The sequence below is a fragment of the Euphorbia lathyris genome, chromosome 6 (genome assembly GCF_963576675.1).
Source record: "Euphorbia lathyris chromosome 6, ddEupLath1.1, whole genome shotgun sequence".
NCBI lineage: Eukaryota > Viridiplantae > Streptophyta > Magnoliopsida > Malpighiales > Euphorbiaceae > Euphorbia > Euphorbia lathyris.
The window spans coordinates 57,758,131-57,830,219 of NC_088915.1; the positions used below are offsets into that span (position 1 = coordinate 57,758,131).

Below are 72,089 nucleotides of genomic sequence, written 5' to 3' on the forward strand. Positions count from 1 at the left end.
CGTTTTTGCTCCTATTTGGATTTTACCAAATATTTAGGTACCTTGCATCAAAGAAGTAAATAAAGACGTAAAAGTATTCCAAATGAATATAATTAACTCGATTTCAATGTAAATTTAACGTATTTATATATGATATTTTAGGTATATTTTGGGCTTAACAACAATTAAATCAAAGCACTTAAATTTAATTGTCTCTTAATCATGGATTAAGCTTAAAATGATTTTGTCAAATCAAAATCTTGTGGAAAGGTGTTTGAACAAACTCCCCCATTTTGATGTTGGCAAAATATTTAATTTATGGAACTCAGTATTGAAATTCCCATGATTGAATTACTTTTTATTCTTCTGAAATTACTCCCCCGTAAGGGTTGCATATATTGTCTTAACTTGACTCTAAACCTTCTAAGATTTAATTGAGTAATAAGGGAAGACATATTTATACTGACTTAGTTCAATCCTAGACCTTCTAAGATCTAATTCAGATGAGCCTAGGTCAATTTTCAGAAGAGTTTAACGTTTACTCAGTTTGATACATGAATAGTTTTGGTATCAGAGTTTATGTGTGGATGTATCAGAGTTAATGTGTACTGAGTATATTTTTAATTTGAATTTATTTGTTTGTTCAATTTTAGACAGATCAGCATATAATAGTAAGCATCACTTATGAAAAACAATGTGAATGAAAAGATGCTTAAGATGATATAAATGGTCAGCATACAAAATACACAAGTCAATTTCTTAAAGCTAATCTATTTTCTATTGACTTGAGCTATCCCTTTGCCTTTGTCTTTGGCTTTCCTCTTTTGCTGATTGCCTGAAGTTTCTCCTGCCGTTGGCTGAGTTCCATCAGCTTGTTCTTTCTCCCCCGTTTTGCCACCATCAGGCGGAGGAGGGATGAAGGTTTCATTAAGAGCAGCACGAGTTAGCTTGACCGAATATGCCTTGAGACGTTTCGTGCTTTCAAATAACCCATCAAACACTGGGACTCCATCATCCAGAACTGAACCGGGGACTCGAACAGATGCACTGATCATGCTGAGTATGTATTCCTATGATTTACTTAGCCATGATATTGCGTCAGTTAGCTAGGCATAAGATTGATGGTACATGCGAAGTACAGCCTTGTCGTAAATGTCACGTTGAGCGTTTGTGTGACGCACATGTCTAAATAGGCTTTGAGTAGTTTGTAGGATGGTATTGGTTTTAACCAAGTCAGTTTCCATTTCCTCTTTACTCAGGTTTAGAAGACGGACAGCTTCGCTAATTTCATCCATTGAACATTGGGAAGTTGAGGAGAGAAGGTCTCGAGTGCCAGTCAGCTGGGTAAAATAGTGACTTAACTCAGTAGAGGTAGCATAGCCCATGTTGACTGCAGGTCAGTGATTTGATCCCTTAGAGGCGAATCATCTAGGAGGTCAATGACTGGAGATTTGTAGGCCTTCTTCTTAAGCCTTTTCAACTTTTTGGTCTTTGGAGGAGAAGGGTCAGCAGGAATGGAATCAAGAGATGATTCTACCCCAAGATCAGTGTTGAGGCCTTCCATGACCATTTCTTTCTCTGTGAGCTCAGCATCAACTGTCTTACTCTGTACAGCTAGACTTTCAACTTGCTCAATATTCCCTGTTTGTTCTTGCTCAGCATGAGCTTCTTGATGTTGCTCAACATCCTCATCATTATCATACTGACCTTCATTGTTGCTTAGTTCTTCTGCTTCTTGATCAGCAGGAATTTGCTCAAGGTCAATCTCTTGGCTTCTTATGAAGTGAGAATCATCAGGAACTGCAAAACCAAGAGGGACAACATCAACTAGACTCAGATCAGAAGTTTTTTTCTTCTTCTTCAGATGGGTTTCCTCACTTTCCAGTTCATCAGGCTCATCTTGCCTCTTTCTTTTCTCTGCTGACTTACCCTGCTCAGCATCAACTTTCTTCCCCTTTGAGACAATCCGGATTTTCTTCGGAACAACATCAACATCTTTTGAGCTGGTTTGGATTGCTTTGCGTTTCTTCTCTCGCTTGGTTTGGTCAGCAGGTTCGGTTATAGCGATGTTTTCTTCCTGAGGTTGCTCATCATCAACTTCCTCCTGAGTTTCCTTGATGACCCCTTTTCCCTTCTTGGGCTTGATGGGTTGGTCATATACTAACCTGAACAACAATGCAGCCGTGATTTCAGTTCCCCAGGTTTCTGTTTCATTAATCAAGTCGATTTGATGATCTTCGAGGATTCTGGTTATAAGAGAACCCAGCCTGAGCTTGATAGTACTCCGTTGGAGTGCTCCTACCAGAAATACGGGTATGTTGAGAGGCCTGTAGGTCAGCATGTGCCAAATGAAGCACTGCTCAAAGTTTGAAGCTGATGATGCTGAGTTGATTTTTGGGAAGATGAAGTTAGTCAGGAGATAGTGAGCCATCTTTTGATTTTGACCCATGCATGTACTGGGTATTTCTCCTTTGTGATTCGCTGGTTTACAGAACGTTGCAATGTGATCAAGCTTTTATTTAGTAGTCCTGAATTCCGTTCCGGTGTTTGGCAGATTTAGTAAGGTTGTGAGATAGGATGGGGTAATCGTTAGCTTCTTACCTTTAACGTGGGTTACCAGATGGTCAGCATCATTTCCATCAACACAGAGGTTGGAGTAAAATTCCTGTACTAACCTAGGGTAGGTTCTACCAGCAAGTGAAAAGAGTCCAGCCCATTCATTTTTCTCAATCCATTCATAGAACGGTTGTTCATCCGTTATGAAGCTTGGAGAGAACCATCGACATCGAAGAACCTCATGATTCTTTACGCTTGGGTATACTTTAACAAAGAATTTTTCATTGGGCTGCTTGTCCTTCTTCTTCTTCTTCTTCTTCTTCTTTGAAGAGGTTGCGAGGTCAGTTTTGGGGTTCTTGTTTGGACTTTGGTCATGCTGACCTTGTTATTTAGTGGGAGTCTCGCTATGCTCCTGTTGAGGAGGAGACTTACGGTTTTCATCGGTGTGGTCGTCGTTGTAACCACCACCGAAGAGATTTTGGGAATTCGTCATGATTTACGAATTTTTGAGAGGATTTTGGGTTTTTGAGAGAGAGAAATTTGAATGCCAAGAATTTTGAGTGTAAGGAGTTCTAAGTGGGGATTCTTCCACTATTTATAGAGGTGCGAATTGATCCTATTCGTTGAACTAGCCGTTTTACCTCGAGATGATCAACCGACAGAGATTCTGGCATTTATGACACGTTCGACGCATGGGTTTTCTGATTATTGCTTACGTTATCCTAGGTGGCTATTTAATACGTGTGCTAGCATTTAATGTTTTAAATGGGTTTTACTCAGCATTGAGAATATCAAACGCTTGAGATTCTGAGTAGTCAGTTTTACATAGGATAGTTGTTTGTGGGCTTAGTAACTTAGCTTAGGATAATCACTTAGCATGTATGTCTACTCAGCATAGGGTGATTTCATGTCATTTTTAACTTAGCATGCAACAGTTACTAATTTATCACAAATCACTCAGCATGGTAATCACTCAACATTCAATTAAGCACACAGAATTATTGAAGAGGATTAGACATACCGATAGCTTCCCTTAATATGTTAAATTGCTCACGAGCCAAGAGCTTCGTAAAGATATCTGCAAGCTGTTCATTTGTTGATACGTAGGTCAGCTTGATCTCACCCTTGAGTACATGATCTCTGATAAAGTGATGTCTTATGCTGACATGCTTCATCATGCTGTGTTGAATTGGATTCTTAGATAAGTCAATGACACTCTTGTTGTCACATTTGACCTCTATTGTTTCTGTTTTGACACCATAATCCTCAAGTTGTTACTTAATCCCTAGGACTTGGGCCACACAGCTTCCAGCAGCAATATACTCAGCTTCAGTTGTAGACAAGGCCACTGATGACTGCTTCTTAATAAACCACGAAACCATACAGCTTCCTAGGAAATGACATCCTCCTGAAGTGCTTTTTCGTTCTAGCTTATCTCGCCCATAGTCAGCATCAGTATATCCAATCAGTGTAAAGTCACTTGTATTTGGATACCATAAGCCTGCATTAACTGAGCTCTGTAAATATCTGAAAATTCTTTTTACAGCTATTAAGTGAGATTCCGTGGGGTCAGCTTGATATCTTACGCAATAACATACTGAGTACTGAATGTCAGGTCTACTAGCAGTAAGATAGAGTAGAGAGCCTATCATACCTCGATATAATTTGCTATCTACATACTTACCTTTTTCGTCAGCACAAAGGACAGTGTCAGTACCCATTGGGGTTGATATGGTTTTACATTCTTCCATATCAAACTTCTTTAGCATTTCTTTAGCGTATTTAGACTGACTAATGAAGATGCCATTCTTACCTTGCTTGATTTGAAGTCCAATGAAGAAGTTGAGTTCGCCCATCATAGACATTTCGAACTCAGTTTGCATCTGTTTGCTAAACTCTTTGCACATAGAGTCGTCAGTAGCACCAAAAATTATGTCATCTACGTAAATTTGTGCAAGTAGGGTATTTTTACCCTTTTTCTTAATGAACAAGGTTGTGTCAGCTTTGCCTCTAACATAGTTCCTGGTCAGCAGGAAGTTGGTCAACCTCTCATACCAAGCTCTTGGAGCTTGCTTTAGGCCATATAGGGCCTTTTTGAGTTTATAAACGTGGTTTGGAAATTTTGGATCTTCAAACCCTGGAGGCTGACTAACATATACCTCTTCGTTTATAAAGCCATTAAGAAATGCACTCTTAACATCCATTTGATATAATTTAAAGTTCATGAAACTAGCATAGGCACACAGTATACGTATAGCTTCTAACCTAGCAACGGGTGCAAAGGTTTCACCGTAGTCAATGCCCTCTTGCTGACTATAGCCTTGGGCTACAAGTCGGGCTTTATTTCTGACTACGTTGCCTTGCTCGTCTAATTTATTTCTAAAGACCCACTTAGTTCCTATGGTCTTTTGATTCCTAGGTTTAGGTACTAAATTCCATACCTCATTTCTTGTGAATTGATCAAGCTCTTCTTGCATAGCGTTGATCCAATATTCATCGTGCTCAGCATCAGCGAAATTCCTTGGCTCATGCATTGAGACGAAGTCAACATTGCTGTGGTACTTCCTGAGCTGATCTTTTGTCATCAGCATCAAGAATGGACTTCTACGAATGTCCTCTTGGAATTTTTATTTCTTTGGGCAATGTTGAGTTGTTTGGGACATGTGTTTCTACAATCTCTGCAGGAATAGATTGGTCAGCAAAGGTTATTTCAATTTCTTGCTTACCTTTGGTCAGCCCTTGTATTGATGACTCAGAGGCTCCATTTTGATCAGCGGAAGCTGAGCTTGGTTCATCTTCATCGAGCTGAGTTGACTTTCCTGCAGGGTCAGCTTCATCGAACTCAATATGGACAGACTCTTCTACAATCTGAGTTCGTTTATTATACACCCTATATGCTTTGCTATTAGTTGAGTACCCTAAAAAGATCGCTTCGTCAGCTTTAGCATCAAATTTTGCAAGATTATCTTTTGTGTTGAGTATAAAACATTTACACCCAAAAGCACGAAAGTAGCCAATGTTGGGCTTTCGTCCTTTCCAAAGTTCATATGGGGTTTTCTTAAGAATAGGTCTAACTAAAGCCCTATTAAGAATGTAGCATGCTGTGTGGACAGCTTCACCCCAGAAATACTTTGGAAGCCTATTTTCACTCAGCATTGTCCTAGCAATTTCGACAATTGTTCTGTTCTTCCTTTCAACAGCCCCATTTTGTTGTGGTGTTCTAGGAGCAGAGAAATTGTGGTCAATACCACTGGCTTCACAGAATTCATCAAACTGTTGGTTTTTTAATTCTCCACCATTGTCACTTCTAATATGAGCTACTTTTAGGTCTTTGTCATTTTCAAGTTTCTTAATCAATGTTGTAAACATCTAAAATGTTTCATCCTTGCTACTCAGCAAGATGATCCAAGTGTACCGAGAGAAATCGTCTACAATGACTAAGGAAAATTTCTTACCTCCCAAGCTGAGTGGCTGGACAGGTCCGAAAAGATCCAAGTGTAGTAATTCCAATGGTCTCTTGGTTGAGACAATATTTTTACTTTGAAATGACTTCTTAGTTTGTTTACCTTGCTGACAAGCGTTACACAATTGATCTTTTTCAAATTTAAGTTTGGGCAATCCCTCAACTAGTTGCTTTCTAGCTAATTTGGCAAGACGGTCCATGCTTACATGACCAAGTCTTCTATGCCATAGCCAGGAGTTATCCTCTTTAGACACTAAGCATATATTTTTAGAAAACTGTTTTTCTAAACTCAGCATGTATACATTGTCTACACGAGGGGCAGTTAAAATCAATTCGTTTGTTTTTCTCTCGAGTATTTGACACTGAGTATCATCAAATACAACCTTTCTGCCGCTCTTGCAAAGCTGAGCTACACTCAGCAGATTGTATTTGAGACCTTTAACTAAAGAGACCGACTCAATAGTAGGGTTACCTCCGATAGTACCCGAGCCGACTATCTTACCCTTCTTATTGTCTCCAAAGCTTACACTTCCACCTCGTTTAAGCTCTAGTGTGATGAATTGAGTTTCATCACCAGTCATGTGCCTCGAGCATGCGCTGTCTATATACCACAGTTTTGATTTCTCCATGCATCTAAGGCTCACCTCATTATTGTGTTCCTCCTGGTCAGTTTCATCAGAGAGGTCAGCATGCTCAGATTGAGTGTGGTCAGCAGCGTCATCAGCCATGAAACATATGTTAGCCGATTCAGTGGCTTCAACTTCTGATGATGTTGAGTCACTGTCACTCCATGTGGCCACCATCACCTTTTTGCTTCCCTTCTTGTCTTTCTTTAGATTAGGGCAGCTTGACTTAATGTGCCTAGTTTGATGGCACTCAAAGCATGTGACAGATTTGGAACTGTCCTTTTTGTATTTTTCGCTGGACTCAGCTTTGTACCTGTCATTTCTTCTGAAAGGCCTCTTGCTGTTCTTTTCATTCTTTCTGAACAGCTTCTTCATTTTCCTTGTGAACATGGCCATCTCCTCATCATCTGATGAGCCAGCTTCGGTTGAGTCAGCTTTCATGACAAGTGATTTTTGTTTCTTATCTTCTAACTTTTCTTTCTCTTTTTCTTCAAAATTCTTCATTGAGATCTCATGAGTCAGGAGAGATCCGATCAGCTCGTCATACTTATATGTGGTCAAGTCTTGAGCTTCCTCCACAACCGTTTTCTTTGCTTGCCAGCTTTTTGGTAAGCTTCTCAAGATTTTCTTCACTTGTTCTTCTTCAGTGAAGTTCTTGCCGAGTCTCTTTAGCTCGTTTATGATGTTGGTGAATCTAGCGTTCATTCCAGAGATGTCCTCATTGTCATTCATCTCGAACAGCTCGTACAGTCTCATGTGTTGATTCACCTTTGATTCCTTGACCTTGCTTGTTCCTTCGTAGGTTACTTCAAGCTTTTTCTAGATCTCTTGTGCTGACTCACAACCTGATATTTTATTGTACTCTGCAGCATCTAGAGCACAGTGAAGCATATTGATAGCCGAAGCATTATTTTGTAATTTTCTAAGGTCATCTTCTGACCACTCAGTTTCACTCTTGACAACTTTCTCATTGTCAACAGTTTTATATGGCACGTAAGGGCCTTGTACAATTGCAAGCCAAGCACTCATGTTTGTGGCTTGAATAAAGTTTTTCATCCTATTCTTCCAGAATGTATAATTAGATCCGAAGAATAGGGGAGGCCGACTAATTGATAATCCCTCAGGGAGTATCTGTGTTGTTTGATTCCCGGGAAGGAAATGAGTGCTGTTCTCAGCCATTTATCGGGATCAGCTCAAGATAGTTATATCTTTGAGTAGTGAGCTTAGGCTCTGATACCACTTGTTGGTCCCGTGTGATTAGTTCCAAGGGGGGGGGGTTAGGAACTAATGTAACTTCTTGGATAATTAATCTTGCTGACTTAATAATTTTAGTGAGTTTATCAACTCAGCTTTGGCCAGCTTGGCCGATCTTAGTGTAAGACAGCTTTAGTCAGATGTTGACTAAGACTGTTTCACTTGCGAGTTGGGAATTGACACTTTTGTGGTCAGCTTCCAACTCATCACTCTAATTTACTCAGTGTCAGCTTTAAACAGTTTATATGCTGAGTAAATATAACAAACAGCACATGCACACACACACACACACACACACACACACACACACACACACATATATATATATATTGAGAGAGTTAGAAGTTACTCAGCATGACTTATCCTGGTTCGGCCTCTCCGCCTACGTCCAGTCCCCAGACTCCTCCGGGCTTTTAGAATCCAATACTGATCTCTTTAAGGGTAGAGTACAAACCGGTTATAAGGAAGTTGAATATGCAAGAGTATCTTCCTCTATTCGTCTACTCAACTCCTACTAAGTGCTACAACCCAGCACCTAGATTTCTCTACCACTGAGTATTTACAACCAAATACTCAGCACAACACTCTCAATTCACGATTGATACAATTTGCTCTTTTTCAGATAAAGAACACTTTAGATGATTACAAAACAATCAATCTAGCATTTACACAGGGATAGAAAGTTGGTGTAAGATTTCTTTCTTATTTTTTAGTGCTTTGAGCTTGTATTTTTCTCTCTTGTATATTCTGTAATTCGGCAATGATCCAAGAGGATTGTTTGTCCTTTTATAGTTGTATTTTGAGGATCAAATGATTTGAATTTGATTTGTACGTTGAATCCAAAACGGCTCTTTTGGGGGACAACCTTCTGGTCAGCTTCAGATGTGCAGGCCAATCTTGTTTTCTGATTTCTTCAGATGTCAGGCTTGTCTTCTTCCTACAGGCTTTGTCTTCTTGCGGCAGTTTGTCTTATAGCAATGACTAGTTGACCCATGCATCTCGGAATTTGGATTTTGCGTAATTCCAAGGCTTCAATTATTGGTGCAGACAGTTGTCGGATTTTTCCTTTAGCTAACGGATCATTCATGCTGTCCTGAAGATCACTCAGCTTCACTTCGCTAGTCATTGTCTTTGATTGTCACCAATTCTCATACTAAGTTCTTTTTCACTCAGCTTCCATGGCCAGCTTCGTTCTGCAGGATCTAGTTCTGAAGCAGACTTCTTTTATGCTGAGTTCCGTTCCACTCAGCTTCTTTGATCAGCTTCATTCTTAAGTTGTTGTTTTGAAGATGGCTTATCTTCTCTTGTGCTGAGTTGCTCTTCACTCAGCTTGTGTTGTGTTCTCATGCTGACTTTGTCCTGTCTTAATTTTTATTTCCTTTTGCATTTATATTTATACTCAATATTGAACAAACGGATTAGTACAATTAAATCAAAGCATTTAAATTTAATTGTCTCTTAATCATGGATTAAACTTAAATGATTTTGTCAAATCAAAATCTTGTGGAAAGGTGTTTCAACAGTTGGGGCGTCCATGGCAATTTGATCAAGACGCTACCGATGCCGGGAAGAATAACACCTATCGGTTTGTAAAGGATGGAGTTCGATATGTGTTAACACCTCTAGTGGGAGAGACCAAGAACAAAGGGAATTCTACCTTGATCGTTTGCCCATCTCACAAGGCGTTTATTAACGAGTGTGAGGAGAGTCAAATAGTCTATGTAGTGATGGTAAAGTCTAGCACACCGACGGCTGCGGTAGGAAGTGAAGACGGTGAAGTTTCGGAAGATGTGGGGAGATTGCTCAATGAGTTTCGTGACGTCTTTCCGGAAGAGTTACCGTATGGGCTGCCACCTCTACGGGACATCCAACACCATATTGATCTAGTGCCGGGAGCTAGCTTGCCTAGTCTTCCTCACTACCGGATGAGTCCCAAAGAGAGTGAAGTGATGAAGGAGAAGGTGGAGGAGTTGATAAGAATGGGCTACTTTAGGGAGAGTATGAGTTCGTGTGCGGTACCAGCTTTGTTGACACCCAAGAAAGATGGGTCGTGGAGGATGTGTGTGGATAGTCAGGCCATCAACAAGATTACCATACGGTACAAGTTCCCGATTCCCCGACTTGATGATATGCTTGACCAATTGGGTGGGTCCAAGGTCTTTTCAAAGATCGACTTGAGGAGTGGGTACCACTAAATTCGGATTAAGGCGAGAGATGAGTGGAAGACGGCATTTAAGACGCGTGATGGATTATATGAGTGGCTAGTGATGCCATTCGGGATGACCAATGCACCGAGCACTTTCATGAGATTAATGAACCAAGTCTTACGCCCGGTGATTGGGAAGTTTGTGGTGGTCTACTTCGATGACATTCTCATCCATAGCAAGACACTCGAAGAACACGTGGAGCATTTGCGGGCTGTCTTAGTGTTACTTCGGGAGAACCAACTCTTTGCCAACACAAAGAAGTGTGATTTCGTGATGGAAAGTTTGGTGTTTCTCGGGTATGTGATTAGTGGGGATGGCATCCGGGTGGATGAAGAGAAAGTTAGAGCTATTCGGGAGTGGCCGACTCCGAAGACCGTTGGGGACATTAGGAGCTTTCACGGGTTGGCTACCTTCTATAGACGGTTCATCCGGAATTTCAGCGCTATTGTGGCCCCTATAACCGAATGCTTGAAGAAGGGCAGAGGCTTCAAGTGGGAATACGAGCAAGATAGTAGCTTCGCATTGATAAAGGAAAAGCTAAGCACCGCTCCGGTTTTAACATTTCCTGATTTTGATAAGCTCTTTGAAGTTGAGTGTGACGCGAGTGGAGTAGGAGTTGGGGGAGTATTGATGTAAGAGAGGAGGCCTATTGCTCATTTCAGTGAGAAGTTGTGTGACTCGAGACAAAAATGGGCCACCTACGACAAGGAATTCTATGCGGTAGTGCGGGCTTTCAAGACGTGGGAGCACTATCTCATTGGAAACGAGTTCATGTTGTATACCGACCACCAAGCCCTCAAGTACTTGGGAAGTCAGAAGCAGCTCCGGAGTTCCATGCATGCTAGATGGTCTGCTTTTGTGGATAACTTCCCCTATAAGCTTCTCCACAAAGCGGGTCAACAAAACAAAGTCGCGGATGCTTTGAGTCGAAGGGTAGCACTCCTCAAAACAGTAGCCTTGGAGTTAGTAGACTTTGAGCACATCAAGGGGGAGTATCTTAACGATCCAGACTTTGGGAGCGAGTGGGAGAAGTGTAGGAACGGTGCCGAGGGAGGCGAGTACCAGTTGGTGGATGGGTTCCTTATGAGGGGAAGTCAGTTGTGCCTTCCAAACACGTCCATACGAGAACGAGTGATCCAGGAACTACATGGAGGGGTGTTGGGGGCCAATTTGGTAGAGATAAGACCTTGGAAGCAGTTGGCTCTCGATACTTTTGGCCTAGGATAAGGAGAGATGTGGTGTATATCATAGAGCGATGTGAAATTTGCCAAACCTCCAAGGGGCATACTACCAATGCCAGATTACGTATGCACCTGCCGGTTCCAAAAACTATTTGGGAGGATCTTTTAATGGATTTTGTGTTGGGACTACCAAGGACTCAACGTGGTATGGATTCTATCTTCGTGGTGGTGGATAGATTTTCGAAGATGGCTCATTTCATCCCGTGCCGGAAGACTAATGACGCCACCGCCATTGCTAAGCTTTTCTTCCGAGAGGTGGTGAGGTTACGTGGGGTCCCAAAGAGCATAGTGTCGGATCGGGACACCAAGTTTGTTAGCCACTTTTGGCGAACTCTTTGGGCTATCCTCGGCACCACTTTGAAGTTTAGTACCACGGCTCACCCACAAACGGATGGGAAAACTGAAGCAGTCAACCGGATCTTGGGAAATCTATTAAGAAGCAAGTGTCGGGACAAACCCAAGATGTGGGATTATGTGCTTGCCCAAGCCGAGTTTGCCTACAACTCCGCCGTGAGTTCAACCACCGGGAAGTCACCTTTCGAAGTTGTGTACACCAAAGCCCCGAACCATTCGCTTAACTTGGGGGAAGTTCCGAAGGGAGAGAAGAAAAGTGTAGCGGCACACAATTTGGCCAATGACTACCACCAACTGCACCAAGAAGTTCGGCAAAGCATTGAGGAAAAGAATAGTAAGAACAAGGCCAAAGTCGATGAACACCGAAGAGATGTGCAGTTTGAGGTGGGGGATGAGGTGATGGTGTACTTGGGAAAAGAGCGCCTCCTGCATGCTCCTAGTAGCAAATTGAGGCCGAGGAAGTATGACCCCTATCAGATCACTAAGAAAATTAGTGCCAATGCCTACCAACTAACCCTTCCTAATTGGCTTGGGAAGATGTCTTCTTCTTTTAATGTGCAGGACCTTAGCTTGTGGAAACCGGAAGGAACGTTACCAACCAACGCGTCGGAGGCGGGGTCCGACTCTTTTAAAGAAGGGGAGAATGATGAGGGCATCCTGTCCCTAAGCCCGAGCTCGGAGCTAAGAGATGAGGAAAGTGAGAGTCGGGCTAACCAGCCAGGCACGCGAGGCGTGCTCGACAAGACGCGAGGCGTAAAGGACTCCCTTGTCGAAGAATTGTCCAGGAGATCAATGACGCGGGGCGCATCTCCAAGTACGCGAGGCGTGAAACCAGAGCCCGAAGTGAAGATTGTCCAAGAGGCCGACTACGCGCGGCGTACCACCAGGGAAGCCTCGCGTGAAGTCCATCAGCGAGGACCACCAGGATCAGAGGCTCCAATACGCGGGGCGTGAATCCGGAACGCCACGCGTGAAGTGCTCGTCGAAGACTCTCACATCTCAGTGGCTCAGTCACGCGGGGCGTACCAAGGTCCACGCGGGGCGTGTCCTGCCAGGAGAATACTTCTCCTCCAAGTTCTACCATTGGGGGGGGGGGGACCAATCCTGCCCTTGATTAATTATTGTTTTGCCATCACCCAATATTTACTAGGTTGCCATTAATTCTTACCCTTCCCATCCTACCCCTTGTCCTATGTTTTGTTAGAAACCCTATTCAAGGGCTTTTAGTCTTTCCCCTTTCATTTTGTTGGAGTATATAAGCTCTATTATTTGTAATGAAACCTAACTTTTATGAAATTTATCTAAAGCCTCCATTGGAGCTCAAGGTTCATCCTTGTTTTGGGTTTATTCAACCTTCAAGTTTAACTTGAAAAGATTGTATTCTTTGTGAGTTTACGATTAAAACTCTCAGTCGATTTCACGCTACATCATAACTAGTTATTTTACTATTTGTCATATTATATGTAAAAGTAAATTAATTGTTATATCACTATTCCGATTACTTTTTTCTGTCTAAATTGACCGAAACGACAATAGGTGAACACTTGGGGCTTAAGAGCTTTGTTCCGCCCTTTGTAGATGTTTCTGCAAATAGAGGCTGAGACATACTCAAAGAAGTAAATTATATTGATGTCATGGAACCGATTAAACTAAAAACTCAAGTTGATAGTTAGAACCTAATTATTATATTAATCTCGGACAATTTCTTCCTACTGAGTTTGCCAACATAATTGGGGCAGAAATCATATCCATCTTTGATGAAAATCTTGTAATGTTATAATATAAAGATTAGAAGATGATTATTAATAAAAGAGCCTAAATGAATGGCTGTAAATAAATTTATCTTTTAATACTTACATGTATATTTTGGCATAATGCCCAGATACTTTTCTTAAAAAAATAAACCTAGATACTTGTTCCTGATTGTAGCAATTCTGCTCGGATTAAAAGTCGGATTTGGATAGTATCCTAATTGGATTCAAATCTTTATTTAATTTAAAAATTTTAAAAAGGCTTAATACATAAATAACCCCTCAATTTGTTCAAATGTTGCAACTGCCCCCTCCAACTTTCAATTGTAACAACTTACCCCTTGAACTTGTCTAATTATAACAATTTACCCCTTAAACTTGTCCAATTGTAAAATATGACCCCAAATTGCTGACATGAACTGCAATTGAAGAAACACGTGAAATGCAAAATCTGCAACGCTCGTGGAGTGTGATAATCAGATCTTTGGCGTGATACGAATCCGGGAAAACGCTTTTACTGTTGCTTCAAGTACGGGGTAAAAAAAATTTCGATTTGGGGTTATATTTTACAATTGAACAAGTTTAAGGGGTAAGTTGTTACAATTGAAAGTTGAAGGGGGCAGTTGCAACATTTGGACAAGTTCAGGGGGTTATTTGTGTATTAGACCTTTTAAAAAATAGGAATAAAGTTAATTAGCTAATTAATTAATTAATTAAAAATACTAATCCTAGCGAGGAATTAGAATAAGTGTTCAACCAGAGACACAACAATAATTGATTTGAAAAAAAAATCACACTCTCTCCTCCCTCTTCCTAATTCGGCCGGTGCACCCTCATCTCTCTCCTGTGAGACTTTCTTAGTTCGTTAATTATTCAATCTTCCTTTTAAATAATTTCAGTGAGAGAAAAAGGTGATTAATGATACAAGTTCGTGGTTCTAAAGAGATTCTTTCACTGTCTACTTAAGATTAATCAAAACTCTAAAATGTAATTCTCAAATCCGTATTTGAGTCAATTTGATTAGTTGGGCAATAAAATCTTTCCATGAGAGATAAATATTTATTATATGTTTCATAACAAATAAATATTTACCAAGAATAATAAAATGCCAATAAATTATATGTTTAGTCTGGTTGCTTATGAAATTATGGATCGGTGCCTTCTATGTTTACTTTGTTTTTTACAAAGTAAGCTTTACTTTGTTTTTTATACCATAGAATGAGCTTACTTTGTCAAAAACATCCGATGGTGGAAAAAATAAAGTAATGCTTACTTTGTCAAAAACAAAGTAAGCATAGTCTAACCCACTACATCAGTGTTATGATTAGGATATTTTATATATTCATTCGTTTGTTTATATTTGAATTAATCTTTATAAATTTGAATTTAAACACAATCCTAATCTACACGTTTCCCATTTTCTTTTTCCAAAATAAAGGAAGGGCTTCCTACATGAATATCGGAATTAAAATTAAAATTATAACTAAATTATATTATTAAACTTAATCCTAAATATGTCATATATAATAAATAAAATATGCTTTTACTTTTAATTTAAAAATTCTAAACTCAAATTCATAAATTCTTTTAGATCATCAATTCATAAACACTAATTCTTAAAATAGACTAAATGTAATGATTTTATTACTTTAATATAATTTAAAATTATAACTTGACATAGTTGTAAATAATTTTTCAAATTTAAATTTCCATATAAATTTCCCATAAAGGAATACACCACTTAACCCTACATTTTTGGGGACGTGGCCCTTCTGAGTCCAAAGTTCTTTTTTCCTGGCAAATGCATGTAGGCTTGTCTAGTTTCCTACATTTGGGCCTGGTGGACCTATTGATTGAGGACTGGACCGTGGTAGGCTTGACGGCAAAGGATTGGTAATTGTCGGGCTTGTTGGCCCAGTAGTGGGCCCTAGTGGGGTTGATGACCCAGATTTGCTATATATTGGCTCCATACTTTTGTGTGAAACTCGTGTTGATTTAGGAATGAGATTCCAAACTGAATGTAGGCTTCCATCATGCTTTTCGGATCTTCGAAAAAGACATTCCAATTTTTTGGCACACCAACATTAAAAAGTTCGGAGACATTATTTTTCTGGGTCAAAATATTATACTTAGTACAAAATTACAATTAAGTCATATTATTAAACTTAATTCTTAATATGTTATTATTTTTTATATATTATGATTTTATATCATAATTTAAAAATTTTAGACTCTAATTCATAAATTATAAACTTTAAAAAATATATTCTAGACTTCTAATTCATACATTCTAATTCTTAAAATACATTAAAAGTACTGATTTTACTAGTTTGACATAATCCAAAATTATAATTTGATATAGTTATAAATAGTTTTTAAAAGATGAATTTTTGTGTAATTTTCCCTATCTTTTTCGTATAGCAATTTTTGATGTAACATTTCTTTTAATGTTTTTTTTTTTGTATATAGCAAATATAATTTCAATCAATTGTAATTTCACATGGTAATTTTATTTTTTATTTTATGTAAATAAATAGTATAGGTTATATTTTAATGTATAGTTGAAAAATAAAATAAAATAAAAGAAAAGATATATGAAAAAAGAAAAGAATAGAAGAAAAGAAATAAAATATATGAGAATAAACTCTTATTTTTCTAGCAAATCCTGCCAGCATTTTGATGAATTATTTCAGGTTATAAGCTTTCCACGTACTAAAGAGCTATGAATTTTCAAAGATTTCAAAAGAAACACAAAATGAGAAAGAAACCAAAATCGTGGCTCCTGATTTGTAGGTTGTTCCAACCATGTTCTTCAAGCTCGCCTACGATTTTCTTACCCAAATTTGTAGTGAAGTAGTGGGTAAAAAGTTGAGTATTTTCAAGAGCTAACTTGAGTAATGAATGTTCACATAGGAACTTAGTTATTCCTTTACAAAACTCAATCAAATTAACAAACAAATAATCAAACAAGCAATCAATCAATTAAACTCAGCAAAATCATTCTTTATCCTTTCGATTTTGAGTCGACTGCATTCAAATCCAGGTTCAGGTTTGTCTCAGTCGATTTCCAGTTCTCAATTCCAACTCAAAAACTCAATTAAGTTTATACTTTCTGATAATTATTTCTTCAATTTTAATCCATACAATTGTTACCCTATCATTCAAATTATTTAGTTTAATTCTATTATACAATTCATAATCATCGATTTCTCTTCTTATCAACAATTTGTCATTGTCATGTTCAACCTTAGCGTAAAGCTCCAACTCATAAAGCTTCAAATTGTTTTTTTTAGTAAAAAGTTAAACTAGTTGACCTCTCAAGCGAAACTGGGGACCTAAGAGGATATTTTTTTTATATCCAGTCCTTACATCCTTCGTTCAATTGTTCTATTTTAGAATTCAGGTTTAGGTGCATTAATCTTATTAATCGCAATTAGTTCATTAATTGCTAAAAATATTTATTATTCTATAGAGAAAATCTCCCTAGCACGTCTGCATTCATACATTTTTTTCCACGTGCACGTTTAGCATATATTACAAATGTATCACCAACACTTCTCAATTATTTACTTTGGAAACGTTTAGGAATAATTGTATCACAGATTTAAGTTTATAAATAAGAATTATACTTAAAGTTATTTTTTATTCAATTTAAAATAAGATTCTAATTTTTATCTTTCACTGAGAATATAAAACATTCCTAAACTGGAAAAAAGGAAATGGTTAGAGTTAAAGACTTTAATTGATGAATCCATTGGTGTTTTGAAATATTTAACAAAGAATTGCATATTCAAACGTAATTCATGAATCCATCAGTATTTTGAAATGCGATTTATTATTATTGTAAAAACATTAAGAATGAGGTTTAAAAAATGGGTATTTACAGGTGTGAAAATAGCTTTTCTGAATGGAAATTTAAATGAGGACATTCTTATGGATAAACTAGAAGGGTTTATGGTCGAAGGAAAGGAAAATATATGGTGTGTAAACTTCATATGTCAATATATAGACTAAAAATAGCTTCCCAATAATGGTATTTAAGTTCAATAATACCACACGTTTTTTTTGAATTTGAGGAAAACATCGTTGATCGATGTATATATCTGAAGTTAAGTGGAAGAATTTTACAATTCTAGTTTTGTATTGAAGACATCTTGCAACCAATGGTCTTGGTTTATTACGTTAAACCAGTGAATTTCCCTCCAAGAGCTTTGAAATGAAAGACATGAGTGAGCATCCTATATATTGGAATATAGATATTTCATAATGGATCATAGGATTATTGGCGTTGTCTCAGAAAGCTTATATTAACAAGGTTCTAGAGATTCAAGATGGAAAAATGCTTTGCAAGTGTTGTTCCAGTTTAACAAGGAGATAATTTAGTCTTGATCAATATCCAAAGAATGAATTAAAACATGATCGAATGAAAAACATTCCTTATACATCTATTGTTGGGAGTTCGATATATAAACATATTTGTAAGAGGTTAGTCTATTTTTGTTGTCGGAATGTTGGGCAGATATTAAAATAACCTAGGATTAGATCATTGAAAGCTGCAGAGAAAGTGTTGAGCTTCAAGTAAAGAATGATAATATGTTTAATTATAAGAGATATGATCATCCTAGGATGATTGGATATTCAAATTCAGATTATGGTGGATGTGTATATACAAGAAAATGCATATTTGACTATTTTTTCTTATTAGTGAGAGGAGCAATTTCATGGAATAGCGAAAATGAGGAAATAATTGCTACGTCCACCATGGAAGTTGAGTTTGTGGCATGATTTAAGGCCACGATTTAATGAGTTACGGCTGCAGAACTTTGTTTATAGACTTGGAGTTATCGAAAAAGGTTTGCCAAGCCACTGAATATTTATTGGGATAACTTTGCAACAGTCTTCTTTTTTTTAATACAACAAGTATTCCCCTGTAGAGAATATGGTATTAAGAGTATTTGATAAATCTGCAACAGTCTTCATCCGCAAGTTGATCATCTGTAAGAATAAAGTAAACCTGAATGAAGCCAAAGTTGACTTGTTCGCGAACAAAGTCATAATCGAGTTCAATATGTTTTTCCGAGCATGAATTACAAGATTGCTAGTGAGGTATATAGAACCAACATTGTCACATTATAATTGCACATGTGTATGAATGGGATAAACAAGATCATCAAGTAAAGAGCGAAGCCATAGTAGTTCAGATGTAGCATTTGCAACTGCTTTATACTCACTTTCCATAGATGATTGGCCTATGGTTGGTTGTTTTTAGGTGTGCCAATAGACTAGGTTGTTTCCAAGAAAGACATTGAAGGAACTAGTGGAGCGTCGATCATCAGGACAACCACCCCAATCATTGTCTGAATAACAGTGAATGTGTTCAATTTTGGTGGATGATTATAGTAAGCCATGATCAGAAGTACCTTGAATGTAGCGAAGGGCTCTCTTTACACATTTCCAATTTTCATCAGTAGGAGTGTGTAGAGATTGGCAAAGTTAATTAACTGCAAAAGCTATATCTGGATGAGTTAGAGTGAGATACTGAAGTGCTCGACCACGTTTCTGTATTCATCACTAGAGACAAGACGAGTACCAAGATCTTTAGATAAAGTAGAAGTATTGGCCATAGGAGTTTGAGTTGTTTTAGAGTCAATCACATTGACTCACTCAAATATGTCACTGATATATTTGCCTGACAGAGGTGGATGCCTTCGAACATATTTGATCTCAACACCCAGAAAATACTCAGCATGTCCCAAGTTACGAGTAGGAAATTCGGTCTTAATGTGTCGAATTGTTTGAAGAATGAGTGTAGAAGAAGTGCTAGTGACCAGAATATCATCAAAATAGCAAAGAATATAAATTTTATTCTGACAGCAGCACTTGATTAATAGTAAGTGATCCATTTGTGACATTGTGAAGCCGGGATGGTTTAGAAAATTCTCGAGTCAGGTGAACCATTCGTGCAGAGCTTGTTTGAGACCGTATGGGCTCTTCTTAAGAAGAAACATATGAGTTAGTTTGTCAACATCAATAAAACCATGAGGTTACTCCATAAAGATTTGTTTAGAGAGGTTACCATGGAGGAAGACATTTGAAACATCTAGTTGATTAATGAACCAACCATGCGAAGTAGCTAATGCGAGTATTGTGCGAATGGTAGTGGTCTTGACAACATGACTAAAAGTCGTTTATAGTCAATTCCTAATTGTTGTGTGAAACCACGAGCTACAAGACGTGCCTTGTATTGCTCAATTGATCCATCAGAGTGACATTTGATTCCAAAAAGCCAGAGAGACGTAATGATGTTTCAATTTTCAGGTTGGGGAACTAGGGTCGATGTACCATTATCCATAAGTGCTTTGATTTCTTCAGACATTGCCCCTCGCCATTCTTGGATTTTATTGGCTTTACTAAAGCACATCGGTTCTCTAATACTATGAGGATGAGATGCAAGAAGTGCCTCAAATCTTCCAATAGAATTAAAGGAAGAGTGTCGCAGTTGCATAGGATGGATCCTAAATGCTGTAGTTCGAGTATCAGATGTTGTTGCAGAAGATGGTGCTAGATGTGGAATTACAATGTTAGGGAGGGGTTCCTCCTAAAGAATGCTAATAGCTGTAAGAGCATGATGACACTCAATTTGTCTGCTAGCAGGAGTCGTCGAATTTCTTAATACCAGGGATACGGAGCTGATCATTCTTGGATTGGGAATTGTCGAGTCAGTCGAAGACTGAAACAACTAAGCAGCATGAGAAATGTACATAGCATGGCTGTCAGGAGAAGGAATCCGAGATTCATACTCGAAGGGGAGCTGAATGAACCTGTGGCAGATGAGACCATCGATGCAGATGAAAATTAAATATACATTTTCCTTAAAGAATAAGTTCAGAAACAAAAAGGATCAATCGAACATATTAGCATAAATATTATAGTTGTGGATCTGTTAACAAAAGGATTGTTCCCTAAAACATTTATTTAGCATGTTGAAAGAATGTGGATTTTCGGATACCATTATTCATATGTATGCTAATGTTTTATATATGTTATGATGCATTTGACAATTTAAGCTCATTTACTTATTGTTTCTTATATAAATTTATGAATCATGTTTCTTATAATTAGTATATATACATGAAGGCATTATGTGGATTAGACATTATCATTTCTCTTAGAAAGAAATTATTATTGGACCGTCATTGAATACCTTATTACATTTTATGTTAAGTATAAGACTTGTATTATAATTCATAGAATGGACTATATCGATAAACTAACGTACAACCGCGATAATCCTTGCTAGTTTTATTGTTTAACGATGACTTTATAATGTGACCGATTTGATAATGAATTTATTATATATTGTGTGCGTTATATTTTGTTATTAAACCATATGGTACATGTATAATTTCATATACGTCAAATGGGAGAATGTTAATTTTTTCCATGTGATCAGCTTAGTAAAGTGATGTTAATATATGGTGCAAGTGTATTATAAAATTATGTGGTTTAATAAAATAAAAGAATAAATCCTTTTGGTTAAAAGGTATTTATTATTAATTAGATAATATGATTAAATGTGTATTTAAAGAAGAATCCTAATAGGAATTGGTCCTCAATATCCATATTACGTGTTTTCTCTTCATCAAGAAAGCTTGTCAACCCTAAAGGAGCCAAGAGGGAGAAACACAATTCTTGATAATTCCTAAAGAAATCGATTGCTCAAGCTACGGATCAAGGTACGATCTCTTAATTATTTACGTATTTAGAAAAATCATCTTATTCGAACATCTTATCGATCATGTTTATACAATATTAAAGCTTTTATTGCATAATTAGGAACAAATTAAATCTAATGGGGAGAATGACTATATATGTAATAAGGGATAGTGTGGATGTAATATGGCGGGAAAGTGACTAGATAACCGGTGGCAGTGGCAATGGCAAAGTAGACATTTTAATGTCTATTGCCCTTAGGTCTCGAGTTGGCGTATAAACATTGCAGGGAGGAGTTACTTGTCACTAGGATTGACCCAACTTCTTCCCATCTGTAGCAGTGGCCCCGCTACTACTACTAATGGGGCATTGATGGTGTATTATTGCTGTCCATATTTAATAAGATCATCCTTGCATTATTCATATTATGTGTCCCTTTTGTGTTGCTTGTTGCCTGTTGCTAGGTGTGATTGTTTTGGATTGTTGTTATACTATTAATGTGAATGGTTGCCCTTTAATTAGCTCGGTTTATGGCATGTTCCTAACCCATATATGTGTCTGTTATCGATATTGTGAGTTATAATCCTTGGCTGACTTAACACGGTGTCAACGAATTCAGCCGTGGCATTTGGTATAACCAAAGTATATGAACACAAAATTACACTTGCTTATAATAAACAAATAAAAAACTTGGAGCACATATGCATAGAGTAAAGCAGGCACAAAAAACACTCATGTGCAAAAGCAAAAAGGACAAAGTATGATGGAGGGGTTGCTTGAGAAAAGTTAGGCATCATTTTCAATAGTGGTCCTAAGAATTGATGATAAATGAAGTAATTATCAGCATCCAACCTTGCAATTAAGAAAAACAAGTATAGTAGATGAATGAGAATGACATCAACATGAAGACAAAGAAATATGATTCCCATCCCATCCCATACAACAATACATACTTTTTTTTTTATATATAAAGTCATAAGTTTTGATTACACCCATAATTAATGGAGTGTTGAGGGCATTCCATTATGTGAAAAAGTCTACATAGAAACAAGGCCAGAAAGAGCTTAGCTTAGCTTAGCTTACACTAACTGGAGAGACATCTGGTCTTGGTGAGAGTAATGATTGGTGGGTTGTAATGAATTCACTTGGAAAAAAGTGCGATTATCATATGTTTGCTGAGATTGAATCATCTCATAATTATCACTCCCTGGCATCAGATTCATGTTCTGCTGCTTCCTTTCGTTCTCAGCAATCTGCAATTTAATCAATTCATTTCTGCTACTCATCAAATTAGAGAAAAATGACAGTTAAACAGACAGACCTTGGCTCGGAGAAGCTGATTATTGTTGTGCAAATCAATTTCCTGCAATAGTTTTCATACAATAATCCATGAGAATTTTTAAATTAAAAGCATCCGAAGGGTTGTGTTTTTTTCTTTTTAAACATCAAAATGAGTGAATTACTTCATTTGCATTTGTATTTACAGTTTTAACAGTTCGAAAAGGTTTTTATAGATTCTATAGGATTTAAGAGAAACTGTAAACACTTATTTTAAATACAAAAGAAATAGGGGATGCATTGTTTAATCAATTTCAGACTAAGAAAAATATGTTGAAGGGAAGAAATGTTTACCCTTTTCTGCATATACTCAATCTCCGCAAACAGCAGTTCATTCTGATATATAAAGAGTGTATTTTCAGAGGAAGAAAAAAGAAAGACAAACAGTGACAAATACACAAAATGGAAACAAAAGGAATTCATGGAATCAAACATGTATAGTGTAAATTGCATTGACTATCACTTAAGTTTAACTATCTCCGTAGAAGATTACAAAAGTTTATTTTGTATTAATAAAATAACTCATTTTTATATTTTTTTTTTACAGATGAAGTTACTTTGAAGATATTGAGACCAAATTTTGGGTCAGATTATAATAAAAGTTATTATTGAGTCTTAACGGTAAGTTTAGTTGAAATGGTTTCTTGACATGGTTTCTTTACCGCTTAAACTAAATGATCAACAATTCAAATCCCAACGTCATTTTGGTAAAATTGCAACATATGATAAGATGGCATGTGTTTTGAATGTTGAATGTGTTAGAGATTAATATAAAAAATATTACTGTATCTTAACTATGAGTTAAAATCTTTTGGTTGAAATGGTTTATTTGACATTATATGGAAAACTCGTAGATCGAGTGATCAAGAGTTTGTAAAGAAAGGTCTAACTCACCCTAAAATGCAGAGGATTATCTCACATATTTATGGTGTTATATAGCTTCTCAATTTAATAATATGGAATATTTAACACGTCCCCTCACGTTCAAGTGCGTAATGCTAAAGTATGTAAACAAAGATCTAACTCATCCCAAAAGATACTTCAAATGAGAATGATTATTTCACCACATTTAAGGAGTTATATAATTTTTCAATTTAGCAGGGTCGGATATTTAACAGAATTCAAATCTTGGCAACTGTCATTCATTAAAAGGAATTTCAACATATAGCAAGATATATATATGTGTTATATTTATACACGTTTCAAGCCTAATGAATTTCAAAGATGTATTTTCAAGCCGCGTAAGAGCCATGTATATTAATACATGATATTCATTTTCTCTTACCTTCTAACTTTGATTTAACCTCAATTATAACTAACCTAGTAAACGGATGTATGTGGCAATGGTGTTTATATAGTCTGGTTGAATTGACTAAGCATGCTAGTATATATTTACTGTGAAATTTTGATCGGAAAATATTTAAAGTGACTTTATCAGTATAAAATGCAAAAGCAATTATTTCTTAATACAAAATAGGATTTTATTACCTTAGTAGAAAATTATCCAAACTTACATGACAGTCGATGGGATTCACCGGTAATAAAGCATCAGGAAGTATAATTAAGAATATAGATAAAAAGAGAAAGAACCTTTTTGGATCGAATTCTGCTAATTCCTTTCTCTAGTCTTGATTCCAAGCTCTTGAGTTCCCTTTGATGCATGCTTCCAATACCTTCACCCATCATTTGCCTGAAAATCTCATAATATTATTTTCCAATGAAAAAAGAGGCTACATCATTATTTAAAACATGATAAATTCATTCTATTCTATTCTAACAATAATAATAATAATAATAATAATAATAATAATATGTTGCACCTGTTATGAGTCTGCAGACTGTTTATTTGCTGACGTAACTTGGCAGATTCTTGCTGATAGTACTGAATAATTATACCAAACTCATTCAATATTTTATTTCCAATTTATATATTACAAGCAGGAGTGCATTATCCACCATGAAATGCAATGCACTAATGGAAAAAAAAAAAAAAACAGAATCTTATAAAGCTGAATACATCTAGGGCTACTTGAACTTGAACTTGATCCAACTGACTGACCCTATGAACTTTAAGAATGTCCCATTAGCTTCTGAATTTGCTCAATGTGACATAATTAAATTTCTGTTACTATGTTGGTAGCTTAAAATGAGATTTGGAATAGTTAAAACCTGCATTACTTTAAACAAGTTCAAATAGTCAATAGATTATTTAAAGAGTACGGTTCAGAAAATCAATACTTCACTTCAAGTATGTTGAGAGGCTAATGATTTGTTTAGAAGTTGGGAAGTTAATGGAGGTAAGAGTTGGGGAAAGTAATGAAAGGGAAGGGAAAGACAAGGAAATAAATGCTAAGTTAACATTGTTTGAGAGTTTATGGAATTTAATTGAAAATTAAAAGGCTAGCTGCTATTAGAAAGTTCTCATTACACCCATTAACCTCCAATTAGGAGGTTAAAGTTTAGAGGTAATGGGAGTATCATGTTAAACCTCCATTTACTCTAAAAAAACAACTCTAAAATAAGGTTAATTTAATATTTCAAATTTTATTACTTCCATTAACCTTCTCTAAGTAGGGTTATAAATGAGCCGAGCCAATGGCTTACATTCGGCTCTATAAAAGCTCGACAGTGTTAGACTCAATTTATAAATGAGCCGAGTTTGAGCACGGGGAAGTCAGCTTGAAAGCTTGTGAGCAGACTCGATTATTGGCTAATAAACAAATTCGATTATAATGTTCATGAACATGCTCCTGAACAAGCTTTGTTTGATTTTTTTTAATAATAATATTTCTATAAAAGGGGAAATGTAAAAAAACTTGGTTTTGTATGTTTCAAATCTATATAATTTGTGTAAAAGAAATTATAACTAAACATAATTATGAACAGAATTAACAAGCAGTGAACAAGCTCACACAAGTATTTTCTAATGAGCAGGGTATGAGCAGGTAAAAGGTCAGCCTAATTACAGCTCTATAAACAAGAGCAAAAGTTAAGGAGGGAATTTTTTTTTTTTTAAGCAAATTCAAACAACACCTGTTTATTTAGCCTATGTGTGCATAAATATATCTTTCTTCTTTAACTCAAAGATAGTAATCAATCTGAAAAATAAACTTGAAAAAATAATTCAAACAATAGGCTAAATAAACCAGGTATTGTTTGAATTACTATCTTTCTTCTTTAATTTATGTTTACTATGCATAGCATAAACTTGAAAAATAATATATAAATAATCAATCTGATGAGAATAATGATTAAAAGTGCAGTGCTCTATCCGCCTCTAACAAAAAAGATGTTAATTAATGGCCTATTATACCTGAACATTAGCTTCAGAAACTGAGCCAGTATTACTTGCATCTGCAGTTGCCTTCTTGTACCTTTCAATCGTTGTTTTAACACTGCAACATAGTATCAATCAAACTAAAAAGTCATCTTTCCATCAATATCATGTTAACCACAAATCCTAATCACACAATTTTAAAACCTTTTTATTAGGCCATATTCAAAGGTATTTCAAAGCATAGTATTTCCTCAAATATATACTCCATTTGTTCTTTTTTACAATGTTTAAAGTTTTTCATCAAAACAAATACAATATCACTACTATTTAAATGACTAATTTACTCATAATACTTATCTCCTTAATCTCTACGTTCTAGGTAAAAAATTCTATTTTTTCTTGACTTAATTAGAATTATTTGTATTAATAATAAATCTCTCTCACTATTATTAATAAGGGAAATTTTGAAAGAAAAATATTGTCAAAAGTTTATCTGCAATACGATGATTTCATATCCGGCTAACTAATCCATGGAGATTTTAACACATCTATTTTACTCAAAATATGAAATTTGCAAAAATAAATATCTGTCAGTAGTGAAATTCTACTATGGTTTTGATCTATTGGACCTTACCAGCGGAATATGACTATTATTGTACATTTTTTTACACTAATTATTTTTAATGAGGTAGAATGGTTTCTTTCTTTTTTTTGATCGGGTACATTACACTCGTTTCACGGTATAACTTCTACTGAAAATAACCAAACATCACATGGCCTAAAAAATAGTTCAAATGGCTCTAATACCCTCCTAAGATACTTGGCATAAACAATATCATTAGACCTAAATAATATGTATTCTAGGCACTCTTCAAAACCAAGGCCGTCTCTACTGTTTAGGCCCCGTCTAGGCGCTTGGAATTGAGAATTTGTCCCGATTTTTTCCGAATAGTCTCTCTTGTCGTTTTTTTTGGCCCCTAGACGATTTTTAGTTGCCTAAGTGATGATGAATAAAGTTGTTTTTTTATTATTAATATATTTTAGTTTATTATAATTCAGTTTTGAACATTGTTACATGGTTATTCGTGAATTTTGTTTATTATTTTCGAATATTTTGATTTAATTGCGTTCTATACTTGTTTTCATGATACGGTTTAAGACTTTAAGCATATTGTTTAATAACTTTTGATGAATTATATTACTTGTGAACATTATATTTTATTTGTTTGAGTTGTTTCAATGATATTGTTGTTGAAATGTTAATGTTTACACATTCTTAAAGACATAAGCTACCAATGTACGTGCTTTTAGATAGTATAATACATATTTTAATTAAATTTATATAATTGTTCTGGTGATTTACAAATAAAAAATACAAATCCCTCACTAATCCCGAATTAATCTTCAAATGCCATATCCGCCTGACTAGGACCTAATGTTTTTAGGACCTTGATTCTAGGTTAAAGCATCCATAGTGATATTTCTACGGCCAGTTATTTTTCATATCATCTAGGGTCAATATTCATAGTGCATTTAATAATTGATGAAAACAAGTCTTCTCTGATAGGGATATGAAGTTCAAAAAAGATACCCAAATGTGTAGAGAGCGACTCTAGCAGTAGTCAAATTAATATAGAAGTTTGTTTAATTGGAAGATTTAATTTGGAAGGAATTGAGTGCATCAAAATCTTTTTCTTATTGAATTAGATTGGAAACAAATTATATTCTAGGCCATTCAATTCAAGCATTTCAAGATGTAATGATTAAAATTATAGGCTAATTTTTGGGAGAGATGAAGATCATGAGCAAGCAGTCAGCATTAGTAAATCTGTATTTCATGATGGACCAATAAGATTGAAATTATGTAATCTCCTAATTTATTTATTGAACAGAAAGCAAATTAAGATATTTCTTTTTCCTATTTTTGTTTAAATTTTGATTGATGTAAAGATGTATTAATTCAAATATATATTAATGCTATGACAGTTTAGTAAATTATCTCATACTATATATAGTGCCTGTGCTACTCATACTATGACAACCCTTTACTTTTAAAATTTACTATATATATTTTGAAAAGAAACACTTTTAGATTGTGGATTAGTGGAGGCACCTGTATGGAATCTTTCATGTATCTACTAAATATTTGGAAGATTGATTGATTGACTTGAAGGAAACCTAGGGATTTGCAAGGATGAAGGCTTCATAATACTCTTGTTTAGGAAGGAGATTACAGAATCTCAACACTCCTAATTCAAGTGTTTAGAAAGCTTAATTTTACATCAAAAACATAATCCCTCAATTGAAGAATTGAGGGAAAAATTAGCTTTTCTAACTCCTTTATTTTAAATTAATGGGCAATCATAACAAAAAAAAAAAAATAATAATTTAGAACATATTTAGCAATCAATATTTCCTAAGCAATGAGTATCACCATACCTATTAAACGAGGATTGTGACCATACCTATTAAACGAGGATTGTGGCATAAATGAACTAAATCTCACATTGGAAATGGAGAATAAATGACCGAACTATATTACTAAAGTGTGTTTCTAATACATAGACTCGTTTTAAAGTTTGCCAGATAAAAAAAAAATAGGAAAATGACTAAATTTGAAGATAAAGAGGAAGAGTTCTTAACTTGAAGATAGAGAAATAATGTAATTAACTGAAAGTAAGTAGAATTATACATCATGTTTCCTACCCAAACCCCCCCACATGATCCTGTTATGATGACATCTAATAGCAGCTGGTTTTTAAGATTAGATTAGCCAACTTGAATACCCATTTTAAGAGTCAAATCAGACCACTTTTCTCACTTGTTTCATTCTAACACGAAACCCTAACAGCCTGTTTGACAGGGCGATTTAACAAGTAATTATTCGAAAGGAAGGATTGATGGTAAAGATTAAAACTTTCCGTGTGTGGTAATGTGTGTTAGTATATGGATTTGTTTATTGATTATAATAAGTTTCATATGCGGAATAAAGATATAATACATTTGTAGGCGAGTAACACATAATTCATTAGAAAACACATTATTCATTAGTTTTCGGTGAGTTGATACAACATTAGAAAATTTTAGCATTTATCCAAGTTTCTAACTCTGACTACCATTTTAATTGTTTTCTTATTGTTTTTCTATTTGACCAATTCTATATATATATATATAATCACAACAAGGCAAGAAGTATTATGAAGCTCCCAATCTTTAATTATTTGGTGGATTAAGCTCTTATCTTTTATTTTGACATATTAGACTGTTAATAAAAATTTTGTCACATTAAGCTCTTGCCTCCCAATTGGTTAGTTTTTAACATCTAATTCACTTAAAAAAATGTTATTCATCTTATGTTTTGAAATTATATTTTATGCAATTCGAAATAAGATTAATACGGTTTTTCTATAGACACATTATATATATTAAAAATTTCTTTGAACTGTTAAAATACAAATATAAAACATGTGTGAAATTAATAACACTTTGTTAACCGATATTTTTTTTTCATCAGAAGTTTAATGTGACTCAAAATAAAAGATCAGAAGTTTAATATATCCAAATAAAAGAATCGAGGTTTAATTCACCAAAAAAATTAAAAAACTAGGGGTCTTAGAATGCTTTTCACCTAACAACAAATATTATGGATGTAAGAAATTAATATATGCAACACTAACTGTATCAGTTTGTATTTTAATATATTTTTTTATTTTTATAAGAATATAAAAATTTGATCTTCCAGAACTTGGATCCATCTAAAAGATGTTCGACGATCTCGAATCGAGAAATCTAGATGTTCGACGATCTCGAACCGAGAAATCGGATAAACTATAAAAAAAATGAGGTAAATTTATGTTTAACAATAAATATTATGGATGTAAGAAATTAATATATGCAATATTAAGGTGGTGTTCGATAAAACTTAAAATTAAGTGCTATAAAAATAAATACTGAATTTATATTTTGAATATTATAAATACTTAAAGTAGTAAATGATATAACTTTTTGATAAGTACTAGAAATTAGTATTGAATTTAAAAATGTTAGTTGATAATGTTCAACATAAAATTTTAAATTAAATGTTTCAATGACTTAACTTAAATGTTTAAGTTGTGTTACCAAACAAGCTTAAACCAATACATAATTAATGTATTAATTTTAAGTACTAAAAGTTTTATCAAAAAACGCCTAACCGTATCAGTTTGTATTTTAATATATGTTTATTTGTTAAGAATATGAAAATTTGAGCTAAATTTATGCCATAATAATTTCTGAAATTTATTTTATGGCTTAACTATTGTAACTTGTAAAAGGATATTAAATAAAAAAAACTTGTAAAATGATAATATTAATATTATATATTTTGACAGATGCCTTCTATGGTTACTTTGTTTTTCACAAAGTAACCATTACTTGGTGTTTTTCACCATTGGATGATAGAGTGTAAAATTAATCCAATGGTAAAAGCACACAAAGTAAAACTTACTTTGTCAAAAACAAAGTAAGCATAGCCTCTACCTATTTTGACATGTAAATACATTTAATCCTTCTCAGAAAAAGTACATTTAAAACATTTTTCAAAAAGAAAAAAAAAAAATTTAATCAAAACAAAATATTTTATTTAATTGTTTTATGTTTCACATCATCTATAATAATAATAATAATAAATTCTTATTTCTCCTTCCCAAGCTATCTAACTTCATCCAACCTCCCTAAAAATAATCTAGCTATCAAACACAGGCTAAATCTGGAAAGAAACAGATGCGAAAACCCTAGTTCCTAAAGTAGATTAAGATCGGTTACTCATAATGGCAAGAGTAAAAAAATTGTAAGATGTCATGTCACAGAAGATAAGACTTGTTCCTCATTTTTAGCTGATACCTTAACTTCCTCGAGATACTGATTGGATGCCTCTGCCACGCTGGCATTATGTCCTACAATATGATTGGTTTAACCCCCTTTCTATGGTCAAATCTCTTCCACGTGTCATACACCCATTAACCAATGGACAATATCCTTAAACCCCAATCAATTACCCACCTCGATCAAGTGAAAAAACTTCAAAGAAACTATGAAATTGTGTTTTATTTTCCAGTAAAAGTTTTTTTGTTTTTTAAAAACTGAAAGTCTGAGTGCATCAGAGGCAGCCAATAGCAGTAGCTATAGATGTACACTTCCCATTGTATGAAAGAAGCCAAAATTGACAGAACTCTCCCATTGGCTTTCAATTTTCGTACGTTTTTTCCCTTCTGAACACTTCACTTTCTCTCTCTTTCAACTTTCTTTTTCCGATCTCTCTCTCTCCCTCTAAATTTAAATTGCATAAATATATCTATGAAAGATCTTTACCCAAATGCACCACACACTCTTTGCTCCCAAAGAGTGGCATCAATCATCATGATGACATAACTTCATCTATTCCAATTGGCCCATTTCTCTTCACAGGTTAAAGAATTTACAACTTAGAACAAGTTTGGAGAGAGATCTAAAGGGAAAGATATAATAAAAAATCTCATTTTTGCTATATTTTTTATTGATATATAAATTAGGGTTCAGTATCAGGAATCATGACTCGAACCCTTTTGTCAGTCATCAAGAACAGAAAAATCGTGAGTGACGTGACTAAAGATTCTGCAATTCACAACAAAAAAAACTCATCTTGATTTGGGTATTAAACCCTAACCCAAAAAGGGGAAAAAAAGTAGAAAAACAAAAAAGACAAACCCATTTGAAATTTCAATGATCTGGGTTAAGTTAATTAATAATTAGTTACAGTATTCATTAAATAAAAGGATTATGATTTATCATAGGGGGAAAAATTGGGAGTTAGGTTAGAAGCCGTAAAAGGGGCTAAGTTTGACTAGGAAGAAGAAAGATTGAAGCTTTACACACGTGGAGTTGGGGGAAAATTCGTGTGGATTTGGGGGAAAAAAACCCTAATTTGGGAGTGGAAGGAGGTCACCTGATATGGTTGTGATTGGTTCGAAAAGAGAAGTTTAACATGGTTATATTTTGTTACACTAACCTTGGTTCTCATTCGTTGAGTTCGTTCTGACAAATTTTCTTTCATTAAGTTTGACACTGTACTTTTGCTTAGTTGATGTGCAGCTGACGTGCTATTAAGGAAGTGTCAAGAGATATTGAAGGGGATTTTTTCATTTTTGGACTAATAAGAAGATGACACCTTCTGAAATTAGACCTTCTCTTTAGCCTCATAGATGCATAGATGAGAAAAGAGACAGAAAAGAGCAAGAGGAATAATAAAATCAGGAAATAAGAAACAAACAGAAAATTTATCAACAATGGAGGAGAGATGAAGATGATGATCTCACTGCCCCAAACCCATACATACATACTTGTTTTCACTACTTCACTCTATTTCTATCTATTCAACTAGATCTATGTCTTCTCTACCAAACTATGAACATAAAATCGTCTTCTTATCATAAAAAGGAAATTTATAAAAAAAGAAAGAAATAAAGCTTAGAGGAGGAAATCAATACTCAATACTCAATACTCAAAACTGCAACAAAATAAATGATTGTGCTTCTTTTTATAAATCTACTTAAAAGATCTAGTTCAGACCCAAAATCAAACACCTTGACATCATTAACTTTTACCCATTTTTCCACCTCTCAAAAACTGCAAAGAAACCCCAATTTGATTTCAGAGATTGAGAATTTACCTATTGTTAGCATACTCATAGAGACGGCCTCGACTGGAGAAGACGATGAGAGCAACTTCAGCATCACAAAGAACAGATAATTCATAAGCTTTTTTCAGCAAACCATTTCGTCTTTTGCAGAAAGTGACTTGGCGATTTGTGGTGTTTTCGATCCGCTTGATCTCAATCTTCCCCCTACCCATTTTCCTCTGTGGTGAGGTCTCTCTGGAATCACTAGGATACGACATCGCTGCTGCTGTTTCTTTGCTAGCTGATCCAAACACAACCAGAATGAACAATAGCATAAAATTGAGAACATAATTAGGAAATATTGTTGTGATCAGTGAGAAACAGAAAACATTGATTGAGTGTGGAATTGGGGGTTTTAAAGAGAAAGAAATGAAGAACCCAAAGAAGTGAAGCAAAGCAAAGAGAGAAAGAGAAATATGTCTGGAATGGAAATGAAAAATGACTAACCTTGGAGAAATGCTAATTGAGGAGAGAAACAAAAGCTTTATTTGGGTTTGTGGGTGTCTCTCTTGTTAATTTGTTTCTACAAATCTGAGGATGCATAAAATGGAACCAACTTTCCTGCTACATCCTCTGCATTTATAAATTCTTCTTTTTTATTTTTTTTAAATAACTTATTTCTTCCATTATTACTATTATCTACAACATTACTTCTACCTAGTCCACTATTTTTCTTTATTTTAAAAAAAAAAATCAATTATTTGTATATTTTGTCTTATTTTTATTTTATTTTTATATATATATTGAAGAAGAAGAAGAGAAGGTTAAAAGTGGGAATAATTCATAGGATTGAAACTCCAAGAACCATCCATTATTCTTTTTCTTTTTTTCTTTTTTTCTTTTGCCTTGTTCCTCTTTATCATGAGAGGAAAGGGACTCACTACAGAAGAGTGATGTATTTGTACATACTTTTTTTATTATTAATATACACAATTTATACAAGTCAAAAGTGTTTTAATTAATTAACGAATTTCCTATTTTAATTTACCCTATTAGTTTCTGACCTAAAGTTTATTTTAGGTTTGCTAAAATATGTTATAGCTTTCAATTCAACAAGCTCTTGGTTGGAGTAATCATCTTAGGGCTAATTTATTATTGTTGTAGCCAAAAGTTGAGCTTTTTTTATATACAGGCAAATTCGGCTTTTCCAAAAAGCTACAAATTGTAAATTTGTTTTTCTTAGAAACATTTTTTACGAATCAAATATTGCTTTTAGCTTTCCGGGCTTTTAAGAAAAGCAATTCTACATTTATCAAATGTTTGGCAAAGCTTCTTTTAGGGTATGGTAAATCAATGTTAGATTGGCTTTAACTTTTTTTCGGAATGATTTTTAATTCAAGTTTAGTGTATGGCAAAAGCAGTTAGGAAATTTTTTACTTTTTTAAATTTTTTTCCTAACTTGTGGATTCGAACAGGATGGTTTTAAATATCAATAAAACGTGATATATATATATATATATATATATATATATATATATATATATATATATATATATATATATATATATATATATATATAGGAGGGCTCTTGTGAGAACCCTTTCTTAGGTGAGGACACTTGCTTAGGTGAGAACCACCTAAAACTACGTAGTTTTGAGTCTAAAAATTAAAAAAAAAATGCTACTGGCCATGGGGGTTTGAACCTTGGACCATTTGTTTACACTTCTTATTACTTACCACTGAGCTAATTACTTTTCTTGTGTGTTATGTCGCGCGCTGATTAATATACCACTGCACTTCTAGCTTCTATTGTTTAATATTTGACGCATGCACTTATTAATATCGATTAAATGTGCAATATAATGAATTATTAATAGAAAAAAAAAGAAACGTGCATAATAATTAATTATTAATAGAAAAAAATCCAAGCACATGCTCTAATTTCTTATTTATTTAATTCCTCCATATTTTTGTAATTTATGTTTTAAAATGTTAAGGACGATGTTCTAAATATTGTTTAATATTTGACGCATGCACTTATTAATATCGATTAAATATGCATAATAATGAATTATTAATAGAAAAGAAAGAAATATGCATAATAATGAATTATTAATAGAAAAAAAAAAGAAATATGCATAATAATGAATTATTAATAGAAAAAAATATAAGAACATGCTCTAATTTTTTATTTAATTCCTCTATATTTTTGTAATTTATGTTATATAAGAAAATATACGTTATGTTTTTTCGAACATGAGTTATAAATTATATTATAGAACAAACACGAACTATAAAGTTTAGAACGTACGATATATTTTTTAGAACATATGTCATGTTTTTTTAGAACATGTGTTATGTTTTTTCGAACATGAGTTATAAATTATATTATAGAACAAATGAAAAAACGATCCAGATATTTACTGATTTCTTTTAAAACATTATACTTAATTTTTGGAATATAAACTATAAACTTTAGAACATGTGTTATGTTTTTAGAACATGCGTTACGTTTTTTCGAACATGAGTTATAAATTATATTATAGAACAAATGCAAAAATGATCGAGATATTTACTGATTTTTTTAAACATTATACTTAATTTGGAGAACATAAATTATAAAGTTTAGAATTATGTAACATTATTTAGAACATCGTCCTTAACATAAAAACATAAATTACAAAAAATATAGAGGAATTAAATAAATAAAAAATTGGAGCATGTTTTTGGATTTTTTTGTTCTATTAATAATTCGTTATTATGCACATTTCTTTTTTTTCTATTAATAATTTATGATTATGCACATTTAATCGATATTCAATAAGTGCATATGTCTAATATTAAACAATAGAAGCTACATGGATAATGGTATATTAATCAGCGCGCTCCATAATGGATAAGGAAAACAATTGTTGTTTAAAAAAACAGTAAATATATGGACCATTTTTGCATTTGTTCTATAATATAATTTATAACTCATATTCTAAATAACATAACGTATGTTCTAAAGTTTATAGTTTGTGCTCCAAAAATTAAGTATAATGTTCTAAAAAAATCAGTAGATATCTGGATTGTTTTTTCATTTGTTCCAAAAATATAATTTATAACTCATGTTCGAAAAAACATAACACATGTTCTAAAAAACATAACGTATGTTCTAAAGTTTGTAGTTTGTGTTCCAAAAATTAAGTATAATGTTCTAAAAAAATCAGTAGATATTTGAATCGTTTTTTCATTTTTTCCAAAAATATAATTTATAACTCATGTTCGAAAAAACATAACACATGTTCTAAATAACATAACGTATGTTCTAAAAAATATGTCGTACGTTCTAAACTTCATAGTTCGCGTTTTAAAAGTTAAAATATATGTTGTTTCAAAAAAAAAGTTAAATTATATGTTATAACGTATGTTTAAAAAAAATATTTTCTTATATAACATAAATTACAAAATATAAAGAAATTAAATAAATAAGAAATTGGAGCATGTTCTTGAATTTTTTCTACTAATAATTCATTATTTTGCACATTTTTTTCTATTAATAATTCATTATTATGCACATTTCTTTTTTTTTTTATTAATAATTCATTATTATGCATATTTAATCAATATTAATAAGTGCATGCGTCAAATATTAAACAATGAAAGCTACAGTGCGATGGTATATTAATCAGCGCGGCACATATTACACAAGGAAAGTAATTGGCTCAGTGGTAAGTAATTTGTTTTGTAAACAAATGGTCTAAGGTTCGAACCCCCATTGTTAAATATATATTTAATATAATAAATGATAAAATTTGTGCTCTATTGCGAGTAATTTTGAGTCCATTTAGTGGAGAAAACATTTTATGATTACTTAAAGTGAAAAAATAAACTCAGGCGTACCCATGTCAAAATAACGATATTTTAAACTAGGTTGAAAAGAAAATGAAGAACATCTATTATAATTAGCACTCCAAAAATAAAGATGAAGACGTGGATAAAGGCGATTCCTGACGCCCAAGGGTGCATAGGCACCCCCCTCATGCCTTCTGCTTCTGCCTTTAATCCTAATTCTAAAAGTCATTTGTGGGTTATATTATCCAGGTTTAAAATTGATTTGTATACCGTTATTTGAATCCAAAATTTATCTAACATACAAATATTAAGAATAAAATTTTACCATTTATTAAGTTAAGAAAATTATATTCAAAAGACAAGCATTTAATAAAATTCTGAATTTTAAAAAAAATGGTGGGTGGCTATTGTTGAAAGAAATGGAATAGAGTTTTAAAAGATTTAGAAAAATATTTTACTCTTATTTTTTTCATATATTTTCATATTTGATTTATTTTCCTAAGCAAATAAATAATGAAAATCTGAAAAATATTTTCATTCACAATATTTTTTGTCAAACAAACGTGGCCTAAAAAAATTATTTACAATTTGATGATATGGATGTTGGATTGTGAATCCCTTAATTTTCTATTAATCATGAAAGGGGTATTTATACAATAGTATGATTCCTATAATTATGCTAGAGGTAATTATAATAGGAAATACAATACAATTATGGTATAATTCCTATAATTATGCTAGAGGTAATTATAATAGGAAATACAATAAAGAGAGAATATTAACATATATAACAATATCTAACACACCCCCGTAGTCGAAACGGGAGGAGGACGCATGTTTGAGACTAGCCCGAAAATCATCAAACAATACAGAAGGAAGGCCTTTGGTGAAGATGTCCGCAAGTTGATGTCGAGAAGGAACATGAAGAACTCGAACCTCGTCTTTGGCGACTTTTTCCCGTACAAAATGTATATCCATCTCGACATGTTTGGTCCGCTGGTGCTGAATAGGATTCTCGGACAAATAAACGGCACTGACATTATCACAATAAACCAAAGTGGACTTCCGAATGGGACAGTGAAGTTCCAGTAGGAGATTTCGAATCCAACAAGTTTTGGAGACAACATTTGCGACGCCCCTATACTCGGCTTCGACACTCGAGCGAGAGAGGGTTGGTTGCCTCTTGGCGGACCAGGAGATGAGATTGTCTCTAAGAAAAACACAATAACCAGAGGTGGAACGTCGGGTATTCGGACAACCTCCCCAATCGGCGTCAGTGTAAGAGACCAATGAACCAAGAGATGATGGAGTGAGAGTAAGACCGAGATCCAATGTACCTTTGATATACCGAAGAATGCGCTTTATGGCTGCCATATGCTGTGTTTTTGGATCATGCATGAATAAACACACTTGCTGAACCGCATGAGGATATTCACGTGGATGAAGATATGAATAATTTTTTCTCCATTTCATAAACAGAAGCGATGATGTGGATTTTTTTGTGGTGTATAGCTTCAACCTATGGGCCATTTAAATATATAAATGAAATATTAAATGGGTAAATAATCTACTAGTCTTTAAATTCTTACCTAATATATTGTTTACTCTTTCATATTTTCAATAATATATTATAAGATCCTTAACTTTTATTCTATTCAACAGTTTAGTCCCTCAATCCATTTAAATAATTGATGTGCACTTTACTTATTAAAGATAAATTACATCTTTTATACCAAACTTTAGTATATTTATATTTTGATATATGAAATTTATTTTTAAACTTATTATTTTAAATATAAAAAAATTACACTTTTATATGTTTTATTTTTTAAAAACTTTTCTCGACATGTTTTTCTTTCTCCTTTCCTCTCTCTCATATCTAATTTAAATAAAAAATATAATTCAAATATTTTTGTAAACAAAAATAAAAATATTAAAATACTATTATTTTAAAAATATTATCCTCATTATCACTTTAAATTTTAATTTTAGACTTAATAATGCAAATTATTTTAAATAGTAAAACTATACTTTTAGATATTTAGTATTTTTTTTTTTGAGCAAGATATTTAGTATTTTTATTCTATATTTCTTGAAAATATATTTTTAGTTTTACAGATATGTGAATTATAATTCTTAAAATTAGATAGGAGATAGATGAGAGACTAGGAGAGAGAAAGAGATGTCGGGAACATATTTAGAAAAAAAATATTAAAGTGTATTATTGATATTTAAAATAATAGTTTTTAAGTGAATAAATAAATTTTAAGTATTAAAGTGTAAATATGCTAAAATTTAAGTACCAAAAATATAATTTACATCAAATAATTACAGGCAAATCAATAATTTAAATGGATAGAGGGATAGCTATGAATAAAACAAAAATTAAGGATCTTCTAATGGATTATTGAAAATATAAGAACTAAACAGTATATTAGATAATAATGTAGTGACTAATAAATTATTTAGCGAGATAAGAGTCAAATTTAACCTTAACGTGTCAAGCGAAATGCAGATTTAGCCATAATGTATGAAATTGTGCAATTTAACCCTAACGTTTCCAAGCAAGATCAATTTTAGTCATGCGCTAGTGAAAATTTGAAAAGACTAGTTTGACTGTTATTTAACTATCACACCGGACCTTCTAAACAAATTTATCGATAAATTAAAGCAGTTTCGTACATTTTTTTGTTGGTTTTTATAACTATATTAATAACATAGTAAATATTTTAGATAGTTAGACAAAAAAAAATCTAATTAACTTATATGTAGCAGATTTAGTTTCTAACATTTTAACATAATTTTTGTAAGTTTGTTAGTAATACACTAAAAATCTTAGACATAATTGATATTTGGAAGGTCTGAAGCGAGAGAAACGAAAGAGCTGTTTTCAACAAATCAATATTATAGTGGGTGCCTAGCTGATAATGATTAAATAGTGTTATCCGATGAATGACCAAGTCATGTTTCCATGGCCAAAGCATTTCGGTGCCTCTTCCATGTTCCTCTCACACTGATCTTACTTGGAAACGTTAGGATTAAATTTGCACAATTTCATATATGTTAAGGCTAAATCTGCACTTTCATTAAAAAGTTAGAGTTAAATTTTGTATTTATCCATTATTTAGCCATACTAAATAAGATAGCCAATAATAAGAAGACTCTTTATATTTTTAGATTCATTACACGTGCTATCAAACTAGATTCTGAAACTTCTAGAATACTCGTAACACTCCATTTCTCTCTAACCTTTTTCATTCCTTTCTCTCTTATTTATCAATACAACAACGATCGGTGAACAATGGGTAAATCGGGAAAGAAAAAGGACCAACAATTTTTTTTTTTTTTTTGTGTGGAATTTATCCATATTTATCCGCAAATGCTATTCCCACTTTCTCTTATCATTTTCATTTTTCACATAATTCTTTTATGGCATAATCATTTTAGGATCATAATTATAATAATATTCACTTTTCCAACTTATAAGCAGATAATAAAAATACAAATTTTTAGTACTTATCTTACCTATATATATAAACGTTCATCTTCATAGTAATATATGTATTGGCTTAAAGCACTTTTTGACCCCTGACCTATCCAAAATTTGTGCATTTGGCCCCTAACCTATTATTTTATCATATTTGGCCCCTGACCTATCAAATTAGATAAAATTCAACCATATTGAATGGAAAATTAACTGTGTTGGAAAATTAACAGCATTCACCAATACAAAAACGACACATGACACATAAATAAAATTAATTTTCAACTGGAGATGACAATAGTAACTATTTTACATAGTAAAAAAATCCTAAAAACTTTTTCTAGTGTTCTGATAGAGTGAAAATTAATTTTATTTATGTGTCATGTGTCATTTTTGTATTGGTTACTACCGTTAATTTTCCAACAGAGTTAATTTTTCATTCAATATGGGTTGGATTTTATCTAATTTGATAGGTTAGGGGCCAAATATGACCAAATAATAGGTCAGAGGCCAAATGCACAAATTTAGGATAGAACATGGGCCAAAAAGTGCTTTAAGCCTATATGTATATACATATACGACAAATATATCATAAATTGCATGTGCAGGGCATATATTGACAATATATATAGTTCATTTATTTATTTATTTAAAGCTTTAGCTATGAAATCTATTTAATGTTTAGACATACATATTGGATGGTATATATGTCTTTTATTTATTTTTTTCATATTATTTAGTACATACCTATAGCTATATACATGTCCTTTCTTTCTTTGAGAAATACATGTCCTATTTCTTCATTGGCTCAAATTCGAACCTTAATTATGTTGCGTTTATTCTTCTAATTATTTTGGTACAAAGAAAGAGGTAAACGGAGTTCAATATTATCTTAAATCTATATATATTATTGAGTGTTTGTTTCCGTTTTTCGAATTAGCTTTTACGTTTCACTCCAAACCACAGAAAATGTAGCGTTTGGTTAGATTTGAGGGTGTTTGTTTCAGCTTTTCGGAGGAGCGATTAGCGTTTCACTCCAAACCACAGGAAATACAACGTTTGGTTAGGTTTATATAACCACATCATTTAGCATTTTTTAAAAACGGCAGCGTTTTGGAGCTTTTCATAAACAGTTGTTTGTAATTATTTGTTATTGACAAAATTATCATTCTTATTTCCACAAAATGTGTTTCTCCTTTAATATTATTTATATTTCTACAACATAATTACCAGAAGAATAAGGTTTCGTTGCATTCAATAAAATTTTTATTTTTTATATAGATTATTTTTTTCAATTTATGTAATACATTTTCTATTTTATAATATGATAAGGTACAAATATACCCCTACAGTTTATAGCTATGAGCAATTTTATCCTTAACTTCGAAAATGACGCAATTATACCCGTAATATTGGCAGCTAAGAACAATTTTACCCCTAACATTTTGGGTCAATTTGAGAAATAATTCAACAGACTGTCTTCTTGGTCATGAATATTGTCATCTACACTTCACATGTGCATCATTTTATCATCATTAATAACAGATCACAAACATATGATTAGACGTGAAATTTATAAAAAAAAATTAAAAAATATATATTGTCTTTTGTACGAGTTGGAAAAAAATTCAAATATTTCACCGAATTTATAAATATTGATTTTCAATTTTATTATTAAATCACAAAAAAAAATATGAAATCTCTTTTTTAGAATTAACTAATATGTGCAATTGGTGTAGAATAAGAAATAAAATATATGTGTTTTATAATAATGTTTGAAATTGATACAACTTACCAATGGTAGGGGTAAAATTGCTCTTAGCGGCCAACGTTATGGGTAAAATTGCACAATTTTAAACGTTGACGGTAAAATTGCTCCTAGTTGTAAACTATATGGGCATTTTTTTTACCTTATCCCTTTTATAATTTCTTTGTTGATTAATTTAAAACATGTCCATATTAGACATTTTAAATCCGAACAACAATAGTTCTATATAATTTTACCAAACATTAATAATTAAACAACTAATAACAAACAACTAACAGTTTACTACAACTACAAACAACTAACAGCAACCGCAACAGCTATTAGCTAATAGCTGAACCAAACAGGTCACACCAGTAGAGTTTAACATTTTTTATGAAAACTACAACGTTGGGAGTTTTATATATATTTGGTCTGGACAAAATTATCCTTTTAATTTTTGAAATATTTATTTTTTTATATTTTTTTATATTTCTATAGTATTATTACCAAAAAGAACAAGTTTTTGCCTGATTCAATAAAAAAATTTATTTTTGGTTTTTATTTAGTTATTTAAATTATTTTTTATTCATTTGGTTTTTTTTTTTTTTGCAAACTCTAAATATAAATAGGGGTTTCGCCGATTTACAAATGGATGCTATTTTTACTGCTAAAAGAGGACTCAGATCTTCGCCATTAGAAAAAATAAGAATTTTTAGATTGACATAGTCAATTTTGACTATTGATAACCTAGAATTATAAAATCTAAGAATTAAAATGTGTCCATATTAGATATTTTACATACTAAAAGCAACCGTTTATCATAAGTTTACCAAACAGTAATAATTAATAAGCTAATAACAAATAACTATCAGCAAAAACAAATTAGTTGATTAGGTTGTGTGTTACTTCTGTCCAATATTCTGTGAAAGTGAATGATAAATTAGTTGGACCTTTCTCATCCGAAAGAGGTCTTAGACAGGGAGACCCCTTATCCCCCTATTTGTTCTTGTTTTGTGTGGAGGGCCTGTCTGCCTTGTTGTCTGACGCGGAATGTAGAGGAAAGTTACATGGTGTGCAAGTTTGTCGTCGGGCTCCTCCGATTTCACACTTGCTTTTTGCCGATGACGCTTTTGTATTTTTTCAAGCTTCCATTGTTGAGAGCCGTGAAGTACATCGTCTTTTATCAGTTTATGAAAATGCATCTGGGCGGGCTATTAATTTTGGGAAGTCTGGGATCCTTTGTAGTAGTAATGTGGCTCCTATACTGTCTGTGGCTATTTCTCATATTGTTGGTGTGTTTACCCCGATTAATACCGATCGTTATCTTGGTTTACCATCTCTTGTTGGGAGGAAAAAGAAAGCGATTTTTGCTCACTTTAAGGATAGGGTTTGGAAGAAATTACAAACTTGGCGTGGTAAACCTTTATCTAAAGCGGGGAGGGCGGTTCTTATTCGGGCAGTTGGGCAAGCTATACCAGTGTACTTTATGAGTGTCTTTTTACTTTCCATATCCACGGCTGAGGAGTTACAAAGAATGTTGAATTCTTTTTGGTGAGGGAATAGGAAAGACGATGCTAGAGGAATTAATTGGTTAGCTTAGGAAAAATTGTGTGTTCATAGAGATGTTGGTGGCTTGTGCTTTCGCGATTTCACGGCTTTTAACTTAGCAATGTTGGGTAAACAAGGTTGGCGTCTAATGTCACCTCCGGATTCTCTTGTCAGTAGAATTTACAAAGCTAAATATTATCCTGATGGGGATTTTGTGCGGGCTCGTTTGGGTCACTCGCCTAGTTACATTTGGCGGAGTATTTGGAGTTCCCAATTGTTGCTTGAGAAAGGAGTTCGATGGAAAATTGGTAATGGTCAAAACATCCGCGTATGGCATGACTTTTGGTTGAGGGGCGAGGGTTTGAGGAAAATTACTTCGCCCATGGTTGAGGGTTTGGAGGAGTTGAGAGTTGCGGATCTTTTTATACAAAATTCAACTGATCGGGATGTGGAATTGTTACATGAATTGTTTTCGCCTGCGGATATTCAGGCAATTAGCAGGACTTCAGTTAGTATGGCAAGATGTACTGATTCTATGGTTTGGAATGGGACTAGGGATGGTTGTTATTCTGTAAAAGAGTGCCTATCGTCTTGCTAAAGATGGTTTGGAGGATAATTCGAATTTATTTGTTGAGGGTGATTGGAGTTGTATTTGGAAAGCATCTGTTCCTTTTAAAATTCGGTATTTTTGTTGGCGTCTTGTGCGTAATTGCCTTTCTACTAGGACACGGCTTCGGGATCGGGGTGTGGATGTTAGTGGGTCATGTGTTTAGGTGTTCGGAGGATGTGGAAGATATCTGGCATTTATTTGTGTTATGTCCGAAGTTAAGGGAGGTGTGGACGGATGCGGGATTGTTGGACTTCATTACGAGCATCTCTATTAATGCTGAAAATTTTGCTTCCTTTTTCTTCTCTGTTTGCAGGTTTGGTGGTAAGGAAAGGGCGGAGAAATTCATGTCAATTCTTTGGAGTTGGTGGAGGGCTCGGAATGTGTTTTTTTGGCAGCAGATTGTCACGTCTGCTTCAGAGATTGTCTTTGGTGGAATGAAATGTCTAACTGAATGGCAACAGGCTCATGCATTGAAGGCTGTTCCGAGACAACGTCGTTTGTTTCACCGCTGTGACTATTGCTGGCACCGACCATTGCCCGGTTCTGTTTCGTGTTGTTCTGATATGGCGTCATTTGCCTCGGAAAATCGGACCGGAATGGAGGCAATTGTGTGCAACTCTGATGGTACGTTCCTTCATGCCAGAACTGATACTGTTAATTTTCTAATGGATATTAGGGAAGGGGAGGCTTTTGCGTTGTTGCAAGCAATTAAGTGGGTTCGTTGGTTGGGTTTTGATCGGGTTGTTTTTGAGGTTGATTCCCAATTGACTTACGATGCTTGTAGATCATCTAATTTGGATTTTTCCGAATTTGGTGACATTATTTCTGAATGCAAGAGGTTGGTGGAAATTAACAACGGCTACTCAATCCGTTTTATTAGAAGGCAGAAAAATAGTGCGGATCATGCTTTGGCTAGGTCGACCTCTCAAATTGCTAGTCTTACTTTCTATGATATTGTACCGAGTTGTATATCTTCTTCTATGTTGAACTTTTGTTCCAATTCTGATCATTAATAAAGTTTTGTTTCAAAAAAAAAAACTACAATAACTAACAACTAACATCAGCGACTATTAATTAACAGTTAAACCAAACATATTATTTTCTTCAAAATTCAATTAATTAATATTTACGTATTATATATTAATTAGTATTTACCTATTATATAATAGCTCAACTAGAAAATTTGCTTATGGAAGTGACACATAATTAAGCATTGTGGTGATGTATTAAAACATTAATAAAAAAAGTCAAAAATTAATATTGTATTATAGCTCAATTAGGAAATTGTTGATGGACGTATCATCATGTGTTAAAAAAAATTAAAAAGAAATAAAAAATTAATATTATATTTTTTAAAAAATAATAAAATTAATATTATATTATTTTCTTTCTGAAAACTCAATATTGACTTACTAATTCTCCAAGTAATTTCTTTTTTTCCCTTTTTATCATTATTTTCTTCTTAAATTCAATTAATATTTATCCGAAACATAAAACTTTTTTTTTTGATTTGTAAGTGTATCCACCGCCGACAGCAGTAGCTATTCACTTTCGCAGATGGTTTGCACCTTTATGGATGGGACTGCTAGCCACGTAAATTATAGTGACAGGTTAACATTAAAGAGTACGTGTCATTATACATAATTTTTCACATTTTCCCCTCTTCTTTTAAAAGTAAATTCTTTATTAATTTCTTTTAAACCTCAAAACCCCTTAAATCTTCCCTCCTTTGAACCGAAACTCCTATATTAAAATCTTTTTATCTTCTCTCCCATATAATTTGTACTAAATGTTTTTGTATAAGGTCAGTAAACTAAAATATAAGTTATTTTACTGTCAAAAATAAAAATCAAATATTCACTTGGACGGGAACTAGATAGATACCTTAAGTTAGATTTTTGTTTGTTAGAATCTCATCCTAAATTTTAATAATCTCTATCCTATAAGTTTAATAACTTCGTAAGGAATGATGACTTATGCAATTTATTTTTTCTGTAAATTAACACCTAAAACAATGTGAAAGGTCACTCCAAATAAACAGTGACTTTTAAATTTTAATATTTATAATTTAGTTAATTTATAAAATTTAATTTCTTCAAATCGCTTTTGTTTAGAGTAAATAGTACGATAACAATTTTTGAAGGAATGACTAAGTTTATAAAACGGACAAAGTACAGAGTCATGTTTGCAAAGTTTTAAACCAAATAGATTGTCTTGGCAAATCAGCTAAAATAGACATAATACTCATTTGACACCTAAACTAAAACTTCAAATTCAATTAGGATTTTAAACTATCAAAATCATAAATTAGACCCTGAACTATGAAAAAATTATTAATTGAGTCCTCATCTTATACTAAAATAAAAAACTGTGATTATTTGACATGGATTGTAATGATCTCCATGTTGGCGCAAAATGAGTTTAGGGGAGAGGTTCTGAAACTGTTCCTATAAGAACTCAATTGATGATTTTTGCTTATGATGACACTTCAATTGATGATTTTTGCTTAGTTCAGTGATCTGATTGATATCTTTATAGTTTAAGGTCCTAATTAACTCTGAAGCTTTAAGACGTGTTTGATTCACTTGTTTTTGTTTATTGTTAGTTGTTTGTGGTTTGCTGTTGTCAATATAGGTAGTAGATTTTCGTTATTTTTTCTGCTAAAAATAGTTATTTCGGAATTTACCAAATACTTTTTTTTTATCTCTTTTAAGAATTAAAAGGTAATAAATAGTTCCAAGGAAGCACTTAAATTGAGAAGCCAAATAGTTATTATGTCTTAAAAGAAATATCTAATGGTGATAACCAAGTAACCCATTAATTTGAATTATTATTATTATTATTTGAAGCTTATTATAATAATAATAATTATTATTATTATTATATATTGGCAAAAAAAAAAACATAATTGGACCTCTAATTTTTCATTTTTTTTGGATGTATTAAACTCATAATCATTTATTTTTGGTTCAATTCAATCCTTTCTTACCAAATTAACATCTAATTCTGTTAAAAAGATGTTATGAATGTCATTTATATTTGAAACTATAAAAAAATATTTTTTACAATTTGAATAAAGGTTTTTACAATTTTCTTAGAGGCACATTATACATCCAAAACTGTTTTCAACAGTAAAAAAAATATATAAATTTCAAATGCAGATGTAATAAACAACACTATATTAACCGAGTTTTATATTCAAAATTGATTTTTTTTAATCATAAAAAACGTAATGATCTAAAAATAAATAATCAGAATCTTAATATACAAATAAAAACAATCAAGAGTTTAATGAATCAGAACCAAAAAAAACAAAAGATCAAGATATAATTTTGAATGAAGCATTTATAATGATTGTTCCCCAACTTATTTGGCATTGACAAGTGAAACACACAAGCTAAAATTAGTTGCAGTCAATCCAAGAGACAGGCCCAGATTAATCTTTAGACATGGAATTGTCAAGTCAGAAGTAGTATTATTGGGCAATACATGGACTATAATTTCATTACCAAATATGTTTAGATTCTTTGGATATAGCTACCAAGTCTAATCATCTCATCTTTGCCACCTTCTATTCATCTCTCAACAAAATTACTTGTTATAAAAACAAAATTAATGTTTAACACCTCCTCTATTCATTTTTTTTACTCCTTACAAAAAATTGATTCCTTGAGATTGAGAGCCAACATTATGCATATACTTATTGTGAATTTTGTGAAATTTTACACTCTATTTTATAACTACCATTCCTTTGTCCATACATATTTTGTTTCTAGAAAGGCGTCGTTAGATTCGATTGAGGATACTCTAATACTAAAGTCAGTATCGTTCTATAAGAATATAGAAAATATTTATAGAAACAATAGTTAACTTACTGATGAGGGCATCCCTTCCCTAAGCCCGAGCCCGGAGCCAAGAGACGAGAACAACGAGAGCCGGGGTAACCAGCCCAGTACACGGGGCGTACTCACAAAGGCGCGGGGCATGAAGGGTCCAGTTTCCGAAGAATTACCCAAAAGCTCAGGGACGCGGGGCGTACCTCTAAGCGCGCGGGGCGTGGATTGGGCAGCCGAGAAGAAACCAAACCAGGAGGTCAACTACGCGGAGCGTAGTCTCAAGGACGCCACGCGTGAAGATCATCAACACGGGTCACCAAGATCAGAGACTCCAATACGCGGGTGTAGACACCGAGTCAGAGGACCTGTGACAAAAACCTGTAACAAGACGGTCGAAGCGGTTGGTTCCGGAAGTTTTAAAACAAAAATATATAATAAAAAGGGAAGAAGTTAGTGGGAGTCGCGGTCGTCGAGTGGACGGCTCGCGAGTGCTCAGCGACGTGGTGCGAACGCCTAGCGGTAGCCGACGCGCGTCCGACGATAGTTGGACGCGCGCCCGAAGACGCGGGGCGCACGCTTGACGTCCGCTGGGCGCGCGCGCCCGACGGCCGTTGGGTGAGCGCCCAACGACGTGGGGCAAACGCCCAGCGTAGGTGGGGCGACCGCCCGACGGCCGTTGGGCGGACGCCCAACGACGTTGGGCGAACGCCCAACCAGCGTTGGGCGAACGCCCAATGCCTGTTGGGCGTTCGCCCAACGCAAGTTGGGCGTCCGCCCAACTAAGGTTGGGCGTTCGCCCAACCTGCTTTGGGCGACGCCCAATCTTAATCGGGCGTCGCCCAAAGTCTCCGGGATCCGTGCCTATATAAGGCACGGATCCCCATGCATTTAAGGAGGGAGATTTTTGGAGCTTTCTCACTCTAGATATTTTTAGAGAGAGAAAGTTAATTTTTTGGAGAAAATATTTTTTTTCCCAAAAAAATCCAAATTTTCCAAAGTTGAATATTTTATCGAAAACACAAAAAACGCCGGAAAATCATAACTCGTGGAATCAAACGACTTCGACTATCAGATACCGATCTGAAGGTATTATCCGAGGACTAGACTCGTTTTATTTTATTTATTTTTCTTTATTTATTTTTTATGTTATAGTTTTTTATTTATTTAGTCTTTTATTTATCACGTTTTATTTATTATTCCGTATTTATTTAATTTTCGTCACGTGTTAAATAAACGTACGGTTTTGTTTTGAAATAAAAACCTCGTTTTAATATCCCAATACAAACCGTGATCCGATTCAAAGGTAGTTCGGGAATTAAAAAACGTTGTAATTATAAGTTTTTGAAAATATTTCTAAATAATGTTTTAAAAATAAAACGTCGTTTTAGGGATCTCCGTTATAGACTATGATCCAATTTTTGTAGTTCGGGGACCCAAAACGATAGAATAGATCTAATCTAAAGTTTTGGAATAAATCTGGAAACTGTTGGACTAAGTCTGTAATTTCCCGTTTTCTGTCACTAAAGGCTGTTTACCGACGGAATTTCCGTCAGTAAAGCTGCTGGAATGTAAAAAATGCTGTTTTGGTCCTCCTTTCTCAACTTTTAGACATTAGGTTCTTTATATATATATAGGTATAGTTATGTAATATTTACTTTCAAGCTATTTTTAAATATTTTGTATATATATTACTCAATGTGTTTGTATATTGTTTTCATTTATAAATTCTATTTTCTTGGTTATGAACCTTATTCATTTCCTTTATATGTTTTTAGTTAGAATAAAGACATATTATACCTAGTAGTATTTTCATCACTATTTTTTTACTTATTAATGTGTATTATTTTCCCTATTTTATTTTAATGGGTATTATTACTCACTTTTTGTACATATGTATATCTATGTATATTTATTCTATTTTCCTACTTATATATATACTCTTTCAAATGTATTTGATGTGGGTGAATTTGAGATTTAATTCATTACTTGTTGTCATCTTATTTACATAAAGGATAATTGAGTGAAAAAGGGAAAAATAAACCACAAAAAGAGAGTTTAATTTGTTTGTTTAAATTACAGCTTTTCTAGATATTCCTAAAGTGTAAATAACGTTTTCTTGTCATTTTTAAACCGTTTCCTAAAACATCACGTGTTAAAACCTTAAGCCGTTCCTACGACGGATTTAGCGAACCTTGTAATTAAAATTGCTTTTGTGAATAATGAAGTTTGAATTGTTTTCCTAACTAAATGGTTTTTGTACAAAATAAATTGACTTGTATTCTTAATCACGCTTTTAGATTAAAAATGTTTGCTCAACGTTTTCAAACGCTCGAGTCGTTCCAACGGCGATTCGAGTGAACGTCATTAATGGGGTTTTGAAACGTGCCTAAATCGTTCCAACGGCGATTAAGGTACGAACCATGTAAATAAACTTGTTTTTGGGGAATGAGATTAGCTTAGAGTTAGTGTATAGTCTAAAGCATAAAATCGCACTGTGAATAAATCAAATTCTTCTCCCCCTCTCTCTCCTATATACTTTAAATTCATGCAAAATGGGTGATTCTTTACTAAAGTGGTCAATGACATGCTCAAAACGGTTTTCAAAGCGAGAAAGAAAAGGTTTCAAATGAATTTTAAACTTAAAGAAATATGCGATTAGTCCGTTATCGCCTAACACGCTGAGTAGGAGGCCGGTGGTTCATAACCGGGCGATGTTGGGGTGCCTAGTAGCCTTTCTCCGGAAAGGAGCTAGCCTTCTCGGCTCGTACCTAAGTTTCTCGAACCCTCACCGGTCTCCCGCAAGGGATCGGTGTTCATTTTCCCATTCGTGGGTGGCAACTCTTCCATACTCTGAGCTCCGGTCCTGCCGAGCAGCTTGATTCCACGATTGGTTGCTTTCGGCGCCAATCACCGCTTACGTCGCCATGAGGTGTCCACCCCCCGGTCCGCCCGGGCGAGGCCGTTCGGCACCTTATCTAACAAGTGGCGACTCTGCTGGGGAAGCGAGAAATTTGATTCTGGAAGGCGTGTATTAAGCCCTTAATGGGGACGGATCGTATTATTTCTTTTCGTATGCATTCATAAGCATTATTGCAAACCTTTTGGGTAATTTCCGTGAAACCTCTAGCGAGAGTCCATTCGTCGCTCGAAAGAGGCTAGTGTAAGTTCCCCCTTACAGTAAGGCGCCAAAGGGTCCCCATCCATTCGTTAGGGGCGAATTTGTGCGGTCCTGTGAGGTCCCGCGATCAGCCGTGTCAGCATATAGTAGCCTTAGAAGTTGCCATAGGATTACCCGTTACCATGTTTGATGTGATAAATGAATCAGTTCGTGTTTTCAAATTGCCATGATACGTGTCTAATCCTAAAATATGTAAAGAAAATGAAACGATACGTTAATATATACTCTTAAACCGATATACAAACTACCCCAAAACGTCGAAACGATTCGAACTAAAGACGACTTAGTCATCTCGTATGAATGAACTTGTGCGACCCGCTTTGTCCCTTTCCGTGTCCCGAAGAAGGCACATGTTCAGGAAATACGTTATGATGTAAGCACGTATTAATACGAATTGGTTTGGTATTAAGGATAGTTATATATCGATTCAAAGGACTATATTAACAGTAGCCGTTATTCACATTCTTTAAATAGGTTGGGATAAAACGAGATTATGACAAAATGAAAACAAAGAACATTTTTGTTTCGAATGACCCCGTTGTAACGTAAAGAGTTTCGCAAATGTGGCCCATCCCTTCCAAATAAAAGACGAGCTCTTACGTTATGCCTTGTGTTGTTCTTAAGAGAAATGGACGTGTCCGCGAAAGTGACTAAGAGAATAAAAGAAAAGCAAAAATAAACAAACGACCAAAGTCATTCTGTATCTACGATGTATATCCATCCCGAGGGTAGTTAAAGAAAATGAATCAATGTCGTTAAATACGTGCCTCGAGCCGGTATATACGCCGTTTAAAATCATAAAGCCGAATTAAGCTAAAACCGCATAATTGCGCCATATGGACGAGACTGTGGGTTTGACTAATGGCTCGATCATTTCGACCGTTACCAAAACTACAAGAAGTATGGCCCGATCTGCGTGTTTGCTTGACTCGTGCCTAAATGAAAAAGAACGGTAATATCCCTGCTTCGAATAAGCATGCGATTCAACGAAACGTTGACTCTCTATAACCACGCTAGGGTGATATATCCCGTAAATTGGAAGAAATAAAGAGTTGTTAATAGCCGAAGGATTATCGTGCGCTCGAATAAGACTCGTCGTCTTTTTCACGTAGCCAAAACGAGCAAACGGATTCTGTACGCTAGAAACAAACACGTTACGCGATGAGTCCGTTCCCTAAGAAAAAAATCCGAAAAGTGATTTCATCACTAAACAAACACATGGTTGCATCTCTCGATAGATCCAAAAGATCTCGTCGTAATCCAAAAATCGAGACTCGAACCCACGCAAATAAAAGGGAACGAGTCATTGTCAATAAAGAATGATTGAACCAAAAGAATAACTCGTACCACGTCTAAAAATCGAGATGCGCTCAAAGGGAGTCAAAACCCGAACTAATGCGTTTCGCAAAATGACAAAAGATGAGTTATTTCGAAAGGACAATCCAACTTGGTCGATATCTTAGTCACTGAACGTTGATACGTCAAAACGAACTGTATTGTCTGATGGATGATTTACTTTTCCGCGATAATCGACGGCATCACGTGTCCCCTGGACCGCCATGTGAGCCCCGAACCAAAATCCTAGGAAAGAGACTTGGACCATCGAGTGTGTGGAGGAATAAGGGTGGAAGAGAGATGTTGTGATACGTGTAATTAGACTGAAGTTTGTTCTTCTTATCTTATATATCCGTAAATAAATAAACGCACACACCACGAATCATGCATATAAAATCATGCATACATGCTAATGGATGACCGTTCGCGCAGACTTCATCATTAAGCGGTTGTGGTTTCGCGAGAGTAACCGGCTAGTCAGGCAGTTTGATCAGCTACAGATAGACAGTTCTCAATCGGCAGTTGTGGCTTCTGAATCATCTTTGTCCGAGTATACTCAGTCTTCTGTCAGTATGTCTGCGACCGACGAAAAGGTGGCCGAATTGGAAAACTCTGTGAACACATTAACGATCAGTTGGCCGTAATTTTGGCCCAGCTAGCTGAGCTGGCATTGAAGGATAACAAGAGTGGTTGTAAGCGTGCTGAGAATGAGGTAAACACTGGCCTCCACTTTGGGAACGAGGATGACTATCAGGATTATATCTAGAAACAGCTTGAGAAAGAGAAGGCTAAGGAAGAGGAGTGGAAGCAGCACATCACTCAGGAGGTGCAGGATCTGCGTGGGGGAAGCTCCGGAAGTCAGGACTTTTATAATTTGAGGAATTGTTTGTCGACAGCTGCTTTGCCTTTGAAGTTTCGACTTCCTAACATGAAAAAGTTTGACGGAACTGGGGATCCTACCGCCCACATAAATCAGTATGTCGCAGTAATGAAGCACACGATCCTGACTAAGGATCAAGTCCTGGTGCTGTTTAATACTTATCTGGAGGGGGCTGCCCTCATATGGTTTCATGCGTTGCCGATGGTGACGAAGAGAGATTGGAAGGAGTTGGCGAAATCATTCATCGCTCAGTATAGTTTCAACACTATGCTTGAGGTTACTCTAAAGGAACTGGAAAGCACTAAGCAACAAGCTAATGAGTCTTTTTCCGATTTTGTGAGGAGGTGGAGAGCCAAGGCGGCAGTTATGAAGCAGAAGCCGCTTGAGCAGGATCAGATCCAAATGGTAGTGGGTAACACATTGCCGTATATTAAGAATGAGCTGCGGTATATGCCTTTTACCGATTTCAATCAGATGTATAGCTGCGCCTTGACAGTTGAGGGGGACGGAGAGCCGAAGAAAGCTTATACCAAGTGGACGAAGTCTGGATATAGTGCCGGAGGGCCAAGTGCGAGTGCAGAATCTGCCGCAGTGAAAGTGCTTGATCTTAATGCTATCGAGAAGAGGCAGTTCGCCAAATTTGATCAAACCTATGCAAAAGTTTTCGAACGGTTGCAGAAGAAGGGATTGTTGAAAGCCCTCACTCCTTATGACAAAGCACCGCCTACTCCGCAGGTACAAGCTAGGGGATACTGCGAGTTCCACAGTAATTATGGGCACACTATTGAGAACTGCGAGAGACTGAAACACGAGATTCAGGATTTGATTGAGGAGAAGAAGATAGCTGATCCTTCGTCGGCGAACCCCTCCACTAGGCGTAATCCATTGCCTAATCATAGGGTGAGCATGATCGGGTCTGGGCTCGAAGAGAGTTTAGTGATGGAATCCTTCGGGGCAAGCGAAGAGGAGTTGTTGGACTCCGATGAGAAAATGAATGTGGGAAATGGTTTATACGTGTCTGTTTTGGAGGAAGAGCCAACGGAAGAAGTGATGGACGATAGAACTAAAACTGAGGAAACCGAGGAAGTATCATCTCGGAGGATCATGCCTGTGTTGAAATTGTTTAGTGGGGTAGAAGACCCCGAATCTCATTTGTATGGATATGTGTGTGCTATGTTTGGGGAGCCATACAAAGTGGAAGAAGTCGCTCCGTGGTTCTATCTTTCGCTGGTGGGTGAACCTTTGAAGTGGTTTCAATCGCTACCTGACTCGACTAAGCATGATTGGTCACTGATGTCAAGCTTGTTTTTGATGAGGTATCGAAGAGACAAAACACAGGCAGGGGAACATAGCGCGATGCAAATTGGGCCTATCAAACGTCCGTTTCCGACTGTCAGCAAGTATAATGAAGGGAAGGTCCCCATGGAACACCTGCATTTTTATCTGTCGGCTATGGGTCCTCTAGGTTTCAAAGAGGAGGAGATTACGAACTTGTTTTGCAACTCATTGGCAGGAGAGTCACTGGTGTGGTCCATGTCTCTTCCAATGCACGTTAAAGCAGATTGGGCAAAAATGACTAAGAGATTCATCAAGAAATACGCCGCATGGGAATGTCCAGAGGAAATGCCTGCGTTACCCGAAGAGGAGACACCTGAGGCAGTAACAGCCATGTCTAAGTATAAGGGAGATAAGAACCCCATTGATCACATAAACCGTTTCCGTGCCTACATGTTTGACGCAGGACTCTACCGAAGTGAGTTGGTCCAGCATTTTCCAAAGACACTGATAGGAGAAGCTTTAACGTGGCACCGAATGCTCTCGGCAAAGACAAAAGGGGACTGGGGATCCCTCATGGAGGCCTTTGTGCAGAGGTATGAGATGTACATTCCGTGGACAGGGTCGTTGGAAGATTTAGAAAGGATCAAGCAATTTCCCGAGGAAGCATTCGTGGATTATACTAGAAGATGGAGGTTCAAGTATGCCTCATGTCGGGTCACCTTGAGCGATCAGGAGCAACTCATGTGCATCCGGAAGGGTGCTATTCCACTCGTGGCTAGAAGAATGAACGGAGTGTTCCTCAAGGACTATGAAGAACTGATAGGCTGGGCTCGGTATGGATCGTCGGACCCTTCTTACGTAAATCTGAATGTCCCTCGCATAATGGATCTGATGGTCGTGGACATTTGGGGAAGTTCCTCCGATGAGGAAGGTATCAATCAGAGGGTTCCGATCAACATCTGGGATGAGTCTGATGATGAGTCGGAAGTGGCTGTTAGGACGGAGGAAAGATTCTGCCAGGTTTTGAGATCTTCAATGATGTTACCGACTGGGGCAAGGGAAAGGCAAGCTGTTTCGTCGAGGAGATCATGATGTTAGATTTGAATGCTGAGGAGCAGGTCATCTCTATGGAAGCCACTATAGGAGCGGTGGATGAGCCCAGTACCTCCAAAGTTTATGAGAAACCCGAAAACCCTGTTGATGACAATTGTATTACTGCTTTATTTGAATCTGATGATGTACTCGCCAATACTATCAATGAAATGAATTCTGATTTTGCTTACTTGCTTGATGTTGATCGTGATCATTCCATACATTCTCATTCATATAACATGCCTACATTTGAAATCAATACAATAGAAATGTCAACTTTCAATCTTGGCACGGATGAAAATCCTAAACTTATACAAATTGCTCAAGAATTAACTATCGAAGAGAGGAAAGAATTTGAGAGAATAATTAAAAAATACGAAATAGTGTTTGCTTGGACATACGAAGACATGCCAGGAATCGATCAATCAATCGTAACTCACCGTATTCTAACATACCCCGAGGCTAAGCCCGTGAAACAGAAACTCCGACGCATGAGGCCGGAATGGGCAGATAAGATTAGAGAAGAAGTGAAGAAGCAATTAGAAGCAGGGTTCATCAAATGTAGTGCCAATCGCGAAGAAGGATGGAAAAGTGAGAATGTGCGTCGATTATAGAGATCTTAACAAGGCGTGCCCCAAAGATGAATTTGCGTTGCCTCATATCGACGTGTTAATCGAAAGTGCGGCATCGAGCGTCTTACACACGAATGTGGACGGTTTCATGGGTTACATGCAAGTTCAGATGGCCGAGAAACACAAAGCAAAAACCTCGTTCACAACTGAATGGGGAACGTACTGTTATAGGGTGATGCCGTTTGGTTTGAAAAACGCCGGGGCAACTTACCAGCGAATGGCTACGGCATTGTTCCATGATATGATACACAAGGAAGTAGAGGTTTATGTGGATGACATGATGGTCAAGTCGGAGATGAGAGAAGGGCATTTCGCTGCACTCGAGAAGTTTTTGGCCCGAATTGCAGAATTCAAACTAAGGTTGAACCCGAAGAAGTGCTTCTTTGGCGTTTCATCGGGGAAAATCTTAGGCTATGTAATCGGTAATAAGGGAATTGAGGTAGATCCCGACAAAATGAAGGCCATACGGGAAATGTCGGCACCAAAGAATGAGAAAGAGGCGAGAGGTTTTTTGGGGCAGGTTCAGTATATCAGTCGGTTCATAGCAAGACTCACTACAATCTGCGAGCCGATCTTTAAGCTGCTACGGAAAGATCAACCCACGATTTGGAATGATAAGTGTCAGCAAGCCTTAGAGAAGGTCCGGGACTACTTGTCTAATCCACCAGTCCTGAGACCGTCTAAACTTGGAAAACCGCTTCTCCTCTATGTAGCAATCGAAGAGCGATCTATTGGGGCAATGCTGGCCTAGGAAGGGGACACTGGTGTGGAGCACGCAGTGTATTATCTGAGTAAAAAATTCTTGGAATATGAGCTTAAGTATAATATGATCGAAAAGACGTGCGTGGCAGTAGTATGGCTAACGAAGAAACTACGACACTATTTTCAGTCTTACAAAGTGATCATTATTTCTCGGATGGATCCTGTGAAGTATCTGTACCGAACTCCGTCTCTAACAGGGAAGCTAGCCCGATGGTTGTTGCTCTTGTCCGAATTTGACATCGAATATGTAACGAAAAAGGTTATTAAGGGAAGAGCCGTAGCGGAATTTCTGGCCAATCAGCCTCTAAATGCGGAAGAGGAAGAGATAAACTATGATTTCCCCGATGAGCACTTGAACGCGATAGAAGTTATATCGTGGAAAATGTTCTTCGATGGAGCGGTTAACTCAAATGGAGCCGGAGTAGGAGTGCTACTTATCTCACCAGAAGGGGAAAGGGTCCCAATGGCAAAGAAGTTATCCTTCCCTCTCACCAATAATATGGCCGAATATGAAGCGTGCATCTATGGGTTGGAGTCGTTAGCGGCACTGGGAGCATCATATGTTGAAATCTGGGGCGACTCAAAACTGATTATCGAACAAGCGCAGGGAAACTGGGAAGTAAGGGAGGAAAGGTTGCGTCCATACCTAGACCAGCTGGAAGGATTGGCGCAAAGATTCAGCGAGTGTCGTTTTTATCACATTCCTCGAGCACAGAACCAGGCAGCGGATGCTTTGGCCACTTTGGTGTCAGTATGGGATAATCCTCGGAACCTTGCCTCGAAGCCTTTGGTGTTGAGAAGGTCTCACAAACCATGCTACGAAGATGTAATGTTGTTGGGGGCAGATGAAAAAACCTTGGTATTTTGATATCGTAAACTTCATGAAGAGTGGAACATACCCGGCAGAATCAGAACTTAGGGATCAGGCTGTGATTAGAAGGTTAGCTTAGCAGTTCGTCATCCACAATGACTTGCTTTACAAAAGTGATGCGAACCCACGAGGAACAGTGCCTCGAAAACCCGACAACTAGATTTGATCCCTAAGAAAGCTAACGAATCAGGGTCAGACAGAAAAGAACCCTTACAAAACTAGGTTGTAAAGACTCAATCCCAGTCTCCAACAATTAAGGATTTAATCCCGAACTGTTCAAAGTAGTGCCCCAAAGAACACAAGAGAAACCACTCACAACTCTTTAAGAGAAATATTTTTATTAAGATGAAACTTGTGTCTTACATATGAAAAAGCTCACCTTTAAGCAAATACAAACAATTACTTGAATTGCCCTTACATATCTTTGATAACAATAATAATACAAGGGCATTTAAGTACTTTATTTAGTCAAACCATTAAGACAAAGAAAATCAATACACATAATTTGACAATAATGCAAATGAGAAAACAAGACTCAATTCTCATGAAATTGATTAGGTTCACATTGTGTTGAAATTGTCATTTTGACCATTGAAATAATTAAATCAATTCATATTGAATTGATTTTATTTTCCCAATAAATCCAAATGGTTAAAATTCATATGGTGATTTTTGACTCAATTTCACCGCTTGTTTTGTTTAGTCCATGTTCGGTTTCTTTGATGTGTTCGCTTTCCGAATAACCCGAGAGGTATGAAAAAGTTATAGCTTCTTGAATTCCATCTGTGTCAATTTGGTCCGACATATCTAACATTTGCACCACATATGTTTGGAGCTCCTCTTCAAACTGCTTAGCACGTGCCCGAGTAACAGGTCCATCTGGTAGACGTATTCGCTCCATACGAGAATCCGGATTTTCAACCCGGGTTATATCATTCCCTCCCTCCTCAGAAGGATTCGACCTCGAATCAGAATCTGCATCATAAAAAGATAAATCAGTAACATTAAAAGTAGCTGATACATTATACTCACCAGGTAAATCAATTTTGTAAGCGTTGTCATTAACACGCTCCAAAACTCGAAAAGGACCATCGCCTCGGGGTTGAAGCTTATTTTTACGAAGTCCTGGAAATCTCTTTTTTCGAAAATGCACCCACACCAAATCACCAGGTGCAAACACAACCCGTTTACGATGTTGGTTTACTTTAGAAGCAACCCGTCTATTTTTTTCTTCAATGTGCTTGCGAACCTTCTCATGAATGGATTGCACTAATTCTGCTTTCTTAACGCCATCTGTACTAGACCTGGCATCCACAGGTAAAGGTAGTAAATCCATAGGAGTAAGAGGGTTAAGACCATAAACAACTTCAAATGGTGAAAACAAAGTAGATGAGTGAATACTGCGATTATATGCAAATTCTACCATAGGTAAACACTCTTCCCAATTCTTAAGATTTTTCCCAACCACAGTACGCAAAATTTGACCAAGAGTTCGATTAACGACCTCGGTTTGTCCATCCGTTTGAGGATGACAAGCAGTAGAATACAAAAGCTTAGTACCCAATCGACTCGACAAAACACGCCAAAAATGACTTAAAAATTTAGCATCTCGGTCGGATACTATAGTTTTTGGGATTCCGTGAAACTTTACGACCTCTCGAAAGAAAAGGTCAGCAACATTGGTGGCATCATCGGTTTTATTGCATGCAATAAAATGTGCCATTTTGGTAAACCTATCAACCACAACAAAAATTGAATCACGACCTTTCTTTGTCCTAGGTAACCCAACAATAAAGTCCATAGAAATATCTACCCAGGGTTCCATAGGAACGGGTAACGGGGTATAGAGACCTTGGGACAAAACCTCAGACTTAGCCTTTTTACAAGCGATGCACCTAGAACAAAGTCTGTTGACATCCCTACGCATCTTCGGCCAAAAGAAATGTTCATGTAAAATATCTAAAGTCTTACGAACCCCAAAATGTCCCATCAGTCCACCATCGTGGGCTTCCCGGACAAGCAATTCTCGATATGAACATTGTGGCACACATAGTCTATTTTCACGGAATAAAAAACCATCAAGTAAATAGAATTTGTCCACCGCAGACTTACCGCATGCAAGGTACATATCACCAAAATCAACATCACCTTTATACAATTCCTTAAGATGTGTAAATCCCAAGAGTTTAGTATTCAAAGAACTTAAAAGAATATACCTGCGCGATAGTGCATCAGCCACCACATTTTCTTTACCTTGCTTGTATTGAATAGTATATGGAAAAGTCTCAATGAACTCCATCCACCGGGCATGTCGTCTATTTAACTTACCTTGTCCCTTGAGGTGTTTTAGGGATTCATGATCAGAGTGAATAACAAACTCCTTAGGCCAAAGGTAATGCTGCCATGTTTCCAACGCCCTCACTAGAGCGTATAACTCTTTGTCATAGGTGGGGTAATTAAGTGCAGCCCCACTCAACTTCTCACTAAAGAAAGCAATTGGTCTTTTATCCTGCATCAAAACAGCACCAATACCTATGCCGGAGGCATCACATTCAATCTCAAATGCTTTCTCAAAGTTAGGTAATGCAAGTACAGGAGCAGAACATAATTTATCCTTTAAAATATTAAAAGCATTCTCCTGTTCTATTCCCCATGAAAATCCTACTGTCTTTTTAATCACCTTAGTGAGGGGAGCAGCTAAAGTGCTAAAGTCCCTCACAAATCGTCTGTAGAATGATGCTAAGCCATGAAAGCTTCGCACCTCAGACACACTACTAGGTGTAGGCCAATCGCGGATTGCCTTAACCTTTTCCTCATCTACTTTAATTCCTTTAGCATACACAACATAACCAAGGAAAATAATTTGGTCTGTGCAAAAGGAACATTTAGACAAGTTAGCATATAATTGTTCTTTTCTAAGCACATTAAAGACACTCCTTAAGTGACCTAAATGCTCTTCTAAAGACCTACTATATACCAATATGTCATCAAAGTAGACCACCACAAACTTGCCTATAAATGCACGCAACACATGATTCATTAAGCGCATAAAAGTTGATGGTGCATTGGTCAGACCAAAAGGCATAACGAGCCATTCATACAATCCGTGTTTAGTTTTAAATGCGGTTTTCCATTCATCCCCTTCTTTCATCCTAATCTGATGGTATCCACTTTTCAAATCTATTTTACTAAACACAATAGCTCCATGTAATTCATCCAACATATCATCTAACCTAGGAATAGGGTGACGATATTTTACCGTAATGTTGTTGACCGCTCGACAATCAACACACATTCTCCAACTTCCATCTTTTTTAGGAACAAGAAGCACAGGTACGGCACATGGGCTCATCGACTCCCTCACGTACCCTTTAGCAAGTAACTCCTCCACTTGACGTTGTAACTCCTTCGTTTCCTCAGGATTACACCGATATGCTGGACGGTTAGGAATGACTGCCCCAGGTACTAGGTCGATCTGATGTTCGATGCCCCGAATAGGTGGTAATCCTTCAGGCAATTCCTCGGGCATGACATCTTGATATTCCTGCAAAAGAGAAATACAAGAACTAGGCAGGACATTATCAGCTTGACTTACATATGCTTCTCTATAAACAAGTAATAAGACAGGTTTATTTACAGAAAGAGCATACTTAACCTCGCTGGACCTCGCAAAGAAATTAGCCTTACCCCGCCCCACACTATTATTCTCTCTTGACTCTCCTTTTGCATGCGGCCCCTCTCCTTTTGCAATTTCAGAATTACTTTTACCTCGGCTCTCTCGCTCTTTGGCCACATCAATATCAAATCTCTCATTTTTTTTTGAATTTTGCTTTTCTCTCACCAAATCCTCATTTTCATCACTCTTCTCACCATGCTTTTCTCTCGACTCTCGATTATCATCAGATGATACATGAGCTTTATTAGAAACAGGCCCACTATGATTTCTAAGCTTGATTTGGTCTTCATAGACCTCTGTAGGCGTTAAGGGAGCTAAAACAATTTTTTTTACCAACATGTTCAAAACTGTAACGGTTCTTTCTCCCTAAATGCATAGCATCTCTATCAAACTGCCATAGTCTACCCAATAAAATATGACCAGCTTGCATGGGTACGACATCACACAGTATTTCATCCTTGTATTGCCCAATTTTGAGGGACACTAAGACTTGTCTATTTACTTTAATCTCCCCACAATCATTTAACCATTGCAATTTATAATGGCACGGGTGCTTTGTGACTGGTAACCCTAGCTTCTCTACTAAGGTGGTACTAGCTATATTAGCACAACTACCACTATCAATAATCACACTACATACCTTGCCTTGCACGAGACATTGAGTGTGGAAGATGTTTTCCCATTGTATTTTGTCCTCGGCAATCTTCATTTGAGAATTCAATAGTCGTAGGACGACTAACGACTCCCCTCATTCGGCTCTGGTGAAGCATTCCGCCTCCTCAGAGTCTTCGTCTTCTTCTTCGGCCTCATCACATTCACTGTTAGTGACTACTTTTCCGCCCCTCATGATCATGGCTCGTCTATTTGTGCATTCAGATGCTATGTGACCGAATCCCAAACATTTGAAACACTGAAGTTTGCTTGGTCTCGGTTTCTCTTCTCCCTTCTGCTTATTTTTTTCAACCGATTCTGACTTGTGTTTGGCATTGTCAAACTTTGAAGGAAATCTGCTTCCTTTCTCTTGGTTACCCCACCGGTTCTTCCAATTAGAGTTAGAAGATGATGAACCTCCCGCGTAGGATTTGTCATACTTTCTCTCCTTGAGTTGTCGTTCTACTATCTTTGCTGCATGTACCATGTCTTCCACGTCTACACAGTGTTGCAACTCGACAATATTAGCTATGTCCCGATTAAGACCAGCTAAAAACCGAGACTTAGTAGCTCTTCGATCTTTAACGACATCGGCTCTCAACATTGCTATCTCCATCTCCTTGAAATATGCCTCTACACTCTTTGAACCTTGTTGAAGGACTTGCAGTTTTCTATATAAACCTTCATAGTAGTCATTAGGGACAAACCGCTTTCTCATAACAGTTTTCATTTCATCCCACGTGTCAACTTGCGGCTCTCTACATCTAGTTCTCGTGGTGACAAGTTGATCCCACCAGACTAATGCATAATCCGTGAACTCAATCACTGCTGCTCTCACCTTCTTCTCCTCTGAATAATTGTGACAGTCGAATATGAGTTCAATTTTTTTCTCCCATTCTAGGTAAGCTTCAGGATCACTTTTACCATTGAACGAGGGAATTATCAGTTTTACATTTCCAAGAACCATGTCGTCTCTAGCATTGTCATCCCGCTGTCTATTCCGTCTTTCTTCATTATCACGCCGATTTTCTCCACCAACTCGATTGGCTTCTAGAGCAATTCGATGATTTTCCTCCATGATATCCATACGTTCCATCAAGTGGTTTAACATTGTTAACACTTGATCGTCTACCAAACTGACGCGAACCCACGAGGAACAGTGCCTCGAAAACCCGACAACTAGATTTGATCCCTAGGAAAGCTAACGAATCAGGGTCGGACAAAAAAGAACCCTTACAAAACTAGGTTGTAAAGACCCAATCCCAGTCTCCAACAATTAAGGATTTAATCCTGAACTGTTCAAAGTAGTGCCCCAAAGAACACAAGAGAAACCACTCTGTGCCTTTTACCGCTCGGTTTTTCTTACAGTGTTCTTTAAAGAACTCAGTAGAAGAAATTCAGTTTTAAAAACTCAACAGTCAAAAACCAAATTAAACTGTAAAACCTAAGAAGCAAAACGTGAAACAATGAACGGAACGCAGATAAGCAACTCGATGACCAAAATATAATATTGACGATTTGGAAAATTAATAGATAAGGAGAAAAAAAAAACTGAAATTAAGATTTAAAAATAAAAGTTTCTGTATTTTTTTTATATCAACTTTCAATTTTTTTTTGTGCATAGTTTTTTTTTTCAATGCACTTTTCGATTTTTACTATTCCTATGTTGATATATTTTTTTTTAATTTACAAAAAAAATCAAATAGTGATAACATTGAGATATTATCCTGAGGACCAAAAGGGATATTCACCTCAAAGTACGCCGCGTAGTGGTCTCCAAAAGGAAGCTGGTTGGCGGATCTCCCCAGATCAGCTCAGAGAGATCCGCTGGCGGACCTATAAGGCGAATCTCTCCATTCGCCTCTATAACGGTTGGCCGCCGACTCGGCCATAATATCTCAATATCATCCTCGGACGACCTTTTATCTCTGAAGTCGCAGCTCTTATCTCCATTCGCCACTTAACACTTTACATTCCCACGGCCAAGGGAGGTGTAATGATCAAAGGTAGCCAAAAGGTGGCCCAAGAGACGTATTCGGCATCACTAATGATTCGCCCCCAATCTAAGGAGGAAGATGAAGAGGAGCGCGTCACAATGGCCTTGGGCGAGACCGAAATGTACCTTATGGTGGATGGAAAGCAGGTGCGAATGGCTAAGGGGCTCAAGGGCGAGATTAAAGATGCAATCACCAAAGTGCTCTGTGAGGCGGAAGATGTCTTCGCATGGAAGGATGAAATTCTCCCCGGAATCAGCCCAGACGTAATCACTCACAAACTCAACATTGATAAGGATGCAGTTCTTGTGGCTCAAAAACGGAGAAATCATGGCCCGGAAAGGCAGAAGGTGATTGAGGAAGAGATCGCCAAGCTCCAGAGGGCGGATGCCATCGAGGAGGTGCTTTACACTCAGTGGTTGGCGAACGTCGTGTTGGTGAAAAAAGCTGGCGGATCTTACCGTATGTGCATTGACTTTACAGATCTCAATAAAGCTTGCCCCAAGGAAAACTATCCTTTGCCATGTATTGACATGCTTGTAGATGGAACCGCCGGTCACGCAATGTATTCCTTTACTGACGTGAAGTCAAGTTATCATCAGATCCCTATGGAGCCCTCAGATAGAATCAAGACCTCGTTCGTAACACACCAAGCCACTTATTGTTTCAAAGTTATGCCCTTCGGGCTTAAGAACGCAGGTGCAACTTATCAGAGGATGATGAACAAGATATTCGCAGATAGTAAAAGGGGTAATTATTCTGTCTATGTAGATGATATGATCATCAAAAGTACGACCATAGAAAAGCATGCAGATGATATAAAGGAGGTACTGGACGTACTCCGACGCCACAACATTAAGTTAAACCCAGAGAAGTGCACTTTCGGGGCAACATATGGAAAATTCTTAGGGTTCATGATCAGCGAAAAAGGAGTTAGCCCAAATCCTGACAAAGTTAAGGCAGTCCTGGAAATGCAAGCGCCACGGAACATCAGAGAGGTACAACGCCTTAACGGGCGTATCATAGCCTTGGGCAGGTTTATCTATTGTTCAGCACGCAGATGCCAGCCCTTTTACGAAGTCATCAAGAAGCAAAAGGCATTCGAGTGGAATGAGGATTGTGAAAGAGCCTTCGAAGGAATCAAGCGGTTCCTCACAGAGCCACCCATGATGAGTCGACCTTTGAAGGGAGAAGATCTCTACATGTATGTATCGGTCACAGACAAAGCCATATGCACGGTCATGATACGAGAAGAGGATGGCCAGCAGTTTCCGATTTATTACGTGAGCAAGGTTTTGAAAGACGCTGAAACCAGGTATTCAAAGCTTGATAAAATGGCACTGGCTGTTGTAACCACGACAATCCGCCTTAGGCCATATTTTCAGGCGCATACTGTAGTGGTTCGAACAAATATACCAATGAGAAAGGTGTTGCAGAAACCAGACACTTCGGGAAGGTTGATGGAGTGGGCAATTCGCCTTGGCGAATTCGATGTGAGGTATGAAAGCAGGTCAGCTTTAAAGAGTCAGGTCCTGGCGGACTTCGTGAATGAATTCACTGACGAAGGGATAGATCATCCCAAGCCTCCGATAGAGGAATGGTCAATGTACACCGATGGAGCCTCCTCGGCGGATGGAGCGGGTGCAGGCGTTGTGATCAAAGGTCCCCAATACATAAAATTACGATACGCAGCAAAATTAAATTTCCATGCCACTAATAATGCTGCTGAATATGAAGCTCTGATATTGGGATTACGCCTACTCCAAGAAATCACTCCGGAGCGGATCGTAATCTATAGTGACTCTAAACTAATGGTCAACCAAGTAATCAAGAATTACGAGGTGAAAGACGAGGTTCTGGCCAAATACGTAGCGGAAGTCAAAAAGTTGCTGGATCACCTTGAAGCTAAGGAAACTAAATGGGAGCTGATTCACGTACCAAGGGAGTCCAACACAGAGGCTGATCATTTGGCCAAAATGGCCTCTTGTGAAGAAAACTGGACAGATTCGGATTGTCCCTTCGAAGTTAAAATAGCTCCAGCATTTGCCTCAGAGGAGGTATCCCTACTCACAACGGTAGAAGATGATTGGAGATCGGTCATTCGCCAATATCTGCTAAATGGAACCTTACCTGAAGATAAAGAAGAGGCACGGCGGATAGTCAGGAGAGCAGCTTATTTCTCCTTGATCAATGACGGCCTTTACAAAAAGTCCTTTAGTCATCCTTGGTTGAAATGCATTCTACCGGAAGAAGGGCAACAGATCCTCAAAGAGCTACATGAGGGATCATGTGGGGCACATGAAGCATCCGCCACCATCTTGAAAAAATCCAGGTTAGCAGGTTTCTACTGGCCCACGGCTGAATTGGATGCCCAAAAATTGGTAGAATCTTGTCACAATTGTCAGATTCATGCGAATGAATCACATACTACCAAACACATTCAGAGGCCAATCATAGAAGGACGTCCATTCGCCCTCTGGGGAATAGATATTGTCGGCCCATTTCCCCCGACTCGTCGGCAAAGAAGGTACGTGGTAGTGGCAGTGGACCATTTCACCAAATGGGTAGAAGCCGAAGCTGTTTCCTCCATTACTGCAGAACGAATGGTGGAATTCGTCAAAGACAACATCGTAGGAAGATACGGTGTTCCACATACCATCATCACCGATAATGGAACACAGTTCAACTGTGGCGAATTCAAGGCTTTCTGTGAGGGGTTGGGCATCCTGAACAGATTCGCCTCCGTTTATTATCCCCAGTCCAATGGAATGACCGAAGTTACCAATCGAACGATCGTGAAGGGGATAAAGAAGAGATTGGGAGAGCATGATAAGAAGTGGGCGGAAGCCGTTATTCCAGTCGAAATACAGGTCCCCAGTGACCGAGTGGCCTTTTATTGTGAAGAGGACAACGGCAAACGACTAAGGGAGCACCTAGATCAGATTAAAGATCGCATGGATCAATCTTATATACGCATGGCAGTATACAAACAGCGGATTGCAGCTTACCATGATAAAAACGCCAAACTTGTGGATCTAAATGTGGGAGATCTTGTGCTCCGTAAAGCTGATAAAGTCCAATCTCGAGAAGGCAAGGGCAAGCTAGGACTTAAATGGACGGGTCCATATCAGATAGTGGACAAGATTGGACCAGCCACGTTTAAAATACAGGACATGGAGGGCAATACACTACCACGCACGTGGAACCTCCAAAATCTCTGCAAATACTTTGTCAGAAAATGAAGTGTATACACGGTCTTGAGTACTCTTTTTCCTTTAATAAGCTTTTTCCCATGTGGTTTTTCTTATTAAAGGTTTTAACGAGGCTCACTTATAAGACCTACTTGCTGTAATAAGGCATTTCTCCCATTAATAAACATCATTTGTTCTATTATCTATGTTCTTTTTATTGTTTACTGCAGCAATATCAATATTCCAGTCTTAAAAAGAGGGGGGGCATCCAACGCTCTCCACATTTGCAATGTATCGCTATCTTAGAGATACGTCCTCGATGCCCTTAAAAACATAAGAGGATCAATCTTATGGGCGGATCCGCCTCTAGGCGGATCCCAATCTCCAATATAGTTAAAACGATCCTTGGATGCAAGGTCTTTACACTCTCTTATCCTTCCCAGAAAGGAATTCACAAGTCCTACGGGCGGATCATTTCACCTCAAAGATAGGTAGCAAATCGATCCCCTGGGCAGCTTTACTTCCTCTAGAAGGAATAGAACAGCTTCCAAACCTTCACAAAGGTTCATACAGTGGAGTATGGCTGGCAACCTACTCCAAATCCTAGATGTCTATATATTTCCTTACGCAAACGTAAAGGTAAAATAACATAGTTTCCATAAAGGATCAAAACAAATTGTACTTAGAAATGTTTTTACAATATCCCAAATAAAAGCAAGCTAAACAACAATAGGAGCATCCTCCTTTGCGCTTTCTTCGCCCACGGTGCTTGCTTGGGGATCCTCCTTCTCCACATTCGCAGATACGCCATCAGGAGATACCTCCTTATTCACCAAAGATGTGGGACCAAGTGGAAGAGCCTGATCAGGAATTGGTTCTGCATCCGCCTTAAGGGGCACTTCATCAAGCTCATCCACCAAGACCGTAGTAGAGGGTTTGGTTTCCTCCATAGGTCCCTTCATCCATCTCCGAACGTAATCACGGAGGTACTCCTTAGCGTCTGGCATTTTATTGAACTTCACCACATCTTCTGGTTCAGGGACGGCGAATTGCGGATCTGTGAAGTTAATCTCAGGATGCGCCAAGGAGAAGTACGCCATAAGCATCTCGCCGTAATAAAAAGCTTGCACACCCGTCGTGTATTCAGCTTCTCCAAGGGCGTCTTCGTGGCTCTTGGCATCAGATGCAATCTTTGCCTTTAAACTCTTAATCTCCTCATCCCTGAGAACTAAGGCGGCTGTGGCAGAAGCAAGGTTTGCATTCGCAGAAGCAAGACCTGCATTAATAGAAGCAATAGTGGAATTGGCTTCCACTATCTCTTTCTCCAACCTCTCAATAGTTTCCTTATCCGCCACATTCTGAAGGAGCTCATTTTCCATGGTGCGAAGGAGAGCATACAACTGTCAAAAACAAACGATTCAATCAAAAAACAAAAGGACTAAGGAACTAATACTTTCTACATCTTTTCTAAAAGAAACTCACCGAAAGGAGCTCCGTCTTCCCCTTTTGAGCATGAATTGAACCAGGAATCTGGTCATAGTTCCTCTGCACTTCGCCCACCTGACCCAAGGCCTCATCCAGATCATTTAGGATGGATTCGTTCTCGAAAGAACCTTGGGCTCCCAATTTGGCGGACCAGTATCCACCAATATCAGGCTTCACCGTCTACACAAACATGAAAGAGTCATACTCCGGTCCAAAACTTGATGAACGAAAGGAAATCAAAAGGTAGACTACCTGTGCAATCTCCTCAGCAGGTTTGGCGGACCTCATGGCGTCCGCCATAAGCTTAAGGCCCCCAGTGGTGTTGGGCATCCTCCTCTTTAGTGGCGGCTCAACCACCTTCTCTGCGGGACGTTTACCAGTATCAGCTTGAGGATTCACCGCTTGACCTTTCTTGCGTGCTTCAGCCTCCAAAAACTTCCTGCGTGTCTCTACAAGAGCGTGATTGGGCTTAGATACACCCCTGCCAAAGAAAACATTAAAGTAATCAAAGTTCACGAAGAAATGAAGGGTACCTTGGTCAAATTGCGCAATCTTTGAGTAAATAAATTGATCCCCTTCCCGGCGAATCAATGGGATATCACTCATCATGAAAGCTAAGGCATCTGCATAAGTCCATGCATCCGCCTTAATCTGCTTCATGAGCTCCGCCACCTCCTCATCACTGTTCGTTAAAATTCGCATGTCACCCGCCATATGTAGCGGCCTGGGATTCCAGACTGAAGGAAAGCCCAATGGTTCGCCATCCTTTATCTTCACGTAGAAGAATTTCTCATCCCAGCAATGAACATTACACATTTTTTTGCTAAAAGGCGAATAAACTCCGAACTTGGCGAACGTGAGATAAGATTCGGACTTCCTTTTTGAGGGTTTGTGAAAAGCTCTAAAGATACGGCCCGTGTATACAACTCCTAAATTCGAGGCAAGGTAGCAGTCTAAAGCAATGTCCAACCAGCAGTTAGGATGTAGCTGGCTGACTGTGATGTCAAAGTAAGAGAGGATGTCCGCCATCATCTTTGGAAGAGGAAGTCGGAACCCTCTCTCCACATGACTACTATACACTGTGAGGAAGCCGCTAGGCGGACATGAAGGACGTTGATGAGATACGGCGAGCTGGGTCTCATAATTTTTGATCTAGGGAAAGCGATCCGCCAGATTCGCTAGATCCGCGGCATTCATACGAGATGGAGTGGACTCCGCTCGGGGATTCTTTTTCTTGGGAGGAATCGAAGAAGAGGCCATTGATCCCCGGAACCACCTAGGGTCACCGGCCGGAGCAGCACCGAAGATAGAAGTAAAAAGAGAGGGATACCTAGTGGAACGAGTCTGGTAATGATTACGCGCGGAGTTATCAAACTCAGCTAAATCGGAATTAATCGTGTCCTCGGAAGAATGGGAGTTCTCCGACGACGAGGTAGTCCAGCTAAAATCTACTTCAATTTCAGGAGGAGGAGAGGAATTAAAAAGTTCTGAAGTTGATCTAGAAGATGAAGACGAACTTCTAAACATCCAGGAAAAGTTAAAGCGAAAAGAAAATAAACTTACATGAGAAATCGGAAGCTTGGTGCAAAACCCAGAAGAAATCCCAGAAAAGCTTCGAGCGCAGGAGAAAAATGGGGAAATGAGGAAGAAAGAGAAAGCGTAAGAAGAAGAAAGAAGTTTTCTTCTTCCTGGGACAGTGTGTCCACTACACGTGTCAATCATCCAATGGCATTGAACAATGTGCTCATTAATGCAAGTGTTTATGACGGCGCGCGGAAGTTCAAAAGCCCTAAAGGACTTTAAGGACATTCTGGGGGGGCTTCTGATAACATTGAGATATGATCCTGAGGACCAAAAGGGATATTCACCTCAAAGTACGCCGCGTAGTGGTCTCCAAAAGGAAGCTGGTTGGCGGATCTCCCCATATCAGCTTAGAGAGATCCGCTGGCGGACCTATAAGGCGAATCTCTCCATTCGCCTCTATAACGGCTGGCCGCCGACTCGGCCATAAAAGATCATTAATGAGTTATTAATTAGCTAATCCGCCAGGTTCAGAATAACCCGTAACCGCCATTAATGAGGCATTAATGGAGACTTTCTAGTTACCTGAAGGTTACAACTTCCCAGCTATATATAGCCTGATCCCCTAGGTTATCAAGGTACACACACATTCTCACCATTCTTGTCAATTCCGTTGGTTTCCTTGATCCATCTTACTGACTTTGGCATCGGAGTGTCCCCGGCCGATCCCAATGGCACCTCACAGGGAAGTGCTCCGATCAAGGATTTTTCCTCAAGTTAACAAATAGTATAATAGATAGAGATGGACCTAAAAAAACAAAATGCTATTGATCTTCTAAATGTTGCAGGAAGGATAGGTTTTTTTTTTCCTGCACTATACGAATTTCTTTTTTTTTTTGCAATAATTTTTTTTTAACTTTTGATAGAGAAAAAAATAAATAAAATATAATAAAAAGTCAAAGAATTTTACGGATAGATAAAACCTGAAAAGTTAGAGCTCGGCTCTGATACCAAACTGATGCGAACCCACGAGGAACAGTGCCTCGAAAACCCGACAACAAGATTTGATCCCTAGGAAAGCTAACGAATCAGGGTCGGACAGAAAAGAACCCTTACAAAACTAGGTTGTAAAGACCCAATCTCAGTCTCCAACAATTAAGGATTTAATCCCAAACTGTTCAAAGTAGTGCCCCAAAGAACACAAGAGAAACCACTCACAACTCTTTAAGAGAAATATTTTTATTAAGATGAAACTTGTGTCTTACATATGAAAAAGCTCACCTTTAAATAGGTAAAGCAAATACAAACAATTACTTGAATTGCCCTTACATATCTTTGATAACAATAATAATACAAGGGCATTTAAGTACTTTATTTAGTCAAACCATTAAGACAAAGAAAATCAATACACATAATTTGACAATAATGCGAATGAGAAAACAAGACTCAATTCTCATGAAATTGATTAGGTTCACATTGTGTTGAAATTGTCATTTTGACCATTGAAATAATTAAATCAATTCATATTGAATTGATTTTATTTTCCCAATAAATCCAAATGGTTAAAATTCATATGGTGATTTTTGACTCAATTTCACCGCTTGTTTTGTTTAGTCCATGTTCGGTTTCTTTGATGTGTCCGCTTTCCGAATAACCCGAGAGGTATGAAAAAGTTATAGCTTCTTGAATTCCATCTGTGTCAATTTGGTCTGACATATCTAACATTTGCACCACATATGTTTGGAGCTCCTCTTCAAACTGCTTAGCACGTGCCCGAGTAACAGGTCCATCTGGTAGACGTATTCGCTCCATATGAGAATCCGGATTTTCAACCCGGGTTATATCAAAAAGGCACACCGATGGTTTACAACTGAGGTGCTTGGATGCGGGAGAAGCCCGTGAGGCAATGGAGTCAGTACACTCGGGAATTTATGGAGCCCATATGGGAGGAGCAGTATTAGCAAAGAAAATCATAAGGCAAGGCTTCTATTGGCTCACCATGGAAAGAGATTGTAATGAATATGCGAAGAAATGCCATGATTGTCAAATCCACGGAGATTACAATCATTTACCAGCTATGGAACTACA

At 36.5% G+C, this 72,089-nt stretch overlaps 1 protein-coding gene across 1 annotated transcript; it reads right to left on the reverse strand.

Moving 5' to 3' along the window:
* Positions 1 to 22,049: 22,049 nt before the first annotated feature.
* LOC136231887 (floral homeotic protein AGAMOUS) lies at positions 22,050 to 33,090 on the reverse strand. The gene is made up of 8 exons (XM_066020883.1): positions 32,901 to 33,090; positions 32,445 to 32,694; positions 25,796 to 25,877; positions 24,303 to 24,364; positions 24,073 to 24,172; positions 22,777 to 22,818; positions 22,466 to 22,507; positions 22,050 to 22,397 (listed from the first exon to the last, which is right to left on the reverse strand). The coding sequence occupies exons 2-8, from the start codon at positions 32,669 to 32,671 to the stop codon at positions 22,224 to 22,226; spliced, it is 729 nt and encodes a 242-aa protein (XP_065876955.1). The 5' UTR covers positions 32,672 to 32,694; positions 32,901 to 33,090; the 3' UTR covers positions 22,050 to 22,223.
* Positions 33,091 to 72,089: the final 38,999 nt, after the last annotated feature.

Coding starts and splice junctions, on each gene's coding strand:
- LOC136231887 (XM_066020883.1), bottom strand. CDS start 32,671: ATGTCGTATCCTAGTGATTCCAGAGAGACCTCACCACAGAGGAAAATG. Junction 24,173..24,302: donor AGTCTGCAGACTCATAACAG/GTGCAACATATT, acceptor TGAGATTTTCAG/GCAAATGATGGGTGAAGGTA. Junction 22,819..24,072: donor GCAGAATTCGATCCAAAAAG/GTTCTTTCTCTT, acceptor TTTATATATCAG/AATGAACTGCTGTTTGCGGA.